General features: G+C 31.7%; 2 protein-coding genes across 2 annotated transcripts; both read left to right on the top strand.

Moving 5' to 3' along the window:
• The first annotated feature begins 1,128 nt into the window (after nucleotides 1-1,128).
• Nucleotides 1,129-34,085, top strand: LOC127701368 (inositol 1,4,5-trisphosphate receptor type 1-like). The gene is made up of 30 exons (XM_052205264.1): nucleotides 1,129-1,236; nucleotides 1,890-2,061; nucleotides 2,423-2,527; nucleotides 3,334-3,405; nucleotides 4,040-4,169; nucleotides 5,746-5,884; nucleotides 6,265-6,423; nucleotides 6,989-7,145; nucleotides 7,680-7,777; nucleotides 12,580-12,682; nucleotides 13,384-13,434; nucleotides 13,701-13,913; nucleotides 16,139-16,273; nucleotides 17,647-17,796; nucleotides 18,832-18,933; nucleotides 19,949-20,032; nucleotides 20,646-20,831; nucleotides 21,424-21,535; nucleotides 22,239-22,354; nucleotides 23,024-23,193; nucleotides 23,413-23,553; nucleotides 27,191-27,352; nucleotides 27,759-27,870; nucleotides 29,050-29,173; nucleotides 29,491-29,666; nucleotides 30,086-30,238; nucleotides 30,555-30,632; nucleotides 31,119-31,238; nucleotides 31,551-31,688; nucleotides 31,923-34,085. Exons 1-30 carry the CDS (start codon nucleotides 1,160-1,162, stop codon nucleotides 32,748-32,750), a joined length of 4,563 nt encoding a protein of 1,520 aa, XP_052061224.1. The 5' UTR covers nucleotides 1,129-1,159; the 3' UTR covers nucleotides 32,751-34,085.
• A 6,594-nt stretch (nucleotides 34,086-40,679) lies between these two features.
• LOC127701310 (pachytene checkpoint protein 2 homolog) lies at nucleotides 40,680-56,809 on the top strand. The gene is made up of 11 exons (XM_052205195.1): nucleotides 40,680-41,044; nucleotides 43,792-43,957; nucleotides 44,887-45,066; nucleotides 45,817-45,907; nucleotides 46,856-46,992; nucleotides 51,179-51,265; nucleotides 51,767-51,873; nucleotides 52,671-52,824; nucleotides 53,129-53,241; nucleotides 54,193-54,262; nucleotides 56,180-56,809. Exons 1-11 carry the CDS (start codon nucleotides 40,953-40,955, stop codon nucleotides 56,270-56,272), a joined length of 1,290 nt encoding a protein of 429 aa, XP_052061155.1. The 5' UTR covers nucleotides 40,680-40,952; the 3' UTR covers nucleotides 56,273-56,809.
• The last annotated feature ends 2,699 nt before the right edge of the window (nucleotides 56,810-59,508 follow it).

The raw sequence follows: 59,508 nt of genomic DNA, 5'->3' as shown, positions 1-59,508 counted from the left end.
TTTGTGTTAAATTGGCTTTGTAACTTTGAAATTGCGAACAGCAAAAAAAGCACAATTTCTATACCGGCAGATTTGCGGGGTCCTTTTGAGTCATGAATTGATTAACCCTTTCTGTTTTTAGCTCACCTGGCCTAACAGGCCAAATGAGCTTTTCTCATCACTCGGCGTCCGTCGTCCGTCGTCGTCGTTAACTTTTAAAAAAATCTTCTCCTCTGAAACTACTTAGACAAATTTAACCAAACTTGGCCACAGTCATCATTTGGGTATCTAGTTTAAAAAAATGTGTCTGATGACCCCGCTTGCCAACGAACATGGCCGACATGGCTAAAAATAGAACATAGGGTAAAATGCAGTTGTTGGCTTATATCTCTGAAACTAAAGCATTAAGAGCAATTCTGACATGGGGTAAAAATGTTCATCAGGTTGAGATCTATCTGTCCTGAAAATTTCAGACGAATCAGATAACCCGTTGTTGGGTTACTGCCTCTGAATTTGTAATTTTATGTTAATTTTGTAGTTTTTGGTTATTATCTTGAATATTATTATAGATAGAGATAAACTGTAAATAGCAATAATGTTCAGCAAAGTAAGATCTTCAAATAAGTCAGCATGACCAAAATTGTCAATTGACCCCTTAATGAGTTAGTGCCCTTTAAAGTCAATTTTTAACAATTTTTCGAAAATTATGGTAATCTTTTACAAAAATCTTCTCTGAAACTAAATTAAGTATAATGGTTGCATTATTTCATGCATCAATTGTAAACAAAAATATCAGGTGAGCGACACAGGCTCCTTGGAGCCTTTAGTTCCATTCTATTAGAAATATACAACACCTTTATATACTGAAGTGTTACAGTTTAAATATGAATTGAAAAAAGAATACATTGCTTAAGTGATAGATATGGAACTATATGACTTTCTTTGCCCAAATGTTAGAATACCACAAGAATTGTTTTCCTAGATGAAGTAAAGGCTACGCAGTTTAGGTCATTCTATTTATTGTAAAAAATGATTCTCTACTTGAAAAGGTTCAGTTATTAAATATTGAAAATATTTCCGTCCGGATATTAGAATTCAGTTGTAAATAATTTATTAAACCGAAAAAAATAATTGTTTTAATAGGGAGCTGTGGGATTATCTTTCAAACCTTTCGATAGAAATGAACAGATTGACAGACAGTATAAAGGAAGACCCTGACAAGATAGCAATTCAACTGAAAACAGCTCCAGAAAAGAGGTAAGTTAAACGAAACACATTTTGTTATTGAAAATAATTATATACTTGACCTTTTTTTCTCAAAAAGATGAAACAATTTTGATATATTACTTGATTTTTATTCTCACTTGATCTAAAGAGACGAGTAAACGATCAATTTGAATAGATGTTATGTAGAAGACTGCCACACAACCATTTATCTATTTATTTTACAAATGTAATACCTATAAATGAAAGAGTTTTTTTGTTCGTATGTGAGGTCCTAATGAAATATGTTTGTCATTTTAAAGAAAATATTACTAGAATAAGACTATGTGTAATGGATAATTTATGCCTCCATATAAATAATAGATGTGCGGTATACTTCGATGAAGCATTAATAAAAAAAAATCAATAAAACCCGGAAAAACCATCAGTAAAGTATTCAGCATCTCAATTTATAGTAATTATAAAAATAAGAAGATGTGGTATGACATAGTAACTACATATTCATAATAAAACAAATAAATTTATTGGCTAATAAATAGGAGTGTTTCAGTAGAAATCGTCTGTGATAAGCGAATACAAGAACTAAAAATAGTTACCTGATTTGATGTTTTCGTAAGACTTTTGAAGAAAATCAGAATTATTGTAAATGAAATGACCGAGGTCAAATATCATATTTTCCTTTATAGTGGCTCTGCTAGTGCTCCCGATTTTGAGTCTGCTGCATATGGATCAGTACTGTACTTCTTGGATGCAGTTTTGCCATTCCTTGAGACATTTTTTCGGGATTTTTATTATCCTGATCAGTCTACATACAGCAATGAGATAGACGAGACAGACCATATAGCAAAGGCAGTGGTGGTAAACGATTTATTAATTTTGACATCAGAGAAAGATGGGAGATTTGCAAATGTTAATGTTTCTTATCAAAAGAATGATATAACCCTTCAGTATTTCTGTATTCCAAAGACTAAACCTTGGCTTCTAAATTATATATGGAAGAATACAATATCAATGACTTTCATTTGTTAAACGATCATAATGAACTATTTAGGGTGCTCATGCATTTTCATCCTTGTTGCATTGAAGCAACATATTTTCAGAAAGATTTCTTAGAATAATCAATAGCACCTGGCTTAAGATAAAATGTGAATTAATATGAATTTTTTTTTTTTTAATTCAATAAATGATAAAGATATTAGTCTATGTATATATTTTCCAGATGTTTTCAGAAATAGTTGGTCCACTTTTGTTCAAACCACAACATATGAAAAATGTTGTCAACGCAATGACTATAATTGTACCTGCTTCAAATATGCCTAACTCGGTAAGGACTTTACAACTGCAAATACATTATACATATATTAGGACCATTAATTTTTCCATCTTTTTATTTTTTATTTACATCAACTTATATAGCATCTCACACAAGGATTTTCTCAACACCAATAAGAAAGAAAATACTGGACGAGTACAAGAGAGGCAAAGGATACCAAAGAAACATTCAAACTCATAAGTCGAAAACAAACTGACAACGCCATGGCTAAAAACGAAAAAGACAAACAGATCATTATCCCGTCTGTAAAGAGGAATGGCCTATCCCCCTGAATTTGTATCACTAGGGTGGTACCAGAAGACTATGAATCTTATAAGAATGTAAATACCAAAGAGTACGAAACAGAAGATTTGATATGTGTCTACATATATCAGCATAGAATAAAACTTATATCCAGTGCTTCCGTTGTGTGAAGGCAATTTTGATAAAATTTGCACATTTTATATGTTTTTGTAAATTCTTATAGACCTGGTATCTTTTATGAGTTTTTCCATTGTTGAGGCGATATCACTAATTGTGGACATTTCGTTCCCGAGGGAATTCTCGGTTCAGTAGTCAAACTCTTGTAATAGCTGGCATGGAAGATATAAGGATTACAAGTTTAGTACGCCAGACGCGCGTTTCGTCTATTCAAGATCAAACAGTGGCGCTAGATCAAGACAGCTTGAAGACAAGTCAAGTACGAAATTGAAGAGCATTGTGATAACATTGTTCCTAACGGAAATAAAACAAATTTTATACTTCTTACAATCAATTATAACTGAGTAAATTTTTAAAAATAACACTTTTTTCTTCAGAATATTGAACACGTGCTTGGACGTTTTTCATGTGGTATAACAATTGAGGACACCTCGTCTGCAGTTAGAAGGGTATGCATATTTCATATCAAGAGCCAGAAATGCAAAATATTATATGAATACAATTTATGAATAAAAATTCATATCTGGTTTAAAACAAATTATAATTTGCAAAGTATTGTTTCTGATTCAGCGGTGTCAGCTTCCATAACAGCATTTGCATGTGCAATCTATATATAATGCCTCGGAAAAGAATTAATTTTTGGAAGCCGCTTTGTTCATTAATTTAGTTGCAATTATGGTAAAATCAAATACCAGCAAAATCCTTACCCCATAAGATATTGTCAACATGCTTATAAGGATTTCGTTTCAGTAAAGCTCCTTATCGTAAATAACAATACAAATGACAACGATGTATACAGTTGCTTTTGTATTTCCGTTTTATGAAAATGGTTAAATGAAGATAAATCACATGCTATAGTACATGTTAGATAGAAAGTATAAATTAATCACTAAAAACTTGCATTTTAGGGAAACATCAAACATTATACAGATGAGGTAACTTTATTTTGTTTTCCTTTTAAGAAAATTGCGAATTGAAGTTATAAGACATGCTATAGTACACCTTGGGTGAAATGTATAAATTAATGTGCGTATCAAAATTATACCTTTGATAACTATTAATCAGTAAAGACCTGTATTTTAGGGAAACATCGAATATTATACAGATGAGGTAGAAATCAATTATAAATTTAAGCTCTTTGCCAAGAATGCTGCCACTGTATTTGCTGGTCACAATACTGTTTCAGCACAGCTTAAGTTCAAATCTAACAGAGGTAAGCATACTATTATTTTGTAATCAATCAATGTCACTTTGATTCATGTGTTATTTTCAGTGCATTACGTTTTCCTTCTATAATGTGATCCGACAGTGAAGAGTAACAAATATTTTCTATTAGACACGACATTAAAAAAATGAACATAACACCTTATTAATTTCATGCGTCCGTGCGCTTTTCTTGATTTACCTTCATCAGGAACGCTCAAAGCCGAATATTTGAAAGTCAAGGATGTATAAGAACCGAAACAATTGAAGAGCTATCTATATAACCAAAAGGACCTTTAACAATATGCAAATCCATCTTAGGTCAATTATGCCTGAGGGAGTTGAAACATTAGTTTCTTTATAATTTCAAAATTTATAAACGGACAATTTTAGAAAGGTTTTTTAAAAGTCATGTCAGTACTGATTACTGAGCTGATGATACCTTGGGGGCTGATAGGCCACCAGCAATGGTATCGACATATCTATTAAAATGGATCAATGAATCTACGGGTTGTATGTTGATCTACGTTGGTATCATTTGCCAATTAGTGTGTCGCTCTTTTCTACCATTTTTGAATTAGATATACTTCATCCTAACTAAAGTTAAATAACTTGCTTACTTCCATATTCTTTAATTAATCTAACATTTTAATGTAGTCTGGGTAAACATGATTTATGTATTAACTGATATTTGCTTTGAGCTAACTTTCAGTCGGTAATTTGTATCTTTTGTCTTTATGTTCGGTGTTTGTTATGCTTTGTGCCGTTTTGATCAGTGAAGCCATTTCCAATAGATTTTTACAGTTGTTTCTTATGTTGTGCTGTCATACCACTGTCCCAGGCTAGGGCGCGAGTTGAGTGACCATAAACACTTTTAACACCGCCACATGACTGTTCATGATCCCAAGTCAGGAGCTTGTAATTCAGTGGTTGTCGTGAGTTGCTGTCTGTTATATTTACTTTTCGTTTATTGTTTTGTCATGAATCAGGCTGTTTTTTTCTTTTAAATCATTTACATTTTGTCATGTCGGAGCCTTTTACAGCTGACTATACGGTATGAATTGTGTTCATTGTTGACGGATGTATGGTGACATACAATTACTTATATCCTTGACGTTATTTGGACTTTATGTTGGATAGTTGTCTTTTTAGAAATCTTACCAATTTTACATTACTCTTGATAAACGAAACGTTAGAAGTAATCGACAAGGACATTAGAATTTCTGGCGGTATTTTTATAGAAATAATACCGATTCACAGTTTTAAACACAACTCAGCTGCAAATTTTATAATATTGTACTGAAATTCTGTACATAGGTTAATTTCAGGTATCACACAATGCTCGTTACTGTGCTGTGTGCTGTGGATGACGTAGCTATATGAAATATTCTCGGAAATACACCTGCAAATTTTGTTTTTCTTTCTAAATAAAAGTAGATATTGAGTATACCACTCAAATCACATGTGAACCGGAAAATTAATTTACAGGTAGTTAAAGGTTTCAAATACATATGATGTGATATACGGTTAAGTAATCAATTGCAAAAGACGACGGAATTAAAAAAAATATATTTAATGTATTACAGAATTTACTGAATTAGGAGGGAACGAAGAATTACCTTTAGGTGAAGAATTCCAAACCTTAGTAAAAGTTTTCATTGATCTCCGTGAAAAGAAAGCAGAAAAAAGATACGAACTGTTGGCAGTCCTGATAGAGCAACTGCAGTATGTAATCTTTTTAATAGATAAATAAGTTTTGTGTTGAAATGGTAAAATCTATTTAAGCGATCTTTCATTTACATGCTTTTAGAACAGTATTTCATATCACAGTTACACATTCAGAAATTACTAAGAAACTGTAGTTCCAACTCACTCAGGCAAAGTTGCCGAAAGATTAATTTGGCAATTTTTTTGGGTCCCTTTTGATTATATAGTTCTTCATGTGTTTAGGTCTTAGAGATCATTGCCTTTCAAATGTTTGGGTTTTAGCGCTCCTATTGAGGGTGAATCCGGAAAATGCTTCGTTATTTTTATTTATAAGTTATGGTTTATCTTATCCTTCATCTAAATGGAGTACGTGTTTAAACTTTCACATTTGTATGTAGCATTTCAATTGCTGACAAGAGAATGACAGAATCTGCAAGGAATGAGATGGACGAACTTAACATTAAATGTCTACAAATTTTGAGAGCAGCCATTCACAATGAAGAACGGAAAATGGACGAGAATTGGGAAGTTAGGACAGCAGAACATAAAATAGAAAAGTTAGTAATTATCTAAAGATGATCATAGGATTATCGATTATCAATAATTTTTATTTATTGATATTGTATTCTCGTACTAAAATTGTTACTTGCCAAAGAATGTGTCTGTGTCATTTTAAAAGATATGCATTGTTCTTCAATACCAATGCCAGTCGGAGATCCAATCAAAATCAAATAACAGAAACGAGGATCTTTACCAAAGAAGGTATTAATGATAAAAATTTCCAAATGGCATATTTGGATTGAAAACAAATATGTCATTGATCATTCAAAATTCAATTGCCGCATCAGAAGAAATATATATGCTAGGTAAAACATATAAAAACCCAAAACATGTATAGCATCTCGCTTCAGATTCCTTTTTTTTTTAACAGTTTTCTTACAGTTTTGCTAATATATGATTTAGTTACTTTGAAAATTGAAACAAGAGAAGGACCAAATATATTAGTCAAGTAAAATACCTGAGAAATGAATCAATCTATCTGAATGAAACTTTATCCATCTTATATTTTTCGGCAAAACATTTTCTCTAAATAAAATATATATTGCCTTTGTTTTATTTTAGACAATTGAAATGGATAGCGAGCATACAGAACTTTTTCGATCGGAAAGGTTCAATGAGCAAAGGTTTGCCCCATTTGGCGACGAGAAATGAAGATGTGGCAAGAGAAGTCCTAGGATTTCTGTGTGTGTTGTTGTTTAATGCAAATCAAACAGTTCAGGTATATGCTGTACTATATTTTAGAGAAAATTATCGGAAAGGCTAACAAAAACAAACGTCTAGAATGGAAGATGATACAAAGGGGTCATTAAAAAACCATCATAAGTCGATGAAAGACTGGTTAATCCATGACCAAAGGAAAAGATAACAAATAGACCAATATCAATCTATAAAACACTACACACAAAAAAATACAGATCGATCCACACAAACTCAAACAAAAACCGGGGTCGACATCAGGCGCTCCAGGAAGGTCCAACAGCTACCACTTCACTAGTGACATCCGTGTCATTGACGTATACCCCACGTCTACCTTAATGCATATTCTTTATAACTATAACTCTTTCATACTCTGAGAAACTAGAAACACAAGACATTTTTAAATAATTAAAGACTCCATCGAAGAAAATTTATTTAAAAAATTCTAAATTGATGTTTTTATGACATTTTTTTCGTAATGGTTGTATTTTTTTTATATTGTTTTCAAGTACGGACCTTTTAGCTAACAGTCAACTTAAGCACTTTATTTTTTTAGAAATCGATGTTGTCTTATTTCCTTTCAACAAGGGAAGAAGTCTTTTTCATGGCCGTAAGAGATAGGATGGCTCTTTCAACTAATTCTATCAAAGAAAAGTAAGTATATGATTTCTAATTAAGTGACAATAAATGTATTATCAAGCTTTCATTGTTGATGTTCAAAATGAAAGATAAAAATTGTTAGAAGCCTTCAAATCAAGGTGTTAGATGTTTGCTTTTCAATAATAATCACTTTAGAAAGTCAATGTATACCCTAGCATTAAGACGCACGTAATGCATGTTCCCATTGTAATAAGTACACCATTTTTATTGTTTGTTGTTGTACAGGAAACTAGCTCCTACTACTACAAAATCAGACACGAACGGGTCAAGGTATTCATGCACATAGATTTTAGTTTTAAATTATTAGACATATTTATTCTTCTAAATAAGACCATAAGGTACAGGCTATTCAGCACAACTCACCACTTTTTTGGTGTTTCAATTTATGTGCTTTACATGAGTCGTATCGGTTTACCTAACTGGTCCATTTTCATTGTTATGTCGTCTATCTGCTGTTTTACATTTGAGGCTTGGTTCTGTTCGTTTATTTGTCTTTGAATGATCGTTTAAGATTGTTAAATTAAGAAAATTACATATTTGAGAGAAATTAGACGATGCCAATTTCAATAGTCATGATAGACAATAAGACAAGGCCACAAAAAATTAAAAAAATTAAAATTGTTTAACTAGTATTTGTGATTGTTTATAACCACATACATCCGACAAAAATAGCAAATCCTTTTGCACATTTTGTGGCCGTCAAGACAATCCAAATAGCAACTTTGTAACAAATCACAGTCGAGGCGAAAAACGGTAGATTCAGGATACCCTTAGTTTAACAAATCTTTGCTTTGACGATATCATTCAGTCAACCACCAACTTGCAGCGAAAAATTTAAGGTTGAAGAGGAATTTTATATTACGAGTAGCTGATCAACGGGAAAAGTATATGTGCATTATTTAGTGAGACAAAATGAATGATCGAGACTTAATAGGTTACATGTTAAGTTTTCTTTGACAGTGAAAAACATAGATTTTACTAGATTTACATAAATACAAGTACATTTACAAAAACGCGGGATATTTTTGATCGACAATTTATCTGTTGATTTTGATGGATTGATATTTCAGGACAGTCGGTATTTCAATAGGTCTTTTTAAGCACTGTCTATTGACCAACTTGTTTTTATACTCGTATGAAGCAGATGTTTACAGCACCTTCTCAAAGACAAAAAGAAAAAGCATTTAGCCAAGATCTTCCTTTCAGATAAATAACTGTGATGTCCTGCCACTTCTAAACGCCTGTATGTTCAAATAAAATGGAATCCTTTAAATGGAATTCTATGCGACTGTCATACAAGTGAGAGGTTTAGCTAGCTATAAAACCAGGTTTAAACCACCATTTTTTACATAAGGAAATGCCTGTACCAAGTCAGGAAGATGACAGTTGTTTTCTATTCGTTAGATGTGTTTGAGCTTTTGATTTTGCCATTTGATAAGGGACTTTTCGTTTTGAATTTTCATTGGAGTTCGGTATTTTTGTTATTTTAATTTATACAATAACATAATTATGATGAAGTGCCAGAAATTATCACTGCATAGGTTAAATGGTCAATGTTGTTGACCGATACGATCTGTCAATATTTCAACTCACTATGTTTGTCGAGGTCAGATATTTTTAGTTACCACATTTATCGATTTTGTCCTATTCCTTACGTTTGACATTTTGACTGAATGTTAATTGGCATTACAGGTAATGCATACATAGCAGGATACATGGTGGATTAAACCTGGTTTTATAGCTAACTAAAACTCTCACTTGTATGACAGTCGCATATAATTCCATTATATATACAACAATGTGTGAACAAAACAAACAGACATAATATTAAAAAAAGTCAAAAAAAGGGGTGCAGCAGTCAACTCTGTGTTATAATCTTAATCACTATAAAAACAAACAAATATGTCAACAAAGAAAATATAAATTGCATATAGACAAAGCACATAAGCAAAAATGAATGACAAGAATACAAAAAGTGACCATAGCACAATAACTCAATGGCGGTATGTATAAGTACCGAGCCACGCCAAAAGGATATTACCAAAAATGGACTAAACCCAACCATGTAAAAAAGGAATCCATGCACATATTTACATGAATTTAAGAAAATACAAAGAAGACATTTTTTTCTCTGCCAAACATTGATCTTTAATTATTTTTTTAACCTGAACATATTCCCACACGTGTCCCTGCAAACATACAGATAATGTTTAAGTATCAACGTTTAACCTTTAATAAATGTGCAGAAAAAGCTTTTGCTAAACAACAATGTAGTAATTTTGCTATTATCTGCATACAATGTTATTGTTGGCGTCAGGGTTTCATGCTCCTTTGTAATGAATTCCAAAATGTTCGATATTAAGTAAGACAAGATACAATGCGAAAGTTATGTATAGTCACTTCTATGTTCAGATCAATTGTTTTGTTTATATAGGATATTCGCTGTACTGTAAGATGACGTAATCTTCAGAGAAAAAAATAAGCCATTCGACCGCAGTGAAAATTTACATTATTTATATTTAATTATTATAATTATGAAGTAATCTAACTATCAATTGAAAGTTTACAAAAAAGTCAAGTATGAGATGATCCCAAATACATTTCTTTTACTAAAAGGTTCATATATCAATTTACAGAGAAATTATACAGCATAATAATTCGTTTATGAACATTTATCATGATATTTTATTTTCAAAAAGTTGGTTATCGCTTTGCTTTATATCCATCATAAATTGACCCAACACTTTAACTGGCTAGAATAAAACACTTTCACGTTTTTTTTTCTATCAAATTGTATTTATAAACAAAACTTTAACACATTCAGTTATTCGAGTAACCTTAAACATAATTTAAATCTCTGTAGTCACGATAATAATTTATTCTTCATAAAATATAAACAGAAATAAAAGAGAGGCGAAAGATACCAAAGGATAGAACCTTATGATGGGTGCTTTTTGTTTGCTAAAAGTTCTTTGAATAATCACAGATATTATCTAGAACTGTTTTTCACTGTTTAATTTGGTTTTGTTGTCTGTAACATTACGATATTGACCTACATTTTTTATTTCCGAATTCATACTATAGTGATGCATTTCTTAGTTGTGACTGTTTTTTTTCTATTGCTTGTTTAACTTTTGACTGATTGCAGACGTTTATTGGTTTCTTTTCAAGTTAATTGCGTATTTGGGTTTTTAAGGACAATTTAGAAATTGATATACAGTGTTGGTACCATTTCGATGTGGAAAGATATATGACCACCTTCATATACTTTTTGATTATCTTGTTGTTTTGTTGATGTATCATTAACCGTTTACCCCATGTCATGAAAAGGATTTATAGATTGAACAATTACATATATTTTTGCAGTGTACAGATAGCCAGGAGGTTCGTGAGTTAATCGTTGAATTGTTTTGAATGAACAGATTGTTCCACCTGATTAAAATTGAATGAGATATAAATCCTAAAATTTAGGAAATTCTATTAAGATATGACATATAAAAGTTTAGGCATAATGTCTTTTAATGAATCAAGTTGGACAATGCATGCAACTTTCATACTTGATTAGAGAATGACCTATGAAATGAATGAAATTTCGTTTGTGCAAAGTTAAGATTATGATTAAGAACCAGTATAAAATTTCAATAACATAGGATTCAAAATAATATCAATGGACAGAATAGTATCTATGACATAAAATATACAAGGTTCTTATGAATAATCATTTGGAAAAGAATTAAAGAAGCATGGGTGATTTTTATTTTAGTGTCATCGTCTTTGCGGTGGGTTTTACTCGACAGTTGCACTTTCATTTAAACAAAAACAGAACACTCATTGTTTATGTTTAATAACAGAAAGTAAATCTAAGACAAAGTGCTCGAACATGCAAAATCATGTCTCTAGATTTATTTAAGTTATTACCTGTTTAGTCTTTTACTGACAAAATTACTGCATGCCAAGTTGTCTTCATGAAGCTTACTTGAAATATTAATTCTTGAAATGGTCATAGTATTCTATTTTGTTTTACAATAATCTTAGTAATATTATTACATAATTTTGATAACATTTATTATACTTGTAGAAAATCATTATTTTTTTAAGAACAGCTATATATTGATCATCGGGCTCATATTTGTATTAGTCTCCTGTTTTATGCCAATTTTATTTTTATAATTATGTAGTGTATGTTCGATAAGCATCGTTAGGCTGATATTTGTCTGATTTGTACACGTCTGTCATGTGTGTTGTTTTGTCTCTTAATTTCCATTGTCCAAGCTAACAGTTTAAGTAAATATGTGTATGGCTGTGTGGGTGTGTGTGTGTTCATGGTAATATTATTATCTGACACATTATTATTTCCTGACTTTATACCAAGAACTTACCCTCTTTTTCCTACTATTTCAAATATTATGTCATTTTACAAAAATGCGCATTTATGTGAGCCATTATTTAAGGAATACAGAACTTGTTTTAACTTTTGTACATTAAGTAGTAAAGAAAACATGTGATCAATACAATAAGAGTGGAAAATATTATACATACTCAACGTTAACTATTTTGTTTTAAATTAAATCATATGATTTAATGAGTAATGACTTTACTTTTACCTAGTATTCATATCACTTGTTTAAATTTGAAGTAAAATACAGAATCCTGTTTAAGGTGGCAGTACATTGTAAAATAAAGAAACTGACGAGTCGAAGAAGACCTATCACCAATATATGTAAATAAACGAATTATTGTTTTCTGTATGTTTATTTATGTAAAGCATTGAATACATTAATCTTTTATTTTTGAAGACGTTCACTGAACTCGCAGCAATCTCAAAGAAAAAAAGAAACATCAAAGACAACGGGGAAAATATCAGAAGATTCCTTCCCTGTATCCAGATTGGCTCTGAAGGTAGGTGCTATATGTTTCATTAATTTATTGGATTATTTTAATTAATATTTAATTTTTCAAGTACTTTTAATTGGTTTTGAAATGAACACAACAGTAGATCCCCGATGAACCTGTTTTGATATACAAATCAAGATAACAAACCGAATTGAATGAACTATTAACGTAGCGACCAGGTGCTTCGACAGGGTAAATGTCTCGAAGCACCTGATATTACCCCCAGTTTTTGGTGGGGTTCGTGTTGCTCATCAGTCTTTAGTTTTCTATATTGTGTTTTGTGTAATGTTGTTTGTCTGTGGGTCTTTTTCTTTTTAAGCCATGGCGTTGTCAGTTTATTTTCGACTTATGAGGTTGAATGCCCTTTTGGTATCTTTTGCCACTCTTTTAATATGCATGCATCACACACCATGCGAATCAGATTCGGTCGAAATTTACATTAAGGTTGATACAATTTCGAAAATATAGAATACGACTAACCTTTTGGTAACTTCTGCCTCTCACAAATACAAATGGCAACAACTTCGGTTTTGGTATGTTGAAGACCACTTATCTGTAAATGTAAATGAACTAATTGTTTGTTTTGTGTATATTCATTTAAGATAAAATTGGAACTATCCCTTATTTGTTGTAGAAGTCCTTCATATATATCTATTTTTTTTAAATATATATTAAAACATTTTCATTTACTATGCCATTTGTTGTAGCAAATTCAAGCGTATGAAGATACTCTGCGACAGCAGAGATTGGCAGGCTGGGTATGTATTAGGTTGAAATAAACCCCCGCACTTTATATTGAGTAATATTACTCATTGCAAAGAATAAAAATTCTTCATGTGCCATAATATGAAAAAAAACGTTATGCTGTCAGCAATACAAAATTTAGTAGTGATTCACCAATTAATTACAGTTGTAATGATTAGAATTTTCATTTAAAGTTCACTGTTCTCTTGCATTTTAATTCATGTTCTGTCTAATATTTTCCTATAAACCTGTTCATGAACGCAACAAAAACATTTTTCAGTCGGTCAAAAGAAAAACATCGAGTAAGAAACCTAAAAAGAAAAAGAAGCAAAAGAAACCGAAAGAAAGAAAACCGAAACCTGCAATTAAAGTAAAAGATTCATCTATAAATGGAATAAAAAAGGAAGTCACGTTTGTAAACCCAGCTCGGAAGGAAAAGCAAGCTTTAATTGCACAAAATGGACCAAACTCCGTAGCAATCAAGATACTAGAAGTAAGTTTGTACAAAAAATGTTTTTCGGTCTGTGTGTCTGTCCGTTCGTCCGTCCGTCCGTCCGTCTGTCCCGCTTCAGGTTAAAGTTTTCGGTCAAGGTAGCTTTCGATGAAGTTGATATCCAATCAACTTGAAACTTAGTACACATGTTCCCTATGATATGATCTTTCTAATTTTAATGCCAAATTTTGACCCCAATTTCACGGTCCACTGAACATCGAAAATGATAGTGCGAGTGGGGCATCCGTGTACTATGGACACATTCTTGTTTTCCTTTGATTTCCATATTCACAATATCCTATAATTTCACAAAAACTTATAACTGTTTATACTTTTAAATCATTTGACCCAAATGGCCATACGTGTTCTTCTCATCACTTGGCGTCCAGCGTCCGTCGTCGTCTGTTAAGTTTTAGAAAAATCTTCTCTGAAACTACTAGGCCATTCGGAACTAAAGTTAACCACAATCCTCCTCTGAATATCTAGTTTTAAAATGTGTCCGATGATCTCCAATATTACCCAATATTTTGGAATTTTGGAATTTTGGATAAGGTGATACTTTAAATGGCAAAAAGGATCAGCATGAAAGATAAGTAAAATAGTCGAAATTTTACCCATTTTTATATCATTTGTGGGAATAATAGCTGACAGAGAGAAAAATATAATCAACAGGATACGATCAACAAATAAGGCAACATACACAAAGTCGTATGGTGACTCCTTATATCAGATATTGCCCCTGAAAGACGATTTTTTTCAATTTTTTTGTTTTTTTGTTTTTGTGTGGAAACTAAAGTAGATAGAGAGAAACTATGAAAATGCAAAAATAATCAGCAAGACAAGAGCTTTAAATAAGTCTAAGGGAAAGATCTCCATTTAACTCCTCATAGGAGTTATTGGGGTTGATAGACCATTTATACCTTTTTGTGTTTTTAGCGAAAACTATAGAAGATTCAGAAAAACTGTATACAACAAAAAAAGATCAACAGGACAAGATCTACAAATAATATAAAAATAACAAGATGTGGTATAATTGCCAACAAGACAACTCTCCACAAGAGACCACAGAAATTAACAACTAAAGATCTATAGACCGTACGGCCTTCAACAATGAGCAAAAACTTTACATATCAAAATATGAAGTAATCAACAGGACAAGATCAACAAATAAGTTAGAAAATATCATTTGACTCCTTGTAGGAGTTGTTGTCGTTGAAAGACTGATTCGTGTTTTAGCAGATACTATAATAGAAAGAGAGAGACTGTAAGTAACAAAACGATGAGCAGGACAAGATCTACAAATAAGTCATACATGGCTGAAATTGTCAGTCAAACAAGAGTTTTACCCATTTTTGTGTTTTGTGTGGGAACTAAGTAAATAGAGAGTAACTGTTGACAGCGAAATGATCATCAGAACAATTTCTATAAATAAGTCTACAAGGCTGAATCTTTCATTTGACTCCGTGTAAAAGAATTTTTTGCCGTTGAAAGACGATTTTACCTTTTTGTGTTTTTGTCGAAACGATAGTTATAAGATAGAAACTATTTACAGCACAAGTAATAAGCAGGACAAGATCTACTTGTAAACCAACATGGTTCAACTCTTTATAAGAATTCCCCTTGAATGACAAAAAAATTTACCCATTTGTTCGATTTTTGCTAATAACTTTTTATTAAATATTTGTATTGCATTATATCAATGTTATGAAAAATGCAATGTGAGCGGTACAGACTACGTGGAGTCTTTATTTTTTCTACTTATGTTCCATGTTTGCATAATTAAATACATAAATAACAAGTAAAAGAGTGAAAAGGACCTAACCCGATTAGGAAAAAAATTAACACCATCCACGCGGAACTTCTATATTGTAGTTATCAAACAACTATTCAATGTGTTATATGTTTACTATTTCCTACATTTCGTCGAGTGATGTTAAAATCACTTTGTTCTGTTTTGAATACGCGCGTTCACCACGATTTTGGTAGATCACAGGGGCCAACTCAGATAAAGTCAAACGTGAATTTTTTTAAAAAAGTATATGTAACTCCTCTCCCTAATTAGTATTATTTTAAAAATAAACCAATTATTGATCGATAGGGCGTCCAAATATGTGTCTCGACATATACGTGTTATGCATAGCGCTGGAGTACGCTAAGTAACCATTTATTTATGAAATGAATTTTTTTTCAATATATCGATGTAAATTTACCTTCTCCAATTATAGGATTCTGAACCTGAAGAAATTGAAGAAAAACCTGTATCAATATCGGAAGGGCCTGAGTACAGACATGATGGTTATATTGAGCTTGTCCTGAAAGTAATGGCCAGAATGTGTGATGGTCAAAACCATGATTTACAGGTATCTGGTGCAGTAAAAATTGTTGTCGTGTATGTTATTACTACCACTGGGTCGATATCTCTACTGATGGACTGTTAGTCCCTGAGGAGATCACCAACCCAATGGCTAGGACTTCGTTACTGGCTTTAAAAGATGAATATTGTTTGATTTGCTGTTATGAAATTTATAAATCATTTTAAGTTCAGGAATATATCTCCCTCATTCAAAGCTCTGATTCCTTATTCGGATTTTGATATAAGTATGGTCCTTTTTGGTTTGATTAGCGCTTCGATGTTTGTATGAGGTTTTGAAATTTCAAATATTTTGGCCTAGAGCATTACTGAAGAGACATTAATTGTCGAAATGCGCATCTGGTGCAGTGTAAAATTGGTACCGTTTATGTTATTACAAAAGAAATTTGACTTTTCCTTCTCATAATCTTAGGTTAAATCTGAATTCGTGAAGCTACCGTTCTAATAGGGTGAACATTGCTCATTTGATTCAATAAATAATTCCATACATGTTAATACCGTACATGAAAATAGCATAATTTCTGTGTCTTTATTTTTTCGCCCAAAATTCTTTATACTTTAACACTCCATTATTCACTATTCTGTAAACTACATCCAGATTCAATGAAGAACGCTTACTTTAGCTGTATTTGACAAAACTTTTAGGATTTTTGGCTCCTCAATGGTCTTCAACTCGTACTTAATTTGGCCTTATTAACTTTTTTTATTTGTGCGTCCCTGATGAGTTTTTTAGACAAAACGGGCGTCTGGCCTACAAAATTTCAATCCTGGTGTTTATATAAAACAAATATATGAATACAGCCCCCGAAGATTCAATTTTACCAGTATACAAAATATTTTCATAATTAAAACAACCATTGTTGGTATTTAGCAAAGACCATTGAGATATTATGCCATGGACATTGAATTTCCTCGCCAGTCTATAACATTTGTAATACAGGATCAATGCTTATGGAAACAACACTAACTTTTGGTATTAAAAAAAACCTGATTATGCAATTTATCATATCTAGGAAAATGCATACAATGATTTTCAATCATATGCCGATAAACCTGGAGAGAAGACAGACAAATCATTTCTTATACATTCCTCATTAATTTGGACAAAACTTTTGAAGTTTGCAGTTCAATAACAACTACATTACAATGCATATATTCTCTATTACATGTAGCCTGCCAAGTTATTCACATATCCTTTACAACTTTAAATCTTAAAAATCTCAATATTTCCATCACAGGGCTTATTTAGCTATGCGATAGAAAGAAATATAAATTTATACTTACCATTCGAATGAGATATCACGGAGGAGACTTTATCGTTTTCAATGCTTTGACAGTTTTCTCTCTCTTAAACTTTTGCAGGATTATCTCAGAGAACAGCCTGATAATGTGAAATCTTTTAATATAATCGCAGAAGTTACAAGATTTTTAAATGTTGTATATTCCAATATCAATTTTAAGAGCATTGATTTGGTTATTCAGCTGTTCAATACGATGAATGAGTTCACTGCTGTAAGTATTATAGTTTTAATACTTTTATTTTTTATAAAAACAACGGATGCACCTTACGGATAAAAAGCTGTGGAAAAATGACCATAACAATAAAGTCAATTTTAGACTGTACATGTATTGTTTGTACTTATTTCTTTTGTGTTGATAATTTTAGACATATCGTTAGATTTCTGTATGATAAGAGCCGCAAGATCGGTGTTATTCATGAAGCAGGACAAGCTTACCCTTGTGAAGCAACCGGCCCAAAAACCATGCTTTAATGAATCTGTATTATTAATTTCATACTTGTCATTTCTTCCTTTTGGGAATGGGTCGTCTTTTCTTCTACTATTAATTGTTTTATTGCCTTTTGTTATTTTCTTACTTTTCTTTAAAATCACAAAATATCCGTAAAGACCGAAATATCATCGGAGATATTCATTAACATGGAAACATGAATTATAGAAAATCCATCAGAAAATAAAAAGACATAAACATTATCCCCAATCGATACTGGGTAAATGTAATTTAAAAACAAAAACAAAAGGATGTTCATGTGTATGAGGATTCATACTTCAGCAGGTAAAAGAGCTGGATACTTTATACCTTGTATTTACGGATTTTCCGATTATATCCTATTCCCCATCGTGACAAAAACAAAAGGATGTTAATGTGTATGAGGATTCATACTTCAGTAGGTAAAAGAGATGGATATTTTATATCTTGTATTCACGAATTTACAGATTATGTCCTATTCCCCATTATGATTTTTTGACTCAGTGTCGATTCTCATGGAGGGTATTGCATGCATAGCAGGAGATGCTTACTCTACCAAAGCACATGGTCTCCCATTTTTTGGAGATTCCCCTAAGTTCTCTTTTTACCTTGATTTGTATCTTCTCGGTGAATTTATGAGATTTAAACATTACTAAACTACTTAAGCCTCTAAGTGTTGTTATTAAAGAAATATGTGTTGTGTGCATGGAATGCATACCATTCACCGTCTGAATCTGATTATAAATAAAGTAATAACAAATACCTATTTCTTTGTTCCAGGGTAATCAAGAAAACAGAATTGTCATTTATGACAACAAGATTATAGATTATATAAATTTCATTCTTAGGGCTGGTGATTTTGAATCATGCACTACAGAAAAGGTATTTATCTTTTTATTTTGAAGGTTTGTGTTAATAATGGGTATGCTATCCAAAATAATTTTGAAATCTCTACCAAACTTTTAAATATTAAAACTTTTAATATATTTTCGTCTGTAGTCTTTTCAAATCTCAGAAATATTTGATACTGGATTGGGCTATTAAGCTTAAACAAATGTAAGTAAGAATCTGATTAGCCTTGGTGATTTAATAATATATACTGTTTTATTGTTCAGTAGGTTGTTATGGTCAAGAACCAAGTTCAATTAGATGAGTTTTCTTTATTAGCCTTTAAGCTTTAAGCAAATAATTATTTTTCATCCTTTTCTGGGTACATGAATTTTTGTCTGTTATTCTAAACTGAATTGATTCTGATATTCTAATTTTATTAACCGCTTCGGTGGTTAATTGCTAGCGTGCTCGTGTCAAACAAAAGTCTTTGAAATTGGACTCAATGCCTTTGCTTCTCCACGAAACACGCGGCATTAAGAGGTGAAAGCAAATAATGGTCGGCTCGGAGTCAGAATAGTGTGTCCGTGTAAGGAGTCATGTCTTCCTGCGTACTGTTACTTTGTACAAAAGAACGTTAAAGTTACGTCTCAGCGTGTCGGTCTAGTACAAAGCAGGGACCATATTCATATTGCATTTACATGTTCTTGTTTCTCCTGGATGTGCATTTAAAGTGCCGCTGGACATTGAAAAGCCATCCATTATTATCATTGTCAAATTTCTTTAACATAATATTTATAAAAGTTTCTTGTGTTAGTTTCTAGAAATTGGGAATTGTTGCAGCTGAGTATTGAATCTTCATTTTTGACTATTTTAACTCTAGTGCCACTGATGAGCATGATATGGAGGAAACGCGCGTCTGGCGTGCCAAATTAAAAGTCTGATATCTTTCACTGGTTTTTACGCTTTATTCAATCTTTATCTAAATTACATTTAAATCTTTGTTTAAGAAAACATTGCATGCACATACATGAATTGATATTCAGAGATACATTTGTATATTTTGTAGATCCTTTTACTCAGAGAGAGTATAGCAAATCTAATTCTCTCTTTAATTGAAGAAAATGGACCAGGGGCTTCAGAAGTCAGTCTGGTTAGTATTAAGGTGAAAGTGTCGGATATGGATATTTGTGATTCTCAGCAATAATGGTAACTACATGGAAAGAAAAAAACACTTGTTTGAATATTTTCACTGTTTCCTAGTAGATGAAAATAAAGTTCTGTGAAAAGAAATATGTAGTATTTTCCTTGGTATGGCGTTTTCTCAAAGTGTATCGTCTAATTATCATAGTTGTTTTGGTATTATGCTTTATGCAGTTTATTTTTGTCATGGGAGGGGAATTTTCTGTACGGTTGTTAACATGTTATTGTGTACCATTGTCCATATGTTCGTCCATACATTTTACGTTATGTGTTATATTTTAGATTTGGTGCAACTGAGTATCTCAAATGTAACATAAACAAATTTTGGTCTTTTTTAAGAGGTGTTGTCTCTTTTACTGTTATTTGGTGTGGACTTATTGTGCATTCATGCCTAAGCAAATATGAGATTTAGTAGCCCATTCCGTTTTCCAAAAATGAAAACAGATAGTTCGTGCTTAAGTGTCAAAACAAAATAGTACAATAAAGGAACTATCAGCAATGAAATGACATGAAAAAAGTCAAAGTTTCAGTTTTATGTTATGCCTTTACATTTTAATATACAGGAGGTCAAAGATACGTTAGACAAAGTTGCTGTCCTCCAGTTAATGCAAGAATGCTATGAAGTCCATGAACCAGACAAAAAGAAAATTGCAGAATTGAAAAGCATAATGTTGGATGAACCTATAGCTCCCAAATCAAAAATGAAATCATTTTCCAAAATCGGTGGTTCATTACTTCAGAAGGTGAAAGTAAGTTTATCAACGTCAATATGGAACCTATTACCTTTTTTCTTAAGTATCATCTTTTTTATTATATTATGATGGGCTATCGGTCCATTCGTCTCAATGTATATATTAACGACCAAAGCTTATATGTCTCATACATGGAGACATTATTTTCAAATATGTTTTAATCAGCTGACAAATACAAAGAACTCTTTTTCTTGTGAAAAAAATAGATCCATGCAATTTATTTTAGCCCAACAGCCGATTTATATTGTCTGAAGGAAAAAATCAAATACTTTAGATTTATTATTAAAGTAAACTGCGAGATTACAAGGTGAGCTCGGTTGTTCCGGAATGGTCAGCAGTTCCTGATCCACTAGTTACAACCATCGTGTTACTTTTGCTAAAATACATTGATGAGTTATATCCAGTAATCTTACCATAGTGTATTGATAAATGTATCCTAATCTACCTAAGTCACACACAATAACAAGAGCAACACTATACTTGAAATTAATTTCATTGCGTAAAATTATCTGAAGTGAAAATATTAAAAAAACTTTATGAACTATTTGACATAGTAAAACAATTTATTATGCTTTCATTTTAATTCCAGGGTAAACAATTGGATGAACTGGCAGATGCATATATGGATGTTGGTTTTCGGTTTTATCTTATATTTAACCGAATGATTGATGTTGACCCAAAACTATTGAACAATCCAAAATGTGAGTGATCTGTACCAAATTAAGACCTTTAAAATTAGATGCATTTCTTTCTACTGCTCTGAAAGACGAGTATATACAGTATGTTCATATGTACATTCTTTCCTTGAAATTTCTCAGGAACTACAAATCAGAGTTTCCGGAAATGCAACACAAGGGTCATTTTCACATTCACCACTGATCAAATTAATGTTGACCGAGTCTGTTTATATATTCTTACTTATAAATGGCCTTGTATGAAACTTTTGTCTCATCAATCGCCGGAACTACACATTACAGCTTACTGAAATTTGTTATCTGGTTTTATGTGAACGTGCTATACCATATGGTGCATTTGTTCAACTATCTGTTTAACGAATACTTACTGCGGAGGTTTTGTAGGAGAGCAATATCTCACAGTTCAATTTGTTTTTGTTGCTATTCAGAGAATACATTTTTTACTGCATACATTGAATTCGCATGAAAGATGCCATTATTATTGTTTTATTCTGCCCAAAAAGCTTTTAATTTTAAATTGTATAGTTGTTTTTCTTATAGGAGTGACATTACAAAAATTATATAAACAAATAAGTTACGTTCTAGTTTTATGGAAGAAGCTCCATCAACGACTAATTTGTATACAAAGAAATAATTGGATTAAGTTAATCGTGGATTTTACTATGAATAATGATTTACTTTATGCTAATTTATAAGTTATCGTTTTCAGTGAAAATGAATCCTATAGAGCAACGGGCTTTTACGTTTTACAAAAAGAATTGTATGTCGATAGAAATTGTTAAAGACGACGAACTTCAGAAAGTCAACTTTAGAGTTAAAAACAAGGTATTCATTTTAACCTTTTCTGTATAATATATAAAGGAGTGAACGTAGAACGTTTTATTCTGCATTTTTCTTCATTCTAGTAATAGCGATGATTTAGTATTGTGAATAAACTCTAAACTCATCATAGATACTAGGATTGAAGTTTTGTACGCCAGACGCGACTTTCGTCTATAAAAGACTCATCAGTGACGCTCGAATAAAAAAAGATAAAAAGGCCAAATAAAGGTCGCATTTGAAGACTTAATTCTTACATTTCTCTAGTTTTCGTTCGAATTCTACGGGATTTTAACATCGGTAGACTACTGTTGTCTCTTACGTATGCTATCAATGACGAAAGAGTATCATATAAAGCGTTGTTCGGTGAACACTTTCAGTAACTAGTAATATTCGTCTCGATCTTGTTTTGTAAATGACATAGTAAGTTCCATGTACTTGGAAGGTTTTATTTGAAATTTCCTTGAAGTTATTCAGAAGCAGAAAGAATCAGAACTTCTGACAGCTTAATATTGCGGTTTTTTTATGTTACTACCTCCATATACCTGAAATAATCACTCTTTCATTTAAAACATTAACTAATCAATCAATAGTCCTTTTAAAAAACGATGTTTAAAGCTATTTTGAGTTTGCATTTTCAATACGACAATGCAAAGGACATTCATTTGTTTATAGAGAGTATTGAGAGAAGAAGTCAAAGAAAATTTGAAATGGAATGTGGATCGATCTTCACCAAGCAACAAAATTCGCGACCTGATGGGCTGGACAAAGGACATAATGAAGGATATTATATACCAAAGGACAATACTTAGTAACCCAATAGCTATAGGTTTAACTAAGGGTTGGTAAGTTGTCTCTTAATCACTTTTATATGTGAATTAATCACGAATAGAACATATTAAACACAATTGAATGACAATTTTGAATATTTTACATTTATACTTGAACTTAGTTGCGTTTAGAGAGAGAAAAATACGAAATGTATCAAGTAAATTTTTATGCTGGAAAAACTGTCAGAGGAAACAATTGAGTGCTTTTAAATACAACTTTTGTCGTTTTTATAGGCTTGTATGGAACCATTTAGTAACTGCCATCAGTTTTGTTATAAATATATTAATGCTAGTCACGTGGCAGGCTAAAGGATCACTGGGAGTTCCAGCAAAAATAAAGGATAATACTACAGATATATCCTTAGCAGTTTATGAGTAAGTGGAGCTAGAAATCATTGAAATGTTTTATGCTATATTGTCAGTCATGGTAATTGTTGTAAAGTATAGTTTTATATTTCACAATATATATAAAATAATATAATGCAATGAAAATCGTATGTTAATACTTTAAACATTGTCATTCTTATGTCACGATGAATTTTATCTGAAATTCAGCTGGTTTTAAGTTCAAATTAAATATATAAAAATAATTGTGTCTTTAGCCAGTCTGGAATACTTGCAAAATTAAAAGTCACAAGTATGCTTAGGTCTGGTAAATCGTTGATTTTGTTCCGTTCTTATTCTTTTTCTACTTACTGTTCATCTTCTTGTTTCTCGTACCTGAAATTGTCTGCTGTAGTTCTAAGAAACCACACGTCAGATGTACTTGGTGTGTTATGCCAGGCAATAGGTTAAACGCGAGAAAGAAGACGTAGATACTCTTTCTGAATGGATTAAGGCTGTGAGGTCGTTGATACAAATCAGAATTAAAGAAAAACTTAATGGGTCTATAAACACAAGCGGATTTTTGTAAAAACATTGAAATCTTCTTTACATGGGTACATAAGTATGTTCTGAATTGGTATAACAATTGTTTGGAAATAATTAACTTTTATCAAAGTTTCATGATTCTAGAAAAAAAACGGGTCATTTTGCTGTATATTTATCTAATTTTAAAAAATTTCATCAGTGACTTTTTCATAAAAATTGGTATAAATAATCTTCAGGACTTGATCTAAAAGTAGGAACATCATATTAAGTATTCTCAAAAAATTGTGGTATAAAAAGTGGGGACGGTCAATAGCTTAACATAATGTTTTGTATACTTTTGTCCATCGATGAAGTCCGTCTGTTGCTTATTTTATCCCAAAATATACCTAAGAGGTATTTTTATCGTTCGGCTTCTGTCCCATTGACTTTATACGTGCAATATCTCCAATCATTCAAATCCTCCGGATCAAAGTGGGTGCCATGTTGCCCATTTAGGTGCTTTGTATATAGAAATAAGAAGATGAGGTACAATCTATCCACCAAAGTTCAAATGAAGTGGATGTAAGCAATTACAGGCAACCGTAAGGCCTTCAACAATGAGAAAAACCCATACCGTATAGTCGGCTATAAATGGTCCCGATTGACGATTAAGCGTGTTTGTTTCTTAAAGACAAATTAATAAATTCATACCCTTCCTCGATTTAAATGACTTTTTAATTATAACAGAAGGTACAATATCATAACATCAATTTTATAAAAAGCTTGGAAATTTTAGTGACCCAAACAGATATTTGACACACTCTAAGTCTTCCCCTTTTTTACGAATCCAAAATTCAAGGATCCCTTATTTTTTTAACTATCTGAATGAAAGTTTGTCTTATAGTTAATTGTGTTTTTCACTGTTGATTCGTTGCTGTCTTGTGGACGAATACATGTAATCTTCGTGTAATCATCAATCATATTAATGGCTATATTTCGGGTAATTCAAATACTCGTTTCTTGGCATAGAAACAAGTTTTCGTTAATCTGAGCATGGAACGAATACTTTATATCACGGACTATAAATGTGGATACAAAAAAATGAAAAACTAAGCGAAATTGTAAATCCCGCAATGCATGAACAAATATGTTGTATTTTAGTAAATAACACGTGTTCTCGGTTGATCGTAAATATGTAGTAGTCCATCATGCATTGTTACTCATTTAATGGATTGGTCAAAAACTCAGGTAAAAAAAAATTGCGTCATACGTAAATAGACAATTACATGTGCGAGTATGCTAATTTATGCATATCCATATAAGGTAGTGTTCCCGACCTGTTTAACTCATGATTGGTCAGTTCTAGTATCAACTATAAGGACTATGCAGTACTTTTATGTATGACATACACAAACAAAGCACATAAAGACAATGAAATACAGTTCAGTGTTTAAAAAGTTTTGGCTGCTGGATCAAATTTATTGTCACATTAACCTATTATGTCTGTTTGGGTTGCTCACCCAATTTTGTCAATATATCGGAACTATAAACAACTGTCATACAAGTGGATGTTTAGCTAGGTTTAGGAAAATGCCTGTTTCAAGTCAGGAATATGGCAGTTGTTTTTCACTCGTTCCGTTGGTTGATACCGTTTGATTTTGTCAGTTTTTGTGGACTTCTCTTTTTTTGAATTTACCTTGGAATTTCGGTATTTTGTTATACGTTTTTTTCAAGGTGAACATTGAATTCCTATATTTGTGTAGAAAAGGCTTTTAATCTGGTTGAGTTATTTTCTAATAGACCCCCCACCCCCACCCCGCACCGCCATCTCCTTGAATGCATAGAATATATCAATGGTGTAAACAATAACCATGGTCGTATGAATCATGAGAAAATGTTATATACTGATTAATTCAATAAAAGTGAAATTAAGAGAAAATAGAAAATGACCCTGTTATATACATAAATATGTTTTCAAAGTGCCATGCATAGCCATGTTGCGCGAGTTACTTTGTAGTATTTTGAAAATGGATGAAATTTCTACCCCAAGATATATTTTTTTTTGGTTTCACATGTCATGATGAATTGAATTATAAATATGGTGAATCCCCAGGAGACATCCCCAACGCTTGATATCGAATTGTTTGATTGATTGTCGGTGTTGAGAGTTACTTGCAGCGCTCTGGCCATTTTAGAATGTTTAGATATATTGAAAATGGATGAGATTCCAATTCCTAAACCAATATTTTCTTGTTTAACATGTCAAGATGGATTGAATGATACATAGTGAGAAGTTTCATGAGTAATCCAGACCACCTGACATTTGATAATGTTAAAATAATGTATAGATATTTAAAACACCCAACCCGTATGCATATATTTTCATTTTTCCCGTATCAAGAAGAATAAAAATATAAATCTCTAATTGGTAAGTCATCAGGGGTCATTTATTTCCGTCAACCGTTGGAGGATGTTCAAATATATTGAAAATTGTTAAGATCCCTACTCCTAGTTCCTATTTTTATCTTGCTTCTCGTGCTAGGCACAAAAATTCATCAAGGATACCAGAACTTAGTTACTCAAAACAGTTGACCAATGAATTGTCCACTGGATAAGTTACACCGATTTCAACATGACTAATTCTATAAAAGTTAACAATTATACAGTGGATAAAAGTTTCAAGCAACCCAGTATAGTCTTCTAAAAGAGAGGCGAAAGATACCAAAGGGACATTCAAACTCATAAGTCGAAAAATAGACCGACAACGCCATGGCTAAAAAAGAAAAAGAACCAACAGAAAAACAACAGTACACAAAACACAACATAGAAAACTAAACACTGAGTAATTGGTACACCAGACGTGCATTTCAGTGGCGCTCGAAACAAAAGAGTTAAAATATCAAATAAATACGAAGTTGGAGAATATTGGAAACCAAAATTTCCGAAAGGTACCAAACAGGACGAGTTAGATCCAAGGTTTCATTTCTTTCCCTACCTCTTCGAGAATGTTCGAACATGTTCGAATAAAGTTGAGAAACCCAACCCCAAAACTGTTTTTTATTTTGATTTTAGCACTGTAAGCTCTTAAATGGATGACTTATAAGTACTTGTTTGAGAGAATTCATAATCCTTAGATTATAATCATATTTATTCTTTTTTATAGTCCTACTCCAGATATAGCAGTCTTAAGTCTAGAGCAGTATGATATAGCAATTTATGTTCTTGGAGGAACTCATAACTTCCTATGTGTACTGATCCTAATTAGTTATTTTGTTGGAAATCACCCACGTCTACCGAAAATCAAGACAACTGTCGAGTCAATTAAGTAAGTACGAGGTTTCTATATCGACTCATATCTATCAATCATGCATTGAATTTTCATACAGTTATTTCTGAAAGCTTTTCGTTCGTTTCCTTACTGACTAAAGTTAATTGTTGATCATGAATAAATGCAATGGTTGAAAGACTGTCATGTTTCACTTACAGGTCCATATAAATTGTGTAAATAAATATTCGAATCGTCCACATTAGATCCACCCAGAAAGTGAAATGACATATTGATTTGAACAAAAACATATTTTTACACGACTGCAATAACATGACGTGTAGATAACAAACTATACTCCAAAATGAAAAAATAAAGATTTTTAATAGTAATCTCTGATTGAGAAGTCAACATCAATTAAAAATTAGCAATAACAATGTACAAGCTAGCTATACTAACCTTATAGGCAGACCTTCAGTAGAAAAAAGAAAGATGATGATCAAGAGGAAGACGCCAAGAAACCACATCAGTCCAAACTCGATGCCAAGTTATTGAGCTTTACAACATTCTACTATTTGGTATGTCTTGATAACATATATTTATATATTTGTTCCAATTTAATGCACCAGATACGTATTTCAACAATTAATGTCTTTTCAGTGATGCTATAGGTTTAAAATATTTGAAAATAAAAAACCTAATACAAAACTTTTAAGACCTGATATGACCGAAAAGGACATCGAATAAGAGCTATGCATGAGGGAGATATATTCCGAAATTTAAAAAGTAAATAAAACAAATACAGTGAAAAAAAAGATCCAGCAATAATATGTTTTGGGGGAAATCTGACTTTTTTTTTCCAAAAAAAGATAGCAAGAGAGCAATCACTAATGACATTATAGTATTTGTCATTTGTATGTTTTGCTTATATAAGAAAGGAGAAAGATACTAAAAGGACAATCAAACTCATAAGTGGAAAATAAACTGACAACGTCATGGCAAAGGAGAAAAAGACCAAAAGACAAACAACAGTATAAAAAACAGCATAGAAAACTAAAGACTGAGCAACACAAACCCCATCAAAAATTGAGGGTGATCTCAGCTGCTCCAGAATGGTAAGTAGATCCTACTCCACATGTGGCACCCGTTATATTATTATATGTAATCAAATGAGCACGAGGTCAGGTCTATGTGTTACCTATTTAAGATGTGCGACTGAATTGGCCTATTTATATAAGGCTTGCAGGTAAATGATTCGATAGGAAAATTTACCTCGAATATTTATAAAGTAGAGTGTATCAATTGTTCCTTATACATCGTGAGGCTTTTATTTTTTTTTTTTTTTTGGTTTGATCGTTGCTGATGAATGTAAATCTAGAAAAACACTTCCGACGCACCAAATTTATAAAGTGTTATTTTCATATTTTTTTATGATAATGTATTGGACAGATAGTTAATATCAATTTGAAATGTAAGTTAACAAAATATCGCCAGTATATGAATAGATTGGTACTTAAATTTATTAACTCATTTATTTGTATGTGTCTTATGCTTTTTTGATTCATCAAATTCGTTTATTTAAGGCCAGGAAAGCCGAGTATCCTGTTGAGCTAACGTGGACAGGCTGTGTTTCAAAAGAAGTCTTATATGTTAAGGTTACAATTTTAATCGAGTTAAATAGATGTCTGTAAAGACTTGTCATACATGCATATATCTGTACATTAATATACTATGCTTTATATTATAAATTTATTCAGGCATTCCTTGCATTATCTATTGGTGGAACTTTAGCGCATGGATATTTTTTTGCATTCCACATGCTGAATATAGTGAACAATAATCAGTTATTAAGTGGAGTAATCAAAGCTGTAACACAGAACGGTAAATTATGATTTAGTCGATATACCTTAATGCAAGGATTATATCAAGATAATCTTTCTGTTCGTATGTGGTTACTGAAACAATGATCAAAAAGTTTTCAATTAATTCGTATGTTTTTCGTGCATCTTTGAAAATTAATGATACTGAAGAAACTTTCTTGTACAAAGTTTGTCATTATAAAATGTCTTAATCAATCAATTTTCTTATATAACATTTTACTTTCAATATATATCATTATGGGGTAAATAACAGTTTGTTTCGTAATACAATACACAAAATGATAGCTCATTTTAGAATATATTTTCATTCTCTTGCAGGTAAATCACTGGTATGGGTGGCTATACTTGGCTTGGTTGTGTTTTATCTGTATGCAATCGTTAGTTTTGCCTTAATGAGAAGCATGTTTGATCCAGAGTCCTATCTATATTGTGCCACGTTGTGGCAATGTACTATTACAGTTATTAGATATGGTTTGATAGGGGAACTGTTTGAGGTGAGTCATAAAGTACAATCAATTAACATAGTATTGATTATAAATGAAACAAGAAAAATCATAGTCATAACAAATGATTAAATGAAAAGAACAATTTGAGAATTCATTTTACGAGACTATTAATTCTGTTAATGACTTAAATTCGTTCCCTCAGTACTTATTTACTGAAATTTAAAACAAAAGAAGAAGAATTTAATTGTCTCTTATCTCTCAGATTAGGGAAGTCAACATGTTGTCATCTTTTTTAAAATCAGTCCCAATAGTAAGATATTTAACAGTGTTTCAATAGTCAGCAATGATATTTATCAATAAGTTAGGATTTATTTTTATCATTTATTCCATTTTTGAAAATGTGTGCCTCCAAGGAAGACATTCTTTAAGTTACATTTGTTCAACTGAATACAACCTTTGTTTTCTAGGAAATGAAAGCTCATAAATCGGAAGCAACGTTTGCAAAGTTCGGTTGGGTTGTGCTGTATCATGTTTCCTTCTTCATCTTTATTACAACAATTGGTCTAAACATTATATTTGGTATCATTGTGGACACGTTCTCGGAACTCAGGGACCTAAAGGTAAAATGCGGCTATTTTATTAGTTTTTTATGCTGCGTGTACAGTATATACTCAACTGCATATAATATCAATATTTACAAAAACAAACAAATATTTCAAACTTGTAAATAAATATGTTATGAAGACTGTCATTTGAAAAAAAATTTTAGCTGCACAATTGTATTTACATTTTCATATCTCTCTAAAAAATGTATACGTATATTATAAAAACTTATGATGAAGACCTCAGCGTGCATGAACGACACGGCAATGTATGGTCGCATGATTGTGATGCTATTCATTTTGATAATTGAAATATCTATAATATTTGTTTCAGTGGACTTCAGAGGCGGACATGCGTGATACTTGTTTCATATGCAGCAGAAACAGTTATGACTTTGAGCACCATGGAAAGGTTTTCAGATTTTTTAAAAAATATTTTTGACTTTTATCACCACGGAGAGGCTTTCATATTTTCTTAAAATTATGGCTGATCGTGCATATGTTTATAGTTAGAATAGTGAAATTCAATTGCTAATTTAATATAATGTTGAGCGTATCTTTCTCAGCTTTTAACCCAAAGCTGCAGTTTGTTTTACTTTCTGATATTCTTGCGAACTTAGTTTCTAAAATTTCAATTTTAATTTTATCATTTTGCATAGTTATGAGATCATTTTACCTAAATAGATGAAGCGACAATAATATCGTGAGATTTTTCTTGGGTAAATTATCTGATAAGTTTAAAATTAAATAAATATACATCAATTTTCATATACAAATACCAAATACTAACATTCCTGGAATTTTTTTATGAAAGGATATTAAAATTAAATGTTATTATGTTTATGAAATCATGTTTTGTTCTTGAAAATTAAGATTACTTATTGTGCATTTTTTTCAGGGCTTTGAGCATCATGTAAGACATGAGCATAACATGTGGGCATATGTATTTTTCTTCATTCATTTGAATGGCACAAAAGTAAATGACTACACAGCACTGGAAATGTATGTTTACAAATTGGTAAGTATTTGTGGTCCTATGCAGGGTTCCAGCAGTTGCATATTATTTTAAAAGTTTTTATATTAATTCTGTTTAATATTATTGTGTAGCAAAAAGAGGGAGAAGATATCAAGGGGGGATTAAAAGCCATGTCAAAATAGGGTTCTAATTTAAGCAATCATTGTTAACATATTGATGAAATGTTAATTTTCAACATCAAATTTGAAAACAACTTGTTTTGTTATCGATATTCACATACAGTTTATCAGTTGTTTCGTATTCTTAAAAAATATAATGTTTCAAATGCTTTTTCTTGTTTTCTTTATCCTACAGTTGCTGAAAGAAAATTACGACTTCTTCCCGCTAGATCGAGCTCTATCACTGTCAGGAATGGGCAAGGATTCCACAGAAACAAAGATAGATGATCTCCTTTATCATGTCACATCAATAGTTGAAAGACAAAGAAGAGAGGTAATTCCTTTTTATGTCGGTAGTTTTTTTTATGATTTTGTTGCTATGAATAAAATAAAAATATGTGGTACGACTGCCAATGAGACAACTTTCCTCTAGAGACAAAATGGCGTAGAAGCAAGCAATTATAGGTCATGGTAAGGTGCTATTATTCAAATAAAATGATGAATTTATGTTCATATTATCTTTCCAGTATATTTATTTTTACACAGTACGATGTTTCAATTATTCTAGGAACTTGAAAAGAAACGCAGTGAAGAAAGGGTAAGACAAAAAGTGTGGGAGCAGAAACATCGACTTGGGTCTTTCAGAAGACGTGCAAAATTGCCAGCCCCAGCCGAACAAGATCCTCTAACAGGAATGATTTATCCTCAGTTACCAGGTGACGACCCCACTGCTCAACCAGCACCACCACAACAATATCTTAAACCCACATATCCTCAGTCAGGTGTTTTAAGTGGAAGAACTAGTCCTAGGAGGTACAGTGACGTAGGACTTGCAACGAGTATGCTGGGAAGAGATAAATCAGAATTGTTATCACCTTTGCCTGTTGCATCTAGGTTTGACAGGCGACCATCAATTGGAAGTCGAAGTGGAAGCCCAAGTAGGATGGAACATGATAGATTGAGAAGAAGAAGTCCATCTCGATATGATGATGATGATCCATATTTTGGCAGTGTCAGTCCGATCAGGTATGAAGACAGACTGAGAAGCCCATCGTGGTCTCGGCAGGGAAGTGATGGAGAAATAAGACCAATAACACCTAGTCCTTTAACCAGACGAGATACTATCACAAGTGGTATGCTCAGTCCAAGATGGCAGGAAAGCAGAACAACAAGTCCGAGAGGTGGTATTCAGTTCTTCCCTGAAACAGAAGCATTCCCACCACCTCCGCCTTCTTTCATGGATCGTCGAGGAAGCACAGATAGAAGAGCCAGCGATTTTAGACCAGAATCCGTAGAAGGGTTGTTTGACCTTCCAGAGTTCGATCATCCGAGTGATAGAGACAGGGATGCAGACAGCACACATAGTAGTGAATATAGAGGAGAATCTCGATACTGATATGTTCGTCCAAATGTTCAACTTTAATAGATGAATATATATATGTGTCTGAATGACTTATGGGATCATGTATGGACAATTTAATGCAATAATAATGATAAAAGTAACTACATACAACTTTGTTGTTTGGAGGATTGTAATGACTTAAGTTACAGCTATCTGAACTATTGCTTTCGCTGACTTGAAAGTGTTAAGATAAATTGACATAATATTCGCGTCTATAACGTTTTTTTTTTAACAAGCTATGGGACCTACATTGCGATTGGTATACATAAAAAGTCATTAATACCGATATTACCTTTACGAAATTGATTAGGATATACATGTTGTCATAGTAAAAAAAACTAATATTGGAGTTCTTTGTAGATATATAGATATCAAAATAAGGAGATTCGTCGCAATTGGGATAGAATACAATAATCATCTCGGTTACAAATTCTTTCATTTAAAATATGATCGTCAAAGCCAAAATGTGTGCATGGTCTTTTCTGCACAATGTATGCAGATGATTGTAACGGTAGAATATATGTTTAAGTACTGTCAACGTCACCATATTGCACAATTTTACTTGCATTTCATCTTTAGAGTATCAAAATATATTGATCAATATTCAAAACTAAAAGTCGATGAATTAAATGGTATTTTCCATTTCAATCTTTTGGCTTATTTTCATTGATCATATTACATACATTTCTATGACATCATTATTGCTTGAACATAATGTTTTTAATTAATGTAATGCTAGGAGCAAGCCTTATATTTTTTTTTTTTTTTTTTTGGAATTTGCTATTTTACTTTTCATTAGCATTTAAGGTTTGTTAATAGATGATTTTAATAATACTTATGTATAATTTTATAACATTTCGTAGGCAAGGAGTATACTATAGTACCTGTTCGTTGAAAATAATGTGTTATTAGTATCAACTTTTAAAGTGTTTCAAGAGAGCTAAACAATGCTAAAAAATGCGCACATACGTTTATCCATTATCGCGGTGGACTTTATGAATCAAAACTAACCAGAAAAAACACATGTTTTGTTTTCCTTATCATCAAAATGTACCATTTCACCTCAAGGAGACTATTTAAATGTATGTAACTAAGGTAGGAGTCCATTAACAACTCATTTCTATTTTTGTGAAAATCATATTTTGCTTTTTTTAAGCGTAAATCACGTGTATCATGTGAATTGTCAATACCACGTTATTCTTTTTTATATTGGATTGAATCGGAACTGAAATTGTAACATAAATGAGTGGTACCACGGCTTAAATAATTTAATTCAACTATACAGGATTTTTTTTCTTTTGTCTTGTGTATCAATAAACGTTTATGCTATTTCATGTTACTTTAATGTTTGGCCTGGTATTTACATTCCAGAAAGAAACTATATCTATGATGATTTTTTGGATTTTTAACAGTTGAATGTAATAGTCAACCAACTCATGACGGCAACCACATATCTGTTGACATGATAACTTCTACATACCCTTCCGGATAACATGAGATCATCCCCGGTTTTAGACGAGTTCGTGTTTCCCATTCGTTAGTTTTCTGTGTAGTGTTTTGTAAATTGTTGTTAGTCTTTTTGTCGTTTTTCTTTCTTTTCTTATCTTGCCATGGAAATACAAGTTTGTCCTCGACTAATGAGTTTGAATGTACCTTTGGTATCTTCCGCTCCTTTTTCGGTCATTCTCCTTCATAAACTTGGTAAGTTAATTCTGGATCTGTTTTATATCACCATAAGTGAGGGTCTGGGTGAGGTTTCCAGAATGGAGAATGATGGGCAAAAACAATGGCCAAAAATTAAAGACTAGAGTAAAATAATAATAAAGAAAAGAAAATAATGGGGTACATTTTGTACTAAAATATGAATGGAAAGAATGGAGAAATATGGCCTTAGAAATAAAAGAATACAGAAAAGAAAATGACACCCATTTGTACCCTCACACGTGGAACAAACTGGCATACAATTGTTTTAACTGAGTTTGTGAACCAACTTTAGATGATGTTATATTACTTCCCAAAAATAGTATGGTGACATTTAGAAATCTGTTTGTTATATATCCTGATTGAGAGTTGTCTTTCGGCGCTAATTTCAAGAAAAAGGACAAGATATGAAGTTGATCTATTGATCTATTTGTTGCTCTCTGAGTATCTTTATTTAAAGTTTCTATCTATCTATTACAGCTTTCAATATAATAGGCAATAATGATAAAAATTGTCATTAAAGGGCAATAACTTCAATAAGGAGTCGACTAACGATTTTGGTCATGTTGACTTATTTGTAGATTTTGTATTATTGATCATTTTTGCTTAGTATTGTTTCTATCTATCTATTATAGTTTTTAAGATATTAGGCAAAAACGCCAAAAAAAAATTGTTAAAAATTGTCATTGAAAAGCAATAGCTCTAATAAGGAGTCTTCTGGCGATTTTGGTCATGTTTGAATTATTTGTAGATCTTGTCTTGCTTATCAATTTTGCTTTTTAAAGTTTCTGTCTATCTATTATAATTTTCGAGATCATAGGGAAAAAAATGAAATGGTAAATTTTGTTTTTTAAGGGCAATAACTCCTGTAATTAAGAAGTCGTCTGACAGTTTTGACGCAAAAAGACAAAAGGTAGAGCTCAACATTTTGAACATTTTTGCGTCTGTCAGAAATTCTCTATTCATAGCGGTTTTTAAAATAATAGGCAAAACTTGCAAATTTACCCCTATGTTTTATTGTTAGTCATGTCGGCCATCTTGGTTGGCAGGCGGGGTCATCGGACACAGTTTAAAACTAGATACCCTAATGATGATTACGGCTAAGTTTGGTTAAATTTGGCCAAGTAGTTTCAGAAGATTTTTGTAAAAGTTAATAGACGACGACGAACGACGGACAAAAAGTGATTAGAAAATCTCACTTGGCCAGATGAGCTAAAAAGTATAATATGACTCCCGTGCTTACAAGACTTGTTTTTGAAATAACCTTCATCGGGAGGCTCGAGTCAAAGTCTCGGAAGACAGAATTAAAACGATGCAGTGCTCAAAATAACACAAAAGGATCTAAACAAAAAAAGCCAAAACAGCCTAAAGTCAACTTTGCCTTGAGGAGATGCACTTTTAGATTTACCACAATTACATATTATAATGAACTGATTTGAGTAATTGAATTATGACAATACCGAAGCACTGGCTACTTGAGATATGAGACATGTACTCGCTAAAAGATTATTATTAAGCGAATGGAAATGCTAGCTTCGTCAATTTATGAAATTTTGCATAAATGTTGATTCATATGAGAACAAGAACGTATTAACCTAGAATTTAATTAAAATTTTAAAGATATTAACTGTGTTATGAAGGAATTGAAATCGATGGACAATACTAAATCGAGATAAATCCAAAGCAACGTGTAAGACGCCCAAAACAATACTTTTAAGAACATTGAACGCCTAAATCTACTCCTTCGGGTGATATAGTATCCTATATAAACTGGGTGTTATCGGGTGGATATTGTTACCCTTAATCAGCTTATGTTACAATGATAATGCTCTAATCGCAATGGAAAAAAAGTTTTTTACAAGCGAACCAACTGCAAAAGGTAAGATATGGTGTGATGTAGGTATGCTGTTATTGAGGCAAGAAAAATCACCTTTTAATATATATAACCACATCGATTGTCAGAAAGTTTTACTCTGGTTAAAAAAATACATTGACGAATGGTAATTCACGGAACAGAATTCTTGGGTAGTAGGTAAACTGTTGTAGATCATAATATACATATACCGTATTTCAGTGATGTGTACCATGAAAGGATTAATGATAACAGACATGACAATTGAACAGTACAAAAGACCACACGAGCCACCAACACCCGACTACACAGAAAAATAAACGTTAAACACAGTTGTGTATTGAATATTGACGTCCAAGAAAAAATTCAAAACAATTCTTCTTAAAGTTAAAAGAAGGACAGAATAAAGAATTATAAAAAATCTCCTTATAAATCTCGTGAGATCTTATCATAACATTTATTTGAAATCGCCAGTATGATTTGTTAGTGACCGGCGTTGATTAAACCATCGATAGAGGGATCTTTAACTTGATCAGTTAGTAAATATATGTTACAGTGAATTTGTAAAATCAGTGATTTTGTTAAATCCCTGGAGTAATTAGTGATTTTGTTATAAATCCCTGAAATTGTCAGGGATTTTATAAAATCACTGAAAATATTGCTAGTGATTTTGTAAAATTCCTGGTTACAAGTTTTAACTTGATTTTAGAAAAGTGTTTTTCTTTATACAAATAAACCAATGATTAAAAAACCTTATCCATCACAAATGGGAGACAGTTTAAATGCGTGTCGAAAAGATATGAAATTGTCAATAGATACAGCTTCCGGACTCAAAACCAGGGAATCAGTGGGTTCAATAAGCTAATTTCTAGTATATGTCCTTGAAAAAATGCCATGTTTTGTAACAAGATTCTGTTGTACATGTCTTTAAGACATACATAATATTTGATATCTTCATCTGATGAATATCGTTTTTTTACGATTTTTTTTTCACATCTCCATATTGAAGAACTTCATACCTACATTTAACAAATATTTACTTTTAATTTGATTTGGATCTAAAGAGTGGAGAAAGTGTAGAAACTTATTTAACTGTTTCGGTACTTATACATCCCTCGGATTTCAAATGTTTGGCTTTGCGCGTTCCTGATGAAGGTAAATCCAGAAAAGCGCTTCGGACGCATGAAATTATTAAACGTGTTGTTTTCAATTTTTTACATCACTGGGTCGATACCTCTGCTGGTGGACTATCAGTCCCCGAGGGTATCATCAGCTAAGTAGTCAGTATTTCGGTACTGACATGATTTATAACAAACTTTTCTAAAATTGGCCGTTTATAAATTTTGAAATTATAAAGAAACTAAGGTTTCAACTCCCTCAGGCAAAGTTGACCTTAGATGGATTTGGCTATTTGTTTTAGGTATTTTTTTTCATATAGCTCTTCAACTGTTTCGGTACTTATACATCCCTCGGATTTCAAATGTTTGGCTTTGAGCGTTCCTGATGAAGGTAAATCCAGAAAAGCGCTTCGGACGCATGAAATTATTAAACGTGTTGTTTTCAATTATTTGAATTTTTATCACTTTGTGATAGAATACATCTACAAAACAGTATCTGAGATATGACCAAAGTAAGAAATGCAAGTCCAAGACAAAGTGTTTTTACCTATGCCTATCTGTTGTCTTCTTTTTTCCTATTTTTTTTTTGTGGATATAAATGACTTTGATAGGCTTCAAATTAATAGTACAACACTTATTTGCTTTTTATATATCATATTTCAAGTCACAATAAGATACTCTCGTCCTGATATGCATGTAATATTTGCCACTGGATCACATAGCCTAAACTAATCAATTTCTTACTCTTTCAATATGTGATTTTCTTCTCTCATAAGGGCAATCACTCCAATGTACTGTCTTTATATTTGATCCTAAAATTTGATATAATAGGTTAATACTTTTCAGTAATTATATACAGAAGCACAATATATTACACATTAATTTATAAATTTATAGTTTCGAACAAGGTAATAATAAGAGCTTGTTTTGTCTTCTTTCTGTGTCATTTTAGCAATAAGTTTTAAAATTTCTTCATCTTCTATTTATCCCGGTTCTATATGTTACATTTTTAATTCTTCCTCAATTACAATGTATTTGAAGTATTTTTTGTGCGTAAGTTTGCTCTTGATTTAAAGACATATGTGCCTGCCACATTTGTCTACAGTATGTTAGTGTTTGATGAAAATTGCTCACTTAGAATTAATATAAAAGGCCAAAATAACCTCAAACTTTTTGAGTGTAAATGCTGTAGACTTTTTTTTATAAAGACTTTTTAATCAAAAAGAATTACTTTTTTTACAAATTCACAGAATTTTTATTTTTTTTACAAATTCACAGAATTTAATCAGGGAATCTGTAAAAAAAAATTAATTATTTCAGTGAGTTTGTAAAATCCCTAGTCAAAATCAGGGATTTTATAAGAATTTACAAATTCCTGATTTTACAAATTCACTGTAACATATATATAATACGTGTAGGCTAATCCCTTGCTCAGTGTTGAAAGATGTAAGAACTAGTACTTCCGCGAGTTTTAATACACAATGTGTATGCCTTAGCTCTATTTACGACGTTTCAATAGATAGGGTAAGAAATTCCGTCTAATGAAGGATTTATATATAAAAAAGAAGATGTGGTATGATTGCCAATGAGACAACTCTCCACAAGAGACCAAATGACACAGAAATTAACAACTATAGGTCACCGTACGGCCTTCAACAATGAGCAAAGCCCATAACGCACAGTCAGCTATAAAAGGCCCCGAAATGACAATGTAAAACAATTCAAACGAGAAAACTAAATATACCTCACTATACAAATCCTTGGTCTAATACTATTTTTACGAGAAACATTCATTTGTATTTACAAATAAAATGTTGATGACGACTCGGACTGAAACAATTTTGAAAGAATTCAAAAGTCGGTGGTAACTGTAAACCAGTAAAAGTATCTTTTTGGTTAATGCCATGTAACGCTTACTAAAGTTAGCTTCATAAGGACATATATATGCTTATATATAGCCAATGTGGTAATAGTACACATATAGGACATAAACAACATCGCCATCTTAAGAAGTTTGTTATGCCAAAATTGAAATCGTCTCTTTTCTCGTATATTTTTTTTTTTCGTCTTTTTATTTGTAACAATACAGTTATTCTAAAAATGTCCAATATTGTCTCTTGTAATCGCCAATATCAAGCTGGAATTGTTTTTGATGATTACACTCGGGACAATCAAACAAAGGCATGACCAAAATTGAAAACTGCGAAAAGACGGCAAATAATAGTATGATCAACACAAACCAAAATTTTATTTAATTGTTATAATTTCTAATTTCCCTTTCTGAAGTTTTTCCGTGAATGAAGTCATAACAGAAAAGAAAACTTGCTGAGATCGGCAATTCGAGTGCTGCCGTCCGTTACTTCCAATAAGAAGTCCGATAATTTGACCGTTATGTTATCTTGATATAACGAACAAAAATTATATTGTCAAGCATGATTCAACCATGTCTGTGTGTTTGCCGGAAGAAAAATGGTTATATCTTTTATGACTTTAGAAAAATCGGCTAGCTATTATTGCAAGAATGTATATAAATACATAAATACGGGAGGAGCTATGTGATCGAAATGACCATAAATGTAATAATGGTGTAGAGTATGTAGGAGAAGGTACCATCTGAATATGAAAAACTGTAGAGTTTTCAAGTATTAAACGAGAAAAAAATTTGAAGAGTGGTGCACAGTTAGAACCAATTGGCATCACCAGCAGTATATATTTTTTTCTCGAAAAAAACAAATGTGAAAGGAAGGCAGCTGAACGCAATTATCCATCTATAAGTCCTACTGACCAAAGAATGACACCAGGAATTAATATTTGGAACATAAAAAAGACGATAAATAAAAAAAAACATTTGACAACATGAAACGTCAAAACTGTCAGTTCTCGGTGGTATTTTCAATTGGATTCGACATAAGGCTAAGATGGTTTTACAGAAAAATCATACTTCAATCTTATAAGCAGACTTAAACATGACATTTAATAACCACTAAGTGTTATTTATTTATAAACTTTGCACAAAAACACATATCACATGATCACCAATTCAAGGTTACCTGGATGATATTATCCACACTTTACCTCAAAATGCGATATTCTCTCATTTTCCTTTTAATTGGCTTACGAATATCATTTGAAAGCTTTGGTGTGTATTGTTTTAAATAGTTTTAAAGAAAATAACAAAAAAATATATTTTTTTAAACATTGAAGTTCGCCTAAATGTATTACGACATTCGCATAAGGACGACAACTCTGTTCAGACCAGTCTACGACTGCAGACGAAACGCGGCCAATACAAAAATAACTTTTCTGAAAAAGCCAGGAAATCTCGTATTTCAATTGAAAATTAACAAAAATATGCATCAAACAACAAGATAACATATAACTGTTCTGCTGAAGAAGACCCTGCAAAGTATCCCTTTCATTTTACACTACAATCTTTCACAAGAACTTGAAGAAGACTCTCCAGATTTTGATTTATAAATATAAGACTTTAAAAGGAAGAAAAACAAGAAGTTCTTCATTTTCTACATGGACCAAGTATCAGAACTTGGGGATGCACTTCCTTGTACCAACAATAATGTTCCAATATTCCATGTTGAAGTGTGCCAGAAGCCAACAAGGTTTGCTTTTAATGACTGTTTAAAATGTTGCCCTTTGTTGGTAGAACAGTTGAGGACAAACTGTCAAACAGGGAACTATTCCCCAATTGAGTAAATTGAGTAATCATTTGATGTTGCATAAAACAAAATTTTCAGCCATCTTTTACTTTAGTGGTCCCTCTACTATAAGAATCCAGGTCGATTCGATCCCATTCACATTCACCCCTTTTTGCATTCGCACCCCACACGTTCACACCCTTTTGAAAGGTTTTGTTTTAAATAATTCTTTAATACTGTTTTAGTTAATGTAAAAAAAAAATAATAAGATTTTTATATTGCTTTAGAATAAAGTGACATACTAAAAACGTAAACAGGGTTTTGTTTTAAATAATATTTTTTGTGTTTTAGTTAATGTAAAATAAAAGTTATAAGTTTCTTATATTGTTTTAAAATAAAGGGACATACTTTAGTGTTTTGTGATTGAATTATTTTGATGAAATGATCCAGGATTTTTGAAAGGCGTGTAATTCCATATAACAGATTATATATCACTGAAGAAACCAAACGGCAATCAAACTCCTCACACTGACAAAAATTGCTTCAACATTAAAAAATTATTTTGATATAAAGTATACATTTGTACATCTAAAAAACATCTTATAATTTAGCCTGTATTTAAATATAGATAGGATGTGTGTGTAGGGGCGAACGTGTGTGGTGCAAACATGATATGGGAGCGAACAAACCCAATACCCTACTTTAGATGGGATTTATTTATGGTTAGGTAAGAGGATGATGTAGGGTAGGATTCGGTTTTAGGGATAGAGCCTGTGTTAGGTTTATGTATGGGTTACGGATAGTTTAGTATAGCTATATGGGTTGGGACCCTTGAAGTAAAAGAAGTTCGGTCTTCTTTCACTTAAGGGGTCCCTATACTTTATAGAGATGGGATTCAGTTATGGTTAGGTATGGGGACATCTAGGCCTAGGGTATGATTAGGTTTTAGGGTTTGGCCAAATTTTCTTATCTCAATTTTTTTTCTACTTTTTAACGGCACTAATTTATAGAAAATGGAACATTTTGGTCTAAAGAAACATATTTTTATTTTGGGTTTTAAAAATGTAGCCTTAAACATTGTCACTTTGTCAACATGGTCAAGGTTTTCATAGGCCTGTTTTTTTTTTCTTCAGTAAAATAGATTAGGGCTATTCAACTTTTTTGAAAATTTGCTGCATTATTCATGAACATCATGAATATGTGCCATATTTCAAGTATAAACTGTGTATTAAAAAAAAAAAATCTTTCCCATTTGTTGGGATAGTTACCTATTTGGGGAACAATGAGAAACTTTTCCCCATTTGGCTGGATAGATCCCGATTTGGGAAATCTTCCCCATTTGGCATGTTGTCCCCAACCTGTAGAATAGACCAATCTCAAGTTGTTTTTTATGAATGAGTTAGACCGGTTGACCTGAGGTCAATTGGCAAAACTGACATAATTGAACAATCGGTTCTTACTGTTACATAATAAATTAAGCATTTGGACATAGGAAATGAAAGGGAAAATGCATGTACATTGTATTTGAAAGTTGCCTATTAACGGAATAAATCTTATTGATATTCAGGAAACTACTACACTTGAACGATTGACGTCGTACAACAATTGCTTTTCTTGATGTAATCAGACATTTTCTCTTGTGACGAGAAAGACTGACTTCCTGTAAGGTGTAAAGGTGACAAAAAGCGGTATGGTTTAAGCTGGGCTTATGTATTGATATTTAGCTAGTTATCGTTAAACATTGGTAGGTCCATAGATTTACCCCAAAATACACAAAAACACAAGCAAAACAAAAGTCAAAATGACTTAAATAAAAACATTAAACATATCCTCTCAAGTGATAAAAAGGAATGTTTTTATTGTTTTTTATGAAATACAAAATGAACTAGCTACGGAAAACTATATAGTTTATAGTTTTCCTCATAGAAATTTTATTGGTGAATAGTTGTCATGGTTGTGTATCTGTTTCTTTTTGTTTTATTCAATCTTTAAAACTGCTACAATACTAGATATTTAGATACATGAAGTACATAATGTACATTGTAGTACAGTTGCCTTATCATTGGATTTGTACTAATATAATCAAACAAAAGTACCTACCAACATGTACAAAATGTACATTGTACCTACCCTATCTTTTTTTGAAAGTTTCTAGAACCACACACATTTTATGATTTATTCATTTTGCCTACATCTACAATGTATAAATACCATTAATTTTGAAGTTTAACCCTACCCCATATGCATTACCTTTCAAAGCAGGTGTTTTGGTCTTACATGTATGTCTTAGGTATGTTAATTTTTTGTTACATTTGTATTTGGAGAATTTTGTGATGTTGTAAGATCTAAGATGGTGTCTGTTTAATTTATTCACAACTATTTTAGACTGGATGATTTAACGCTTAACATATTGTATACATGGTATAGACCCTAGTACATTGTATATTGGCTGCTGTGGGTTGTTGTCTTGAAGTTTACTCCATGTCTCCTTTTATTCATATGTAATACATGTACTTGTACAATTAAATTGAGAATGGAATACATGTATCATCTTTATGTTTTGATTATAAATACAGCATTTGGCTTTTGGTTGTGATTTATTTTGCATTGTTGGATTGGTGAATCATTGACGTATACCGAACATCATAGTAAACAAACATATTCTTCGTGGTAAAAGGGGCAATTTTTACTTTCAAGTGTGTTTTTTTCAGCGCTGCTAGAAATAATATTGTTTGTGAGAAAGTACAGGCCTTGTTAAAAAGGCATAAAATGGCTTATGGAGATTTGTATATAATGGATTTTGATGACAGCTTCCTGCAAGAGCATGTTCAGTCAGTCTTTTTGTGTGATACAGATTTAGCAAATTCAGAGAAAAAGGTAATCTACAAATATAATTATGGGTAATACAGTGTAATAATTCATGTGAACTTGCATTTGTTTATCTTTCGATTTAAAGGCATGCAAGAACCAGAAATTTTGACCTGTTTTTATATTAAATAGATTACTTATATTTCATTCTCCAACACAAGTACATCTATGTAAAAATGAAAAATTTCCCCATATTATAGATGGGTCCCTCTTTTGAAAAAAGTTATGTGAACTAGTGTTGGCTGAGAGAGATCCTTATTGATTTTGTGCAACTAGTTCAAGGTCACAGCAGCAATTGATAGACTGAATTAATGGCAAAATTTTGTTTCATGATGATACATGTATCTTTCGAACCATATGTCCAACCTTCAAACTCAGCTTGTGAATGATCATTGGAATAAACAAGACACTAATTGTTTTTTGGGTCAGTACGTTAGTCAAGGTCACAGTAATAGTAGACTGAGATTTTGGGAAAAGTTTCATTTCCACACCAGATATTTTGAGCCGTAACATACATGACATATTATATATGATGTAAATACATAATATGCGATGAACCTTTATCTTTTAGTCATCTTTTGTAATTTGTATTTGTAATGAATATTTTAGCAAGCGATTAAAGGATGATGATAAGAGTGATGAGATGAAGATGTAATTTTAAAAGTTCTGTTTTCAGGAGGGATAAATATTTTTTTATTACTGTGGAATGAGGGATGAATTATTGAAAACTGAATAGCTGATTTCATTTAAATGGAGCCATAATTAAGAAAGTATTCAGGAATTGCGGTAAATAATTTTTTTAGGTTTACAAAATTTTAGAGCGTGCGAAACCAAAGAACAACAAATGTATGTTTCAATTTTCAGTGGTCTTTATAGTACAATGTTTGTGATATAAATTTGATTGATCTATAATATAGAAATCTATATATAATTTACAGGGAATAGATTTAACAGGGAACAATATTCAGATACATGTGTACCAGTTACAGGATGATGGACCTGGTACAGAGGAATTAGATGATGAAGATCTAGCCGCTGCTAACCATTGGTTGTTACCTTCTACAGACTTTCATGGGATGTGGGACAGTTTAGTATTTGATGATGATATTAAAGGAAATGTAATTATATTTTTGGGTTGATTTTTTGTTTGATTAGTATAAAGACTACTTTATTTTTTTGGTTTTGTGTTAAGACTTCCCTGTGAAGCATGGGTACAGTTTGTAGGTAAAATTGATTCACTTCTTCCTTAAATTGAATGCTGCTTTTTAGTATTTTTTTATAGTTTCTGTCAAGTTAAGTATGTACCCATATACAATGGGCATGTGCACAGAAAAAAAATTCTGCAGCATATAATAATATGCTTCGTTGGTCCGTGTGTCTGAAACAAATGGTGACTTGTGTACCCCTTGATTGTTTAAAATGAAAATGATATACAGGTGGAAGATATAGGGAAGGGGAATATGCCTATTTATTTTTTTTAAGAGTCAATAGGTCAAAGGTCAATGTTACTAAAAGAAAATGTTTCTGGGTGGTTGCTTGGGTTTCCCTTGCTTGATTGGAATGACTTATTCAGATGGAAGATACATATATAAGGAAGGAGAAGAAGCTTGGGGTCAATTGTTCAAAGTTCATGCCCTTCATTAGCGAATCAAGCAATTTGAAGAGCAAAATGTGAAAATATCTTGTTCCAACCACTACTTAGTCTCTAACTTCAAATCAGAATTGTAGTCAAACAAAGCAAAATAATATAAAGTAATTGAAAATTATGGCAAGACTTTAGATATTCTTTTGAAAGTTATGTGTATATAATGAATTGTATATGAAAAAGTAAATCTAGCTGCAGAAAAATATTCTGAATTATATTTCAGTTGTTGAACTATGCAGCAACTACTCTTTTATTCTCTGACAGAAAAGTAGATACAAATGTGATATCCTGGAACAAAGTAATATTGCTTCATGGTAAGGTTATATTAAAAAGAGAGGGAAATGACACAAGCTTTTAATGTAGCCTTCAAGTGACAAAAAATTCTGTTATTTATTTTTCTTTTCGGAAATTTTATTTGAGAATTACAAATTTTTCATTAAAAAAAAACAACCTTTAAGTGATTACAATAATTTTGGTACATGTATAAGATAAAAATATATTAGAATTTCTGATTTATGCATATTTACTTTTGACCATCCAATTTGTATATTTATTAAAAGGAAAATGGGGAAACATAATTATCTTGTTTTAATAATCTTTTATTAGACAAGGTCTCGCTGTGACTGAGAGATATATAACAGCAATTAAATCGCTCATCCATTGCCTTTGGTTTTGTCATGTGAGTGTAGTGATTTTGGGTCATGGACTCCCTTTTTCCATAACTTGTGCAGAAAGATGTTTTACAACAATAAAATATATTTGAACACTTTCGAAGTAATATCATCATCCTTCAAAAAAGTATTGAACAGTTTTTTTTTATGAGCTTATCTACTGGGCAGATAGAAATAGATTTTTGTACTGATTTTAGAGGACTGGATTGCTACGGGCAAATAAGACATAATGATATTTTCCTTTGGGAAAATATTTTTTGTTAATTTTGATTTTATGTCTGTGGCTACACTTACTTTTTGAGGGAATTAGGATAAATTAAGGACAAGAATAGGCATTGTCAAGCATTTAAACACATTCACTAGATGGTGTAAGTTGTAGTCCATGTTTTTATATAGAATGTAACAACATTGCCACATCTAGATTTATATTATTCCAACAGACTAAATGCTAGGATAATGATTCAGAACTTTGCACAAATGGTTGCAGCTTTTTTTAAAACTAATAAAATGAATTCTTTTAGCATTAAAGTAATTTGAATTTTCTCAAACAACCAATGACTTAATTAACAGATAAATGTGTTCTACTTTCAGGGCCTCCAGGAACTGGCAAGACCTCATTGTGTAAAGCATTAGCACAAAAATTAGTGATCAGACTATCTGATAGGTTTAAATATGGACAGCTGATAGAAATTAACAGTCATAGTCTGTTTTCTAAATGGTTCTCAGAGGTAACATTCTCCACATAAACATAGATATGAAGATTATGGTTATGTTTATAATCTGTTGTTTTAATAAGTGAAATTTTAGACAATTTAATTGAAACACGAAAATTGAAGTGATTAAAAAATGATTTTAGGGAAAACAAGTTTTTTTCCTCTCAGATGACGAATGTGTTGATGGCAAGGCATAGCAAATTACTTATCCACCATTGACAACACCTATAGCAATTTTTGTATTGGGCCATTTCAACAAGTACTTATATGAGAAACCATTTATTTTTGTTATACAGTTACTTAAGCATCATTAAACCTCAATATTGATTTATTGCTCACATTAGTTTTTTTAATACTGAAACTTCTAAAATATTTTTGAAGGACAAGTGGTCATTTATAAATTTGAACTTAAAGGGAAACTTCGCAAAAAAATGAAAAATTCATATTCTGTTCATTATGTATAAAAAAGCACAAATTCATAGATATTAAAGTTTTATTCTGCAAGTTAAGAGATCACCATCGATTTTAAATTTAGAGTAACAATTCTCCGCATGCGGCCATTTTGACATCCTCCCCGAATATTGACCACGATATATCTATAAACCACAAAGGACCAAAACAAGCAGTAACCTAACGTAGCCGTAATTGAGTGTCGATATCTTGTCAAGCGTACGGTTGTTTTATCCGACAAGGAAAGCATAAACAGTTTACCGGGTCACAAAAAAGATTATGATAGACATGGTTGTGCAACCTTTCCTAACTAACTTGATACGGAAAATGTAATTTTATATATATTATTTTTTAAATAACTAGTACTAATAGTATGGTCTGTCGTTTTGAAACTGTTTTGTTTACGAAGTATTTAAAACAAGAAATTGAAATTAGTTAAAAAGTCAAAGTTATAAATAAGTGTTCCGTGTAAAATTGTTTTTGAAAATCTAGTTTGTTCATAATTGTTTTATGTAATAAACTTTTTAAAATAAATTCGGACCTTCCCTTATCTGATCACCAGAATGGCTAAAGGGATTGTTCCCAGAGGTATTGTGAGGTGACACGTACAGGTATTCAAGCGATTTCCTGTCGGGCTTTAAAACTGTTATTACACGATTACATAAAACAAGTTCGTGCATCACTTCTTTTCTGGGGGTATTGATCAGTGTACACGGCCGATAACATGTAACTTCCATTTTGAATCTATCAGGTGTAATATACAACTTTGTATAGCGTATCCGATAGTGACATACAAGTCATTGCTAAACTCATACGCTTGTTTATAAATAACATTTTTGGTGTAAAGAATGATATTTATGAAAATTTAAATAATTAAAAAAAAATAAAATTTGATGAAATAAAAATCTATTTACACATTTTCCAAGGGTAAATTGGGGAAAATGTAAGTATATACTCGTTGTAAATAATTATGGACATTTTGAAACATACAAATATTGATTTAACAAAATGTGCGGCACTTATCGATCATTGGTTTATACGCCTAGATGGAAGGTTTAATACGGAACTATGGATAGTCGCAATATAGAACTAATATCATACAAGTATATTGAATATACGAGAGAAACATCCAGAACCAATCTGATTTAAATACAGGTCGATATCTAACTTGCTTTGGTTCATCGAAGCTATAGACATAGTAAAATCACAGATTTATATTTCAATAAGATTATTTCGAACAATTTAAGAAATTCGTCATCATCACATTTTCCTGGTCCGACATGCATGTTATATATATATGCCACTGGACGTGCACTAATGATCCCCAAAAGCCTATTTGAAGAAATAAAGAAACTTCACTCCGGATAGACTGATGGTAGTTGTATTAACGTCTGGTCAGCTAGAGGGTTGATTTATTTATTTAGTTAGCTTGTAGGGGATTTAACCACTCTTAATATTGCACTTATGCATTAGATATTAAATGACAGTACCGGTAATATAAGAGAAAATATAAATACGAAAAGTCGCATATCTGATAGAAAAGGACTCACCATGAACTATAGGATTGTACGTACGATTGTCATTCTAAATCGCATAACGGACAGTCATTTAAATGCATGCATGTACGCTGTGATAAAAAGGGGTGTCGCAGTTGCAAAGCATTCATCATAAATCTATTTCAAGTTTATTATTTCCTGTTATTTTTATAAGTTAACGCAGAGACATGTATACACTAGATCTCTATTTAACGACAAGCAACTATATAAATATCTGAATTTGATGTGACTTACCGTTCATCTCTTTCTTTTTTCTCATTTTATTTTTATTTTTGCAGGAATATACACATTGTAAGATATACTGTTCTTCGATTTGGGTGGGGGGGCATTTCCGGGTATAACAGAGCTACTTGAATATTACCTGAATGTGGTTAGGTGACGTCCCATGAGGTCTTACGTATACATGTTCATATTTATAATGGTTTCTGATATAACAATTAGGTTTTATAACATTCACACTTTTGCATGTTCTGTATACCAAATTCGTATCTTTTTTTCAGACCGAATGAGGATGTGAATATTTTCCAGGATCAAATTCATTTCGGGATTTTTTTTATTTCTTTGTATTAAATCTCAGAAATTTACAGAATATACTGCTTGTCCGCTTTAGGAGTTTTTTGTCAGTTTAAACAGACGTATATATGTCTCTGGTTTAGAGTGGGTTTATGAATGAATGATAAGTCTTACAAAGGTACAAGATATCAAGCACATTGAAAATTGATTTCAACGTTCTGTCTTCATTTAAAAAAGGAAAGTTGACGTTAGATTGATTCTGTTCATTTTTTTAAACATCGTTGGTCAAATAGCTTAAGAATTATATAAATACGTTGTGAGATTTATAATATTTTAATAAGGGCATTCCTGATTAGGTAAATGAAGATCGCTTTGGACGACAAAACTATATTTTTGTAACTGATAATTTTCTCTGCACATTTAAATATTCAAGGTTACCGATGATAATTTAAAATAGTACTGTTTTGATTTATACGCTCGTTTTCGTGGGCCATTTATAATATTTATATAATTATTTTATTAAAAGTGATTCAGAATTTTGATGTTACAACAAAATACTCACCTATTTATTTAAAAACTGAGCAAATGCAAAATGTTAAAAATATATATATTTATAAAGGCGATTAAGGTATTTTGCCACCATATTCCTCCCTTAATAATTAAAAAAAATCTGTCTCATACCTGCAACGGTGAACCCTTGAGGACAAACACCACTCTAGTGAAGATCAAAGGATTAAAATTACATAATGCTAATCTTTTAATTACCGTGAATTTAACCACGCCTTTACCAGGTGGTGTCAGCATAATACACATGCATTGTATTTACACAGTACTAGACTGAAGTAAGGATTTGTTTAGTAAGACAAATCCTCGACTGAAGTAATAGGGGAGAATACAAACGTGAATTTCTATTATACTATCAGTTATATATGTTGTTCAAAATATCCGTCGAAAAAAAATCATAAAAAAATTCTATTGTATGTTTGCTTTTATTACTATAATCATATCAGAAATCCTTAAAATATAAATCGTAAATTTTAATTTAAAAAAATGCACGGCTGATCACTTTTCTTTCTGAATTGTTAGTTGGTTAATAGATACACCAAAAGTCGTTGATGCGCTTTAAATCGCGTTATTAGATGATTAACGAACAAGACTTTAAATGAGATTAATCCACTCCCGGCATGCAAAAAGACTTAAACTACGTCACATAAGTCAGGAAGTTTGAATAAATAGAATTAATAATTCCCAATTTTCTTCTTTATTAGTTTTCATATCCAGATAAAACTTGGTGAATATGTTTTTAATGGTATTATGAACATAATAAGATGATAAGTAAAAAATCGCGAATTTTCCCTTTAATAAGAACTGAAAAAATCAAGTAAATTTGAGCAATTACTTGTAAATTGACTGTTTATGACAACTTCATTCATCTTTCTTTTTCTTCAAATGTCTGCAGCAAGAAATGTCTTGAAATCTTGTGTTAGAAGATAAAAACTACCATTAAATTAAACAGATTGAAAATTTTAGTAAAATAGGGCCCAGCTGTTCAGTTTCACAGAACCAAAACTCAAGAACATTTAATTGTTAGATGTATGATTAATGGCCTTATTTTCTTTTTTATAGATTTTAAAGTTTTGTATTATTTGAATTGATGTTCTGTTTTGTTAATTTGTTTTCAGAGCGGTAAATTGGTGATGAAGATGTTTATGAAAATTCAGGAGCTTATTGATGACCAGGAGTCTTTAGTTTGTGTTCTTATTGATGAGGTAATAACAAAGTTACATTATGAGCAATATAATTTGCATGAATACAAATTTTGTTCTCTTCCACAGGTACATATATCACAAAATGTTAATTGTTTAAAAAGAAATCTAAATAATTGTATCACAATGGCAAGTAAATGTAAACCAATTAATTTTTGTGAGCAATTTATTTTCGCGACTTTCGCAAAAATTAGAAACCTGGATCTTTCCTTGTCTAACTACATCAAGTAAATTTGAAAATCAGGAAATTAAATTGCCGCGAATTTGGATAGAAAAGGCTAAACGCGAAATAAAGTATCTGCGAAAATAAGTTGGTTTACAGTATATTGTGAGGTATACTTGTTTAGTCATGCTCTGCTGAGTTGAAGTAATTATGGTACATCTCTGATCAGATAATCTTTAGAGGACCTAGAAAGGGATATTTTGCTGTTGAATTTGAATATTACATTTTTGTTCTATCAATTATGGGACATATCTGTCTATATGAATGCTCATGTTTTACAGGTAGAAAGCTTGACTTCAGCCAGAAAAAGTGCTCTATCCGGAAGTGAACCTTCAGATGCCATTAGAGTTGTAAATGCTTTACTGACTCAGATAGATCAAATAAAAAAGTAAGTCATTATAATCCTGCATTTCAGTCTATCCATTCTTTTGTTTCATATTTTTGTTACTTGCATCACCAATTGTTAAAGCAGGTCTAGTAGCCATGCTATTCTGTCTGTCATTCAATCATTTCGTCATTCTGTCAAAGTTTTCTTGTCTTCTATGAAGGGAATGATTAGATATTTGGTCTGCAGCTTGATAATGTAAAGTTGTAGTTTATAAGCATTTTTTGCATCTGCTGTGCAGCCACTTCCTGTTTGCCAATAGTATGAAATTTTACAAAACACATTGAACAAGGAACATTTAAGTGAAACTTTTCTTGGCACCTATGCAAATGAACGATTTAAAATTTGGTCTGCAGCTTGATATTGTTTGTTTGTAGGGTGAAAGCAATTTTTTCTACAAGAATAAGTATTTTGGTCATGAATTATATTCTGGACTACAATATTGGAGAGAGGCCATTGTTGAAGGTGCAAATGTATCATGGTGAAAGTGTCTTTCTTTAGAGCTTCGAGTATAGCTAATTGCACAGTTTGCTCATTCTAAATAGGAGTGTGTATTGGGGGATAAACTTATGATAGACCATTAACATATGGTTTGTTGTTATATTACCATACTACCGTAGATGGGTTTCTGCATCAAGCATAATGCAATCCTCATCCCATCAACCATGCTTCAGACCTATGAGTATTACGTTGCTCATATGTAAAGTTTTCTGTGGGGTTTTTTTTCTAATTTTGTTGCAAAGTAGTTGAAATTTATCTCAATTTCATGTGTTAAAGTTTTCTCTCTTTTTTCTCCACAGACACAACAATGTGATGATTTTAACGACTTCAAATGTAACTGGAGCAATAGATCTTGCTTTTGTTGACCGTGCAGATATTAAACAGTATATCGGACCTCCTTCACCTGGAGCCATTTATAAAATATATCTGTCATGTATATGTGAATTAATGAAGGTATGAAATATTATTGTAAACTGCATTTAATGCAGTTGATAGGCTTGTTTCCCTGCCATTTTTAACCACAAAAAAACATCATCATCAAATGTTCTGGCATATTTTCCAGTTACATTGGTCTTTTCGTCTACTAGATAGTGTTCACTTATAACAATTACATGTTATTATCATACTGTGATACCTGCAAGTTATTTATACAAGTATATATTAAGCACATTAAGTATAACCTCTTGCATATATATAAAATCACACAAATTCTAGATTAAGATAAATGTGTCATTGTGATTATGTTTTTTTTTTTCAGGCCAAAATAATAAGTCCTGCTCAACAAATGTTTGACCTGAGACAATTAGAAGTAATGAGATTCATGCAGAATGATGCAACTAAACTTAGTTTACAGCTCAGGGACATTTCTATGTAAGTTGTCCCCTTCTAACACAATCACCCAAGCCCTTGTTAAACATTTAAATATTTTCTTCTCAATTGAATGAAAGCAGATTCTCTGGAACCATATTAACACTAATAATCGATATTATTATGATTTTCTTTGATTTTGCATTGAGCTTTTTCAACTCAAGCTACTTGACTAAGTTTGGTTTTTCTCATTTGAGTAGAATGAGAACGTTATGCATCAAAAGCTAACGTCATTGACGTTGCCTAGAAAATTAGCGATAAACAGATTATTGTTGAAGGACATACAGTGACCTGTAGTTGTTAATTTCTGTGTCATTTGGTCACTTGTGGAGAGTTGTCTCATTGGCTATCATACCACATCTTCTTATTTTTATATCTATGGTCTTCCAATTTAAGGAAGTTTTTCAGCTACATCTCATTGGATAAGATTGAAGCCGAAAAACTCCCTTTTCAGAACCATATGTAATCTATAATAAGAAGTAGCTTAATTATACTGTAGTCAACATATCATATGCTGTTTCTGATTTTTACTGAAGAGTTCTGAAGTTTATTGAAGTCTTATAGTCTATCTATTTGAGTGTTTTTCATGCATTAAATTTCAGTTTTCTTATTTGCTAGGTGGACCATGAATTCTTAATTTGTGCGCTCAAAATGATCGTTTAGATATATTAAAACATTTTTGCTTATTATTTTGAAAACTATAACAGATTGAAGGAAATGGTAAACAGCTGAAACGATCATGAAGGCAAGATTTTAAGTAATAAGTTATACTACAGAAAGTCTCAATTGACTGCTCATTGGAGTATAATGACTTTTATGAACTTATGTTTAAATATTATTTTGAAAAAAAGTAATGAAAAGAGAGAAACTGTAAAAAGTGAAAGTGATTTAAAAACAAATTGAGATCAGATTTCTACAAATTATTGACAACTCACATTTTACAATTTTTTTCAGAAAAAGTCACAGTTTAAGTGGAAGAACACTTAGAAAACTACCATTTATTGCCCATGCAATGTTTGTACAAGTAAGTAACACAGAAAAATCGTAATACAGTAAAACCTAGATAAGTGGAAGAAAGCTTAGAAAACTATTATTTGTTGATCATACAATGCTTGTACAATTTTGTAACACAGAAAAAGTGGTAATACATTTGAACTTAGATAGGTTGAAGTCAAAGACACTTGAGATCACTATTCAAATTATCTGAGACTCAAGTCATACAGGTCAAGATATTTTTCCATTTGAATCATGTTACTTGTGTTAATATTGTACTTTTTATTTAAGTCCTAGTATGTTTAAAATCAAAAACAAATGTTTCATATAATATTAATAATCAATCTGCATCAGTAATATTGCAAAATAAAGGAAAAGTTATGATAAGGCCACTATTTTGGCACTTTGAATTTCAAAAATAAAAAATTATTATAAAACAACCAAATAACATCGTTCAGATGTTCATAATACACTTGTATGTTGTATACCAGTATTTAGACTTTTGAATTTTGTCTTACAAATTTGAAATAGTGCTTCAAACTTCTTACATTTAGTGCAAACTGCAAAACCTTCATAAATAGCCTCATATTGAGATCTTGTCATTAGTTAGACATAGGCAACATCTTTACCCAAAAAGATAGTCAAATACGTAAATTTCTATATGTTTATGATGTCATAGTGACATCACAAGTGACATTTCTTCACAAAAGTGTCTAAATTATATTATCCTGTTTATTTATCAATGAAATAATCATAATTTTGAAAGGCTTGAATAAGTTTATTATTATTGCAATTTTAGAGGTCAAATAATGGTTCATATCATATCTTATCCTTTTATGTTTACAAAGATAGTTCAATGTAAATAAGGACAGTACTTGTAGAATGAAACAGATTGTTGGAGATCTTTGCATTCAGCTTTCCGTTTAGATGATAATTTTACCCTAAATATTTTTAAATCATTTATTCAGATACTTTTGATTATAGATATTTTTCATCTTTCTTTTTTTTATATTCCTCTCATGGGTCTTTGAACTCATTACATTATTATCCTGGGTAAAAGTGTTAACCAATGACAATATTCTGATTGTTGTACAATTGTACATGCAAATTGATTGACATAGTATTAATTACAGAAACTAATTTGAATCCACTATAAAAACATCAGCTTTCAGTATTTGACTTTGAACATTGATTTTAAACCTTAAAAATAAAAATTGTATTTTTTCTTCATCAGCGAGGATTACAAAATATGCTTGAGTAGACAAAGATTTGAATCAACCAGGTTCAGATTCATCAGAGTTAGAAATGTATTGAACAAACAGGACTTTTACTGGACTAACAAAATTCCTCAAATGATCTGAGTTGATCACAGTTAGGTTTCACTGTAAATAAAGTTATGCTGAGGAAGCGATTTTTTTATTATACCAAATTGTATCTAAATCACCAAGTCTATTTTGAATGGTCTTTCGGTTTTTCCAATTTAAGATTATGTCCAGCATTACACCTACCGTGAAAAATGGTTTTTAAAGCACAGTTATCCAGGATAACTGATAGCAATAGAGAAAGGAATTTCTCTTCAGTATTTTATGGAATCCAAAAAAAGTTATGGACCATGTAGGACTACAACGTGTATTTTTTACCCAAAACATTGTTTGATGTACATTTATTGGTAGTATGAACATGTCATGAGTCAAAACTTTGAATTCTGATGTAGATACCTTTTTTTTTAAATTTGTTTTATAAATTGTGTCAATGTTATACATGAGTGGATCGTTGATGATCCTTTTTAAATTTACAAATTTGTGATAAGAATGAATTTGATTTGCACACCATGCCATAATAATTCAATCAGCTGTCGAGAAATGCACCTTCGATTTTCTACCTCTTTTGCATGTCTTGACAATCTTAGTTTTTACAGAATCATGATTTCATATTTTATCTTTTGTAGTGTTCTTCTGTAACATTAGAAGACTTTATGAAAGCATTAGACAAGGCGGTTGAAAGACAGTTTCAAGAAAGAGCTGACTTATCAAGAGAATGATAACAGAAAATATTTATTGTAGACGTCTATTATTTTATAGTTATCCTATTAAAAATAAAATTTGCATATTTTTGAGATGAAATGTTATATAAACATCTGTTTAATCACAAGAACTTTTAAATATTATTTTGTTTCAACTGCAAAAAAAGTTCAAATCAAATTCCATAGACTTTTCTCTAGGGTCAGTTCTTCACATCAGGAAAACTATTTGTATTGTAAACTCTTCAATATTTGTAATACAATAGTCAGTTTTGAAATAAAGACTTTGGGAAAGAACTATACCAATCAAAGAGAAATCATAGCAAAATTGATGTCAAAGTTTCCAATACAATTTGTTCTATGAATAAAGTAAATGTGGCTATCAACATCAAGCTTTGTTGATAACGTTTTAGTGTTATAAGAGATAAGGATTCAGTTATTGAATTTTTGTTTACTGGTAACTTAACCAGTGTTAAGGATAGATTTATCATTATGAGAGAGAAGAGCTGAGAAAGAAAGAAAAATGACATAACCATATGTGATATTCTGTTCCATTATTTCTTGATTAAGTTATTATTGTATTTGTTGATTGATATTTGCACAATGGATGGATGATGACTTATATCCTTTGTGGTTCATCACAAATTATCTGCAGACACTCACATCAAAAGGAAAACTATTGACCATCTGAATGCACACTCTCCTATAAAGAAGGTACTAGCAGTTTGAAACCTTTAAAGATGGAGGTACGATAAATTACACTTAAATTTGCAAAATAGTCAAATTCTTCAATCCTTCATATTATTTTGATTTTTGTCTGCACTGTGTCCAAATACTTCTTTAAAGTTAAGTTTTTGTGATTATGTCAGTTTCTTAGATAGTATAAGCAATAGGTCAACTGTACTTTGTGTATCGAATAATTGTTGAAAAAATGTCTATCTGGCAGGGTTCATCTAGCCTTGCCATCATTTTTATGGTTCATTGGTGAACATAAGGATTTTGGTGGTTATGTCCATTTCTCTGATACTATAAGCAATGGGACGTCTATATTTATGAAATGATTGTAAGGTGAACACGTCCATCTGGCAATGTTCATCTGACCTTGACCTCATTTTAATGGATTATTGACAATTCTAAGTTCATGTGGTACCTGCAATAAAACCTTAATCTGGAATACTTTCAGCATATTGATTGATTGTTGGTGTTTACAGCCACCTTCAACACATTGGCTATATTGTGGTGGCCTGCTCTTGATAGTGGATGCAGCCCGATTGCCCAGAGAGATTTGATCAACTGACCTTCGGCAGAAAAACTAGCAATCGTAGTGAATTAAGATTAGAGTCTAACATATCTGCCAAGTGTGGGGCTCGACCTCATAACCTTAGTGCAAAACAGGCTAGTGATACAGTTGATGAACTACTTATAAATAAGAAGATGTGGTATGAGTGCCAATGAGACAACTATCCATCCAAGTCACCATGTGTAAAATGTAAACAATTATTAGTATGGCCTTCAACATGGAGCCTTGGCTCACACTGAACAGCATGCTATAAAGGGCCCCAAAAAGACTAGTGTAAAACAATAGACTACTTGGCCCCCTATTTTGAACATAAAATTCATTCATAATTAGTAAAGCAGGAAAGACTCCTGTATTGATAAACTAAAGGAATGATATAGTGTGACCATTTTAGCGATCGAATATCATTTATGATGTCATAAAGATGTCAAAATTGACATATTTGACCTAAATAGCCATTTTACGTATAGTTTTGGGGAAAATGAAATATGAGCAACAAACCTTACCCAAAAAAAGGTATAGAAATATACCGGTAGTACTCTTTAGTTAATTAAGTTGTAGTAATATTCTGGCTGTTATTACTAAAACAATATTGGTTAACTTTATGGGTCACCAATTTTTTGTAATTAAAACAATCTGCACAAAAGTGCTGCAGCCAAAATAATCATGTGTGGGCCAATTATATAACTTTAATCATAATCATTGCTCAAAATGTTCTACTTGTAAAAAATCATGCACTTATTTTTCGATGAATGTTTAATGTAGATGCCATTTATTCAATTAAAAGTATAAAAAAAAGCTTGTTTTGATTTTTTTGTATGAATAGAGTTCCAAAATTCTTGGTCTTCATCATTCTCTAATTTATGAAAAAGGTTTACTAGTGCACCAATTTTGATGTGATATTTTGTTCATATGAGGACCTGTTACCATCACTTTTGAATATATCTTGAATTAAATTTTCACTGAAGAAGAAACTTTATTGTCACATTTTGCTATAAAAATAGCAAATACAAAAGAGTACATGTCAGATTAACTTAAACACATCTCATTCTATCACATAATTCATGTGATCTTCTCTTTTTTCTAAATTATAATTTCATTGTTATTGAGGGATCGTTGTAGGCCTTACTTATTAACATCTATTTTGTAAAAGAGAGGCAAAAGATACCAAAGGGACATTCAAACTCATAAGTCGAAAATAAACTGACAACGCCATGGCTAAAAAAGAAAAAGACCAACAGACAAACAATAGTTCACAAAACACAACATAGAAAACTAAAGACTGAGCAACACGAACCCCACAAAAAACTGGGAGTGATCTCAGGTGCTCCGGAAGGGTAAGCAGATCCTACTCCACATGTGGCACCCATCGTGTTGCTCATGTTAGTTCAAACCCGGTAATAAGTCTAATTCTGTAGGTCACATTCGGGAAAAGGGGACGGGATTGTAGTTACAACATTAGGAACATATCTGCTATCATCTGTGAATCGGATATTCCGTAATGGTCAACCAACTCATGATGGCCTCCCTAAAATTTATGAAGGGATGATTTCAACTTCACCACTTGGAACTCTTGGTTTAATAGCTTCCCTGTGAGCAGCAACACTCTAATCAAGAAAATAATGATAGGAAATACAAGCCCTGGAGTATCGTATCAACTGGGAGATATATACTCCGTATGCAGGCGCTGCTGGAATGTTGCTACATAAAAATGGAAAGTTCACAATTGGGAAGCTGAAATCATCTCTTTTGTCATAAAGTTTTGTTTTCAACCGACCCTCATTGTCATTTTCTAGATGTAAGTCAAGATATGAGGCAGACTTAACTGTATCTGTTGTATCATTTATCTCAAGTTAATAAATCATGTGGACATGTAAAAATTCCAAAGATCTGTTAGATATGCAATCTTCAGTCCCTCTTCTCTTGCAGTGTGGTGTTAAACATTAGACTACTATGCCCT

The sequence above is a fragment of the Mytilus californianus genome, unplaced genomic scaffold (assembly GCF_021869535.1).
Source record: "Mytilus californianus isolate M0D057914Y unplaced genomic scaffold, xbMytCali1.0.p SCAF_5, whole genome shotgun sequence".
In the NCBI taxonomy this organism is placed as follows: Eukaryota; Metazoa; Mollusca; class Bivalvia; order Mytilida; family Mytilidae; genus Mytilus; species Mytilus californianus.
The sequence above is the reverse complement of the archived record's forward strand: the minus strand, read 5'-3'. Positions and strand labels throughout refer to the sequence as shown.

What these genes read in the sequence shown, in the direction of transcription:
- LOC127701368 (XM_052205264.1), top strand. Translation starts at nt 1,160, where the DNA reads ATGAACAGATTGACAGACAGTATAAAGGAAGACCCTGACAAGATAGCA. An exon ending in CCTCGTCTGCAGTTAGAAGG is followed by an intron (nt 3,406 to 4,039) that starts GTATGCATATTT and finishes CCTGTATTTTAG; the next exon opens with GGAAACATCGAATATTATAC. An exon ending in CAAAGCTGTAACACAGAACG is followed by an intron (nt 29,174 to 29,490) that starts GTAAATTATGAT and finishes ATTCTCTTGCAG; the next exon opens with GTAAATCACTGGTATGGGTG.
- LOC127701310 (XM_052205195.1), top strand. Translation starts at nt 40,953, where the DNA reads ATGGACCAAGTATCAGAACTTGGGGATGCACTTCCTTGTACCAACAAT. An exon ending in TTTCTAAATGGTTCTCAGAG is followed by an intron (nt 46,993 to 51,178) that starts GTAACATTCTCC and finishes ATTTGTTTTCAG; the next exon opens with AGCGGTAAATTGGTGATGAA. An exon ending in TTTGTGTTCTTATTGATGAG is followed by an intron (nt 51,266 to 51,766) that starts GTAATAACAAAG and finishes CATGTTTTACAG; the next exon opens with GTAGAAAGCTTGACTTCAGC.